The sequence below is a fragment of the Salvelinus alpinus genome, chromosome 8, assembly GCF_045679555.1.
Source record: "Salvelinus alpinus chromosome 8, SLU_Salpinus.1, whole genome shotgun sequence".
NCBI classification, from domain to species: domain Eukaryota; kingdom Metazoa; phylum Chordata; class Actinopteri; order Salmoniformes; family Salmonidae; genus Salvelinus; species Salvelinus alpinus.
This window is the reverse complement of record NC_092093.1, coordinates 78,916,231-78,988,319: the sequence shown is the minus strand read 5'-3', so window position 1 is coordinate 78,988,319 and position 72,089 is coordinate 78,916,231. Positions and strand designations below refer to the sequence as shown.

General features: G+C 41.9%; 1 protein-coding gene and 1 long non-coding RNA gene across 2 annotated transcripts; one reads left to right on the top strand and one right to left on the bottom strand.

Moving 5' to 3' along the window:
* Window positions 1–3,814: 3,814 nt before the first annotated feature.
* On the bottom strand, window positions 3,815–8,069 carry LOC139583757 (uncharacterized). Its single transcript, XR_011676606.1, has 3 exons — window positions 4,306–8,069; window positions 4,045–4,213; window positions 3,815–3,972 (listed from the first exon to the last, which is right to left on the bottom strand). It is a non-coding gene; the product is annotated as an uncharacterized lncRNA (long non-coding RNA).
* A 9,442-nt stretch (window positions 8,070–17,511) lies between these two features.
* LOC139583756 (enhancer of polycomb homolog 1-like) lies at window positions 17,512–63,908 on the top strand. Its single transcript, XM_071415194.1, has 14 exons — window positions 17,512–18,051; window positions 32,485–32,644; window positions 33,456–33,601; window positions 35,264–35,470; window positions 35,689–35,837; window positions 37,478–37,634; window positions 38,843–39,001; window positions 39,300–39,389; window positions 39,693–39,841; window positions 42,854–43,278; window positions 58,892–59,064; window positions 61,136–61,277; window positions 61,533–61,944; window positions 62,228–63,908. The coding sequence occupies exons 1-14, from the start codon at window positions 17,899–17,901 to the stop codon at window positions 62,298–62,300; spliced, it is 2,595 nt and encodes an 864-aa protein (XP_071271295.1). The 5' UTR covers window positions 17,512–17,898; the 3' UTR covers window positions 62,301–63,908.
* The last annotated feature ends 8,181 nt before the right edge of the window (window positions 63,909–72,089 follow it).

Genomic DNA, 72,089 nt, shown 5'->3' with positions numbered 1-72,089 from the left:
GACAAAACAATCAACACTACAAAACAAACCGTGAAGCTAAAGGCTAAGTGCCATAAACAAAAGTCAACTTCCCACAAAGACAGGTGGGAAAAGGGCTATCTAAGTATGGTTCTCAATCAGAGACAACGATAGACAGCTGTCCCTGATTGAGAACCCTACCCGGCCAAAACATAGAAATAGAAATAATAGAACATAGAATACCCACCCCAACTCACACCCTGACCAATCCAAAATAGAGACATAAAAAGGATCTCTAAGGTCAGGGCGTGACAGTACCCCCCCCCCAGCCGCAAAACCTAAACCTATAGGGGAGGGTCTGGGTGGGCATCTATCCGCGGTGGCGGCTCAGGTGCGGGACGCAGACCCCGCTCCACCACTGGCTCACCCCACTTTGGTGGCACCTCTGGTGCGGGGACCTTCGTCGCCGACCCCGGACTGGGGACCCTCGTCGCGGGCCCCGGACTGGGCGCCCTTGTTGCGGGCCCCGGACTGGGCGCCCTCGCTGGAGGCTCCGGACTGGAGAACGTCGCTGGAGGCTCCGGACTGGGGACCGTCGCTGGAAGCTCCGGACTGGAGGCCGTCGTTGGAGGCTTCGTGCATTGACTCCTCACTGGAGGCTTCGTGCCATGGATCATCACTGGAGGCTTCTTGCCATGGATCATCACTGGAGGCTTCTTGCCATGGATCATCACTGGAGGCTTCGTGCCATGGATCATCACTGGAGGCTTCGTGCCATGGATCATCACTGGAGGCTTCGTGCCATGGATCATCACTGGAGGCTTCGTGCCATGGATCATCACTGGAGGCTTCGTGCCATGGATCATCACTGGAGGCTTCGTGCCATGGATCATCACTGGAGGCTTCTTGCCATGGATCATCACTGGAGGCTTCTTGCCATGGATCATCACTGGAGTGAGGAGACGTATGGGCAGTCTGGTACGTGGAGCTGCCACAGGGCTCACCAGGCTGGGGAGACATACAGGAGGATTAGTTCTGGGCGCAGGCACAGGACTCACCAGGCTGGAGAGACATACAGGTGGCCCTGTCCTTGGCAGAGGCACCGGATACACTGGGCCATGGAGGCGCACTGGAGGTCTCGAGCTTGGAGCCTGCACAACCCGTCCTGGGTGGGTGGTTATCTTCACCCTGCAAATGAGGGGCGCTGGCACAGGACGCACTGGGCTGTGCAGACGTACCGGAGACACAGTGTGCAGAGCCGGCGCAGGATATACTGGGCCGAGGAGGCGCATTGGAGGTCTGGAGAGCAGGGTTGGCACAACCCGTCCTGGCTGGATGCTCACCCTAGCCCGGCAGATGCGGGGAGCTGGAATGTAGCACACTGGGCTAAGAACGCGTACTGGAGACACCGTGTGCTCCACCGCATAACTTGGTGCCTGACCAGTACGATGCTCGCCATGGTAAGCACGGGGAGTTGGCTCAGGTCTCCAACCTGACTCAGCCAAACTCCCTGTGTGCCCCCTCCCCCAAAATATTGGGGGACTGCCTCTCGGGCTTCCTTGCCAGCCGTGTTCCCTCGTAACGCTGCCGCTCTGCTTTCGCTGCCTCCAGTTCCTCCCGTGGACGGCGATACTCCCCAGCCTGCCTCCAGGGTCCCTTACCGTCCAGGATTTCCTCCCAAGTCCATGAATCCTGAACACGCTGCTCCTCCTGAGCGTACATTTTCTTTTATTTAGGTGAATACGCCGACAAAACAATAAACACTACAAAACAAACCGTGAAGCTAAAGGCTAAGTGCCATAAACAAAGTCAACTTCTCAAAAAGACAGGTGGGGAAAAGGGCTACCTAAGTATGGTTCTCAATCAGAGACAACGATAGACAGTTGTCCCTGATTGAGAACCCTACCCGGCCAAAACATAGAAATACAAATAATAGAACATAGAATACCCACCCCAACTCACACCCTGACCAAACCAAAATAGAGACATAAAAAGGATCTCTAAGGTCAGGGCATGACAATAGAAACCTTCCTAATTACCCGAAAGGACAGAAATCAGAGAGGAGGGGACGTGAGTGGACATTGGTTTTAAAATGAGAACTGATTTAAACCATGATCACATGGAAGCAGTTTGCCTGGATATATTATTACTTAAGTGCCAAGCAATCTTGTTAGGGGCTCTGTATAGACCTCCAGACCAGAGCGACTTTTATGAGATCCTTGAAAATGAGTGTACTGCCTTATATGACTTTCTAACCTCTGAAGTGATTCTTCTGGGTGATGTAAATACTGATGTACTGAACATGAGCTGCCCCCTGTATAAGGCTTGTCTAACTTTTGCAAAACTTTCTGTTTGACTCAGTTGATAAATACGCCTACAAGAATCTCTGACACCAGTCAGACTGCCATTGATCTCAATATGGTATCAGATAATCACAAGATATCCCAAAGTAGTGTAATTGCATATGGAATTATCAACCATGTCTTAATAACCTGCTCTAGGAAAGTGAGCAAAACCTGTTAAATTGTCACAATACCTTCAGGACCAGATCCCTCAAAAACAATGACAAGGAACAATTTAATAAACTACTAGGATAGGTAGACTGGTCTAATGTTATGGAAAGTGAGGGTGTTGATAGAGCATAGGAACTCTTCCAAGGTATATTTCTCAGTACTGTGGACAAGCTGGCATCCCTAAGTGAGGAGGATCAAACAAAGGACAGAACCCAGGATCGTAGGGAAATCTTCCTTCCATCACCATGAGAAACAATGCTCTAAAAGACTTCACTCAACACAAACACCTAAGGAATACAGTTCAAAGATCCAGGGCTCTCATTTATCAATGTTGTGTAGAAAAGCTTCTCAATGAACTCGTACGAAGAACATTTAGAATGTTCACAAGTACAAAAAAGTAGGTATTTATCAAATGCTCGTACGCTTGATTTACACACACCTGTAAGTATTTTGCCTTGTTAAATCAGACGTGTTCTAAAACACTGTGCTAGTGCTCGTGAAGTCTCATTTACATAAAGAACCACCCTAAATGACCATTTATGGTCACAAACCTTCCCTTTAAAGCTGCAAGAAATGTCACAAATTTCTGTCAGCCAACATAGAGAAATCAAAGAAGACAAAGAAAAAACTCTTTTCGGACACAGAAATTGAAGATTTGATCACCGAAGTGGAAGCAAAACAAGCCATACTTTTCGGAGTCCTCAGCAATGGCTTGACAAATAAGAGAAAAAATATTGCTTGGGAGCAGGTTAGAGCTGTGGTAAATTCTGCCTCATCTGAGTGCAGAACAGTTAACGAAATTAAAAAGAAATGGTTTGATTTGAAAACATATGCCAAAAAACAAAAATCCACCAAAGGGAAATAAGTGCAACAGGAGTAGTGACAGAGTGACTCTTCACTGTCTGCTATGAACCAGCGCATTGGCAGCATAATTGGATAGACCTCAGTGTCTGGCATCATTTGTGATGGTGATACTGAGGACCCTCTCCCAGACCCTGAAGGAATACCAGATACACCAACTAATGATAAGTCAAGCTTTATTTTCGCAACCATATTCAGACATGAAATCTTGACAGATGTGGGTGATTTGCCTGATCCCCTCATCCCCAGGCCTACCAGAACGGTGTCCTCTTTGGCGAGCGCTTCAGGACTGACGCAGTCCTGAAACAACAAGAAGAGAACAAAACATACTCTTGAGGATGTATGCAATGGCCTGAGAGAGATAAATCAATCATTGAAAGATCTTGATTGTGTCAAACATGTGAGACAATAAATTCTGGTGCAATGTAAATGTGTTTTCCTTGTCGATTTGATTACAATATTTGGAAGAACAGATACCTAAACCGATATTGACTATTGTCCTCAGTGCCAGAGCTATGGGTGGTGGGAAACACTCCCTGTCAGGCATGGGCTCATCGGGTCTGGGTGGATCATTCAGTGGAATGCTGTTTTTGATTGCAATGTTGTGGAGCACACTGCAAGCCTTGACAATGTAGCAACCCTAAAAAGGAAATTGTACATTTTATTACATTCACGTAATGGCATTTGAAGGAATGTCATTTCAGAGGCAAACCTTGCTCGGCTGGTATTGCAGTGTGCCTCCTGTCCCAGACAAGCACAGCCAATGCCCTTTCAGCAGGCCTATGGTGCACTCCACTATTGTTCTTGTGCATGCGTGGGCCACTAGCTGGTTTGAGGGGTTTGTGAGGGTAGTCATCAGCCATGTTTTTAATGGGTAGCTCCTGCGGTTATGAACAGAACATTCAGATATTGTTTCCCAGTAGAGGTCTAACGAGGCAAATAAAATTGTGCAAATAAAGCATAAGTCACTTACCAATAAGCCGTCCATCCTCAACAGCTCCTTCCTGGAGGCTAAGGCCTACTGAACTGTTCTGCACAATGAATTATTCATGTGTCCAACCTGGCCATTTGTCCACTAAATTCAACAAATCCAAATGTGATTCACAGATGACCTGCACATTGACAGAATGGAAACATTTTCTGTTGACAAAGTTGAATTCGTTCAATGATGGTGCTTTTATTGAGATGTGGGTGCAGTCAATTGCTCCAATGACATTGGGAAATCCATTTATGGTATGGAAATCCCTTTTCACTCTGGCCTGTTGCACAGCAGTGTACGGAAACTGTATGTATTGTGGGGGTCGATGAAATAATGCCACGAAGGACTGCAGGCAATATTCGGCTCATGGTTGGTTGTGAAATGCCAGACTGATCCGCAATCTCCCTTTGGAATGTTCCAGTGGCCAAAAATCCCAGGGTGGAGAGGACTTGGGTATGCACTGGGATGGCATTGGTGCGATTCGTCTCCCTTTCTAATACTGGAGAGTTGGTTGCAGAGATACAATAAAATATGCCTTGGAAAACGAAATCTACTAATAAGCCAAGTGTCGCTCTCAGCAAAAAATCTGCACGCTCATTGAAAACACGCTCCCTGCGTAATGCAGCTTGTGCCAGATCCTCTAGCAATGCAAGATTTGCCATTTTTGACAAGTCACAATGCCTCAGTGTTGCCTTTTATATTATTTAACTGGTTTAACAAAATTGACTCCAACCGTACATTCCACTCTCTTTTTAATTTACTTTATTATTCAATTAGGCTTAAATGCCTTCATGTTTATGAATTCGATAGCACCCTGAGAAAACTATTAGTAGCTTAAGAGTCTATAGAAGAAATACATGAATAAACTATTAATGTATTATCTTTTATCGTCATAGTTTATGATTTGGTCCTGTATGTCAATCCTTTCTCCATTTGGTGGGTGGTATTTCATAAGCAGTTAGACTTTTCTACCACAAGGTGCTGTGCGTACGCATGGTCCGAGGTGTGCTTAAATTTACACACATTCTCAAGTATAAGTACAAATGGATAAATCCCACACTTTGCTTAGAAATGATCGCACGCATGGTTTACGTGTTCGTACGCAACATTGATAAATGAGCGCCCAGGACAATAAAAACGACCCCAGGGCCCTCTGGAAGACTTTCAAGGACCTAGGCAGTAGCAACAAGCCAAAAACAAACTCAAACAGCATTGGACTGAACATCAATGGTATTGTAACCTTTGACAGAGTGTAACGGATGTGAAATGGCTAGCTAGTTAGCGGGTACGCGCTAGTAGCGTTTCAATCAGTTACGTCACTTGCTCTGAAACCTAGAAGTAGTGTTGCTCCTTGCTCTGCAAGGGCCGCGGCCTTTGTGGAGCGATGGGTAACGATGCTTCGTGGGCGACCGTTGTTGATGTGTGCAGAGGGTCCCTGGTTCGCGCCCGTGTCGGGGCGAGGGGTCGCTGTAAAGTTATACTGTTACATTGATGCTGTTGACCCGGATCACTGGTTGCTGCGGAAAGGGGGGTGAGTGTAACGGATGTGAAATGGCTAGCTAGTTAGCGGGTACGCGCTAGTAGCGTTTCAATCAGTTACGTCACTTGCTCTGAAACCTAGAAGTAGTGTTGCTCCTTGCTCTGCAAGGGCCGCGGCTTTTGTGGAGCGATGGGTAACGCCGCTTCGTGGGTGTCAGTTGTTGATGTGTGCAGAGGGTCCCTGGTTCGAGCCCGGGTATGGGCGAGGGGACGGTCTAAAGTTATACTGTTACAAGAGTACAGGTGAGTGATCATTTAATGAGTTTTTCCCCACTATTGCCAGCAACCTTGTTGACAAACTCCCAGAATGCTCTGGCACCTTTGGAAACCATCATATACAAACCTATTATTCAGCTAAGGGCATCTCCGAAGGACAGTTAGCGTTTTCCCATGTTTCAACTTCAGATGCTTAAAGATCTAGACAAACAGAAAGCCACAGGACTGGATAACATCCCAGCTAGATTCCTGAGTGATGCTGCTGATCATTTTGGACCTTATGTAACACACATCATCAATCTTTCCATTCAACATGGAAAGGTACCACCAGAGTTGAAACATGCAAGAGTTGTTCCTTTATACAAGAAAGGAAGCAAAGTTGAACAAGGGAACTACAGACCAGTGTCAATCTTGAGTTTGTTGTTAAAGGTTTTAGAAAGAGTACTCCATGAACAGATCATAAAGTACATTGATGACCATAACATTTTATATGACCTTCTGTCCAGTTTTAGACAATCCTATTCTACTGATACTTGTTTAATATAAATGACAGATTTTATCAAGCAAGTAATTGACAAGGGCAACTTCTGTGGTATTGTCATGCTTGACCTACTAAAAGCATTTGATACTGTGAACCATAAAATTGCATTGTACAAACTGAAAGCAATTGGTTTTGCACCGACTCCTTATTATGGGTGGTCATACTTAATTGATAGGGTCCAAAGGGTGGATGTGGGCTGAACACTGTCTGATGCTAAGGAGATAAACGGTGGTATCGCCCAGGGGAGCATTTTGGAGCCTTTGCTTTCTTTGCTCTACATAAATGATATGGACTCTGCCTGTTCATGCCCTCTCTTCTGGATGATTCTGCCCTCTTGGTTTTACATAAGAAAAAGGATATTGTTGAAAAGACCCTATGCAGCAAACTGACTAAAGTCAGAAAGTGGTTATCCAACAGCAAACTGTCTCTGCATTTAGGAAAGACAGAATGTATCCCTTTTGGTTCTAAACACAACGTGAGAAACTCTTCCAACTTCTTGGTCAAGTGTAATGGTGTAGAGCTGAAGTAAAAATGCTCTGCTACATACTTTGGATGTGAACTGGACCAACACATGACAGGTGAACTCATGGCTCTGAAGGTCATTGGCCAAGTTCCTGGATACAGAGACTATGAGGACCCTGGCAATATCTCTGATACAGGCCACTATGACTATGCTTGTATCGCATGTTTCAAATCTTAAGCACAAATGTAAATGGCCCTAATCAAACTAATGAGAATTATGCTCATGCTCAGCCCTAGGACGGACATTGGTCCTAATAATTTCAAGGAACTGAACTGGCTTCCAGTTGATCTCCGGGTGGTGCAAATCAAACTGTTGATGTTTTTTTTTTTTAAGTTATACATGACCTTGCCCCCAGTTACCTGTCTGGTTATTTTCATTTCATTAGACTCTCATAGCCATCACACCAGAGCCAGTGTTGCTAATATCAGACTCCTGCGCTATAGGAGCATGGCTGGAAAAAGCTATTTCCTTAACACTGGTGCAGAGGACTGGAATGGTGTACCAAACCATATAAAATCCATCCCTACACTAGAGAGTTTTAAGATAAAGCTTAAGAAATGCTTTATGGGCAAAATGCTTTAGAACTGCACAGGCTTAAATAAAGTATAATTGTTTCCAGAACGTTACTTGGTAATCTATTTAATTTGTTTTATGGTTTCCTCCCTATTGATGAGATGTATTTTGCTTTCATGTTATAATCTTCTATATCTTTGGTTTTCATGTATTTACATGAGGACCACAATGAAAATACATGTTTTTTAAATGTTTTATGTCATCCTCGATTATTTTAATGGCATAGTGCCATATCCACATGTGTAGTTGTATTGTTTTGAAATGGTCAAATAAATATAATCAAAACTCATCTGTGGCTGATGGGCATTAGCCCATCCAAAGGGAGGCAGAAGCAGCTGAAAGCAGGACAGATCTCCTCCCCCTCCTTCAGATCTCCTCCCCCTCCTTTCCCTTGCATCACACTGCAACAATCTGTTTCAGAAGGAATGTTGTCACTGTGTATGTCTGGTATATGATCAATGTGTCTACACTACACTACCTCTCCAATAATACTCTCCCACACTAAATCCATATTATCGGGTCAGATGATCCATGTACATAGTCTACATAGTCTAACATTTATCAGATGAGCCATAAATGTTTAAAATATAAAAGTTCTACAATTCATTTGGTAATTTCACAGTTTTACGATTGACTTTAATTTTAATATAAAATTATCTGTCCCTTTCTACTAGTTTTTTGTTGGTTTTTACTCGGTCCTTCGAAGTAAAGTAACCAGTAAGCTCATCGTCCCCTAGCTCTCTACAGGTGATTGGTGCCACTCGCTGTCCAATCACAAACAGTCCGTTTGCCAACGCAAAGTTATGGCTTGGTCAGCTGTAAGTAACCTTTTGGGTGAACAGATTTTCCGCTACAGCTAGCTAGTTATCCCTTCCGACCCGACGTTGACAGCAAACTACTGAAACAACACACATAAAATGTTGCTACATTCTAAATACCGCATAGTGTTTGTGGATTGCGTGCTAGCCAGCAAGATAGCTGTACCAACCCAGCAAGAACTATGTATGCGCGGTTTGCAATGGATAACGTTCGCTAGCTAAGTATGCTATTGCTAGCTGGAATATTCGTCATGTCGACTAGTTATCCTCCCTGGTAAGTAAATGTTCTTGTTTTGTCTTTTAGATCCTGTAACTATTCTAGCTACATTGACTAACACATTTAATCATTTACGTTTTTGAATGTAGTTAGCTAATACAATTAGACGTCGCCAAGACAATCGACGCCCATGCTGTTTTAAATCACAACCCTCGTTTTAAATACAACTTGGTGTAAAATAATCAAATGGGCTTCCCCATAATATAGCCAGCTACGTAAACTTCTCATTCTATATACGTTAATGTTGTAGCTATAACGTTACATAATTAACGTTAGCTACCTGCTAGCAACCGCTCTCGTTCTTGGGGAAAACTATTTGATAATTTCAGTAACTCACGTTAACGCTGCCCCAACATCTGCCTGACCATATTCGCTGAGGGCAAGCATTGAAAAATCATTCGTAAAGGCAGATTTTATAGTGGGTGGAACTCTACAAGAAGTTGGCTGGCTACTGTGCTGTTTGTTAGTCAACAACTATCTAACGTACTTTTTGATGATCGCTAATTTAGCTAGTTACAAATTAGCCAACCATTCGTAACCAAGTCAAGCGACCAAAGCGCAAATCTCACTAGCTCACTTTAGCTAGTTAATGTTGTAGTTACCAGTTTTATGTCCGTCTCTAACTAACTGAAACGTTTGGTACATTTGATTCCCACTTGTCTAGAATCTGGTTGCGGCCAGCTCATTTCCTCAAATGGTCTTCTCTCTGTCCGCAGTTTTATTATCGACAGCAAAGTAACATTCGTTTAGTTTACATTTTCTTGGCCATCATTGAGGGCGGGGTTTTCGTCGACTATGTGGTGGCGCTGTTGCCAAATATTTTTTTAACTAACCCAAGGTAGACCACAGCTTTTCGTTACCAATTCAGGAAATGAATCATTTACATTTACATTTAAGTCATTTAGCAGACGCTCTTATCCAGAGCGACAATCATAGTGGGCAAACAAGCAAGGTGGGCAGAGCCAGAAGCGAGCTAGCATGTATTTGCATATTTCCGTTCGCCAACGAACGCCTACTCTGAAATGCGCATTTGCAGTAACTCAATTCGCCCTTGTGCTCTTAAACAACGCAATTTACTTAGGCAAAGGGTAAAGTCTACAAAACTTAGTCCATTCTGTTCGTAACAAAGCTGTATTGGGATCAAATGTTTCACGGATGAGAACATTTGCAGAATGTCGGCCAAAATTCATCTTGCCCAATCTTCTCCCACTGTCGCCCACTGGGCATCCTTTCATCATATTTGGTGTTGAGTGGAAACGCCAACAGGATGCGTTAGATTTATACATAGTGAACAATCTGGGTCATTGTTCTATATGTGCTATATGTGCTGTTGCTCTCTCATTGAGTGGCTAGTGGCTACTCATGCACATGGCTTGGCTACATGAAGTCTAGCTAGTAACTGTTCCTACACCATTGAACATTCTAGTACAGTTAAATAGTTAACACACACATGGACGCAGCGGTCTAAGTCACTGCATCTCAGTGCAAGAGGCGTCACTACAGTCCCTGGTTCGAATCCAGGCTGTGTCACATCCGGACGTGATTGGGAGTCCCATAGGGCGGATTACAGTTGGCCCTGCGTCGTCCCGGCTGTCATTGTAAATAAGAATTTGTTCTTAATTGACTTGCCTAGTTAAATAAAGGTTACACACACCACACTGACCAAAAGGTTATTTTGTTGGAATTTACGTATGTCCCCATTACCAGTAAAACATAATCGAAACCTATTTCTTTCGCTTACTTGCGGTGCTATTTCGTTGTTCATTTGTTAAGTCGTTCCATTCTCAACCAGGATTTCTATGGAACGCCGTTTGGGTCTTGCGTGTCAAAAAATATACCCTCTTTGACGTGTCAAATAACACTATGGCCAATCAGGACTTGAATATGGCTGCACATCGCATAATAATTTAACGCGTTCATACATTTTTACGTAGTTATTACACATTGATTACACTATCACTCGAATTTCATATGTCACAACGATTCATGGATACGTATGCTATGATGCTAGTGAAGTTGTCTCACGGACCTACAGTGCTGGTCATTAAAAAAAAGCTGGCTAGCTCATGGATGCAAATAATGTTCTTCGCCAAAAACATAGCAAAACCGCATCTCTTTCGGTTGTTATAGTTAGCTAGCTAACTATATAGCTAGGTGTCATCTAAAATAACCTTAATTTATAAGACAGTTCTTATTTGATTAATGGTGGTCGGGCCATCTATGGATGAGCTAATAGTGGACTTTGCAGTTAGACTTCAAAATGAAAGTATGGCATAATTCTACTATTTGTATTAATTTGCATCACTGTCAATTACATACTTTTATTTTGAAGGCAAACCGCAAATTCCACTATTGTGCCTAATCCTTATTGTGGCTAGCTTCACAACACATAACCCAGTCCGGTCGAGCGTCACTAGCCAGGTGAAGCTAGCTGCCTGCTTATAACGTTAGCTTTGGGCAACAGGGTTAATTAGCTGGCTAGCTATTTATTTTCATGAACTGAAGTTAAATTTCAGTAGGCGAACAACAAGTGGCAACCTAGATAATACTTATCATTGCTAGATTCCTAAGTCGTTGCTAAGAATAATGAAAGTGACTGCAGTTTCTACTGGTCATTATTTTCAGGCTGGTTGTATTGGTGATATCTAGGTACCAAGCTAACTATCCCAGAAGTTGTGGTCAAACAAATTGCTTTATTACCAACGCGGTATTGTAAACTAGAGGTCGACCGATTAATCGGAATGGCTGATTTTAATTAGGGCCAATTTCAAGTTTTCATAACAATCGGAAATCGGTATTTTTTTTACGCCTTCATTTATCCTTTATTTAACTAGGCAAGTCAGTTAAAAACACATTCTTATTTTCAATGACGGCCTAGGAACGGTGGGTTAACTGCCTTGTTCAAGGGCAGAACGACAGATTTTTACTTTGTCAGCTCTGGGATTTGTTTTTGCAACCTTCCGGTTACTAGTCCAACGCTCTAACCACCTGCCTTACATTGCACTCCACGAGGAGCCTGTGTGGCAGGCTGACTACCTGTTACGCGAGGGCAGCAAGAAGCCACGGTAAGTTGCTAGCTAGCATTAAACTTATCTTATAAAAAATAATCAATCTTAACATAATCACTAGTTAACTACACATGGTTGATGATATTACTCGTTTACCTAGCGTGTCCTGCGTTGCATATAATCGATGCGGTGCTTGTTAATTTCTCATTGAATCACAGCCTACTTCGACAAACGGGTGATTTAGCACTGTCGTTGCACCAAACCTAACCATAAACATCAATGCCTTTCTTTAAAATCAGTACACAAGTATATATTTTTTAACCTGCATATTTAGTTAATATTGCCTGCTAACATGAATTTCTTATAATTAGGGAAATTGTGTCACTTCTCTTGCGTTCCGTGCAAGCAGTCAGGGTATATGCAGCAGTTTGGGCCGCCTGGCTCGTTGCGAACTGTGTGAAGTCCATTTATTCCTAACAAAGACCGTAATTAATTTGCCAGAACTGTACATAATTATGACATAACATTGAAGGTTGTACAGCAATATTTAGACTTATGGGATGCCACCCGCTAGATAAAATACGGAACGGTTCCGTATTTCACTGAAAGAATAAACATTTTGTTTTCGAAATGATAGTTTCCGGATTCGACCATATCAATGACCAAAGGCTCGTATTTCTGTGTGTTATTATGTTATAATTAAGTCTATGATTTGATAGAGCAGTCTGACTGAGCGATGGTAGGCACCAGCAGGCTCGTAAGCATTTATTCAAACAGCACTTTTGTGCATTTGCCAGCAGATCTTTTCTGTGCTTCAAGCATTGAGCTGTTTATGACTTCAAGCCTATCAACTCCCGAGATTAGGCTGGTGTAACCGATGTGAAATGGCTAGCTAGTTAGCGGGGTGTGCGCTAATAGCGTTTCAATCGGTGACGTCACTTGCTCTGCAAAGGCCGCGGCTTTTGTGGAGCGATGGGTAACGATGCTTCGAGGGTGGCTGTTGTCGATATGTTCCTGGTTCGAGCCCAGGTAGGGGCGAGGAGAGGGACGGAAGCTATACTGTTACACTGGCAATACTAAAGTGCCTATAAGAACATCCAATAGTCAACGGTATATGAAATACAAATGGTATAATAGAGAGAAATAGTCCTATAATTCCTATAATAACTACAACCTAAAACTTCTTACCTGGGAATATTGAAGACTCGTGTAAAAAGGAACCACCAGCTTTCATATGTTCTGAGCAAGGAACTTAAACGGTAGCTTTTTTACATGGCACATATTGCACTTTTACTTTCTTCTCCAACACTTTGTTTTTTCATTATTTAAACCAAATTGGACATGTTTCATTATTTATTTGAGGCTAAATTGATTTTATTGATGTATTATATTAAGGTACAAGAAGTGTTCATTCATATTGTTGTAATTGTCATTATTACAAATAAATAAAATAATCGTCCGTTTAATCGGTATCGGCTTTTTTTGGTCATCCAATAATCGGTATCGGCGTTGAAAAATCATAATCGGTCGACCTCTAATCTGTACAATATGCAAATTTCGGTCAATTTGGTTGCCGACTAACTGACCCTCATTAACCGGTCAACAAACGGTTACATTTTTTCCAAACAGTAAAATGGCGTGCCCAACAGAACATACTATCATAGATCTGTATGTAATGACAAGATGCTTATGTTTCCCCCCTAACAATGGGAGTAGTCCCAATGTGGGAAGGCAGGCGACAAGCTTATGCCCATAGAAACACATTGGACTTATTTTGGCGAGAGTAAAAGCGTGCGCTTCGCCTATAACTCTCTGATACTATGCATGCATACAAAGACCGGACATTTTTCATTAAGAGCTTAATGTAAACTTGCAACAAGTGCAATCCTATTGTCTTAGTCAAAGGCTATGGCCTATTATTGAACATGCAACTCGTGTAATGAAACCGCTAATAAAACGTCCTTTTCAAGCATTTGCCCAAATGTGAGCAGTTCCATATAGAACAGAGATTAGAATCTCCATTAGAAATTTAGAGGGGGAATCTAATGCAACTACTATAATGGGTTGCTAATATGACTAGGATTGTGCCTTTTGGCTTCTGGACAACAAAAGAAAGTTGGCATAAAAACCAATAGAACCGGAGAAAATTGCTGGTTAATGGCATGAGGAAGTCTTTATAAAATAATTGCCTCCAAGTTTCTATGGGTGGATTTTCACAAGGCTACTTTGAAGCAAGGTAAGACACCTCATTATTTGTATAAGTAAAGTAAAACATTCAGGTTTCAAACAATTATACTGCCTCAAGCTCACATTGCAAAGTGGTGGCTGATAGCCTGCCAACCGTTGACTATAGCCTATGCATCCGAATGGGGGGTGCGCTTTACAAGTTGAGATTGAGAAATAAAAATAGCTCCTCCATTCTAGAACTGATGCAACTCTGTTGAGGGTTGCAGTGATTTCACTAGCTGTGGTTGCTGACGCGTATAGGGTTGAATCATCTGCATACATAGACACACAGGCTTTGTTTTAATGCCCGTGGTAGGTCATTAATAAAAATAGAAAAGAGTAGCGGGCCAAAAGAGCTGCCCTGCGGTACCACACTTTATATGTTGAACATTAGAGAAGCTTCCGTTTAAAGAATGCCATATAGATTCAGAGCTGAGGTTGAATAGCCATAACACGTTTTTTAAATAATTTTTTTAACAACACGTTATGGTCAATAATATCAAAGGCTGCACTGAAATCTAACAGTACGGCTCCCACAATGTTCTTATCAATTTCTTTCAACCAATCAGTAATTTGTGTCAGTGCAGTACATGTTGAGTGCCGTTCTCTATAAGCATGCTGAAAGTCTATTGTTCATTTGTTTGGAGAAATAGCATTTTATCTGGTCAAACACAATTTTTTACCTTAAGTTTGCTAAGTGTCGGCAGCAAGCCGATTGGTCAGCTGTTAGACCCAGTAAAGGGTGCTTTACCATTTACCATTCTTGTGTGGGTTGTCTTGCAGTTGATGTAGCTTGTGTCATTGGGTCTAATCATGATGATTGGGGGGGATTATTTCACTTTTCATCTCCTTTTGTCTTTCCACTATCATCAAACTAATGAAATACATGTTTTTTTATTCAGCATATACTGTGTCTGCACAGCTTCCCAGGCAACCATCACAGGAGGAATGCTTGTAATACAAAAACAGCTTTCCCAAGGCAAAGAAGGATATGCTGTGAAGTCTGTGAAGACAGACCCAACATTCTGTAAGTAATTTATTCATATCAAATCTGCATTAATTGTGCACACAGAAATTCCACATACAAACATTAAAAAGTTTCACAAAGGTGCCTGAACAAATATTGCATATTTAAATTTCAGCACTTGAAAACACATTGTAGAATGAGTAGATTTCTACATTAACAAATTGATAGCATCATAAATCAGAACATTTAAATTCACTACATATTTAACAAACATTTGCCTTTTCCAAAACATTACAGGCTACGCAGACAGGCTCCTGGATCTCCTCTTGGATCAATGTCTCCCTTGATCCAGCGCCGTATGTGGGGAAGCTGTGTGAGCTATCTCCCCCATGTAAGAGGCCTGACAAGGAGGCCATAGCTGGATTTGTCTCCCGCTTCAGTCTTGGGGGGGTGACTGAAACCAAGTGGGTGACTGACGCCTGCTTGATTGAAGCGGGGTACATGGGTCCCCCTCCTCTCCCCATCAATCTTTGTAGTTGGTTGCATTTCCTAAACCCTTAGTAATTCACTTTACTTGATATCACATAATTTTGTTACTTTTTATATAATTTTTCAAGCATTCGGACTGGAGATTTGTGTTACAAATTGAACGAATCAATGGGTCCTGCGCACTGTAGGGACACAAGGGCGGCCGAGTGCCTATACTAGGCTTATGGCTGTAATTATATTTTTATGTCAAATGTCTCAACATTATTTCTCACTTTTTTTTCTCGTGAGTTTTCATGTTGATCAATATTTTGGATATGCTAGCCTATTGTACATGATCAAATGTCTGATCAATACATACAATTCTGAATATAGTCATTTACAATGCTAATGCAGAGGCACCAATAAATTGTCCAGTCCACTTATTGTATGCTGTTTGTCATGTACATTCCCTTATGTCTAAGGTGATTCAGGCTTTACGAATTGTTGTGACGTATCGGTGAACTATATTCTGTAATTTAGTTAAAACAATAGAAATACAATTGTGTATTGCTGCTGTTTGTCTGATATCCAACAGTCTATGATCAACTCAGAGCATTTTGCAGAGAAAATGGGTTGATGCATACATACTATTTAGGCTCGGAATGACGTGGCCCATTGTTTACCTTGTTACCTGGCAATGCCCACAAGGGTGTTTCAAACAGCTGTCAGTCAAGGCGGGGTCATGAATATAAGCTCTCTGCCCAAGATACAACTTCTTATTCTGAGGATTTTAATAGCATACAAATATTATGGGTTTTGGTCATAGGCTATTTTTACTTAGGAAATAGTATGACTGTGGGACCTTATAAACGTTAAAACGAGGGGGTCGAAATTGTACTTCACTCTGAGCCAGCCGTGTGCGAAGGTACCCACTGAAAACCCTATGGAGAGAAGGGTTTGAGAGCTAGGTTGGAGCATGTGCTTGCATGTCCAGTAGCTCTCTAGTAGGTTTGGGCCTACATCCTATCTTCTGATCAACAAATGATCTCTAACCTTAGCGGCATAGGTTTCTAAAGCTTGTGTTGGCATAGGTTTCTAAAGCTTGTGTTTAAGGTTGAGCATAATGTTGCTAGCAATACTCAGGATATTTTAGATTAACCTTTACTTGCCGATACTTTCTTTGTTCTCATTGTGTGAGAACTGTGTGCAAATATTGTGTGTGTAAATCTTTGTGTTTGGGTCACACTGACGCGCTGTCATACCACCTCTAAATGTGGCCAGGGGGCCTTCTTTCGGATGGGATGTTAAACTGGTGTCCTCTCTGTAGTCACTAAAGATCCCATGGCACTTATCGTAAGAGTAGAGGTGTTAACCTCAGTGTCCTGGCTAAATTTCCAATCTGACCCTCATACCATCACGGTCACCTAATCATCCCTAGCTTACAATTGTCTCATTCATCCCCCTTCCTCTCCCCTGTAACTGTTCCCCATGTCGTTGCTGTAAATGATGTGTTGTCAGTCAATTTACCTGGTAAAATAATGGTTAAATAAAACATTTATTGGGAAGAGCGGTTGAAGTAGGAAATAACCAACACTGCGCAGTACTCTTAGGTTATGCCACAAGAGGGCGACATTGACTAACAAATGGGTCCCATAGAATTAGTAAACTCATCTTTGATACATTGAATCGTGATTTTCTTTTCATATTTATTTAGCAAATGATTTTCACAACAGTCTGATGCACTTGTATACAACTATTCAAGTACCCCATCTAGAGTTCGTGCATCGTAACATTATACAAACTGTCAGTTGCTTTAGTTTATTTTACAATTCAAATTAAGTTATTGTATTCCAGTTTTTTGGGGGGGCTGCGTTTTGTGCAAACTATTAATAATCGCGCCAGGGCATTCTGTCGCCCTGTGCTGTAGAATAAAAAATAAAATAAAACATTTACAGCAAATTATTTCGTTCGCGGGTAGCGCGCACTGGTTTGCAGCTGCCTCTCATAGTATGTGAATATTCATGCCAGGCAGTTTTTACGGTGGGAACGTGTGAGTACTCCCCTTCCCCCAGTACCCTCTCCCCCGGGCTCCGCGAGCGCGCACGCGTGCAAAACCGTGTGGGAATGGCTGTTGTGTGACCGGGGGTTGGGCCGCTAGGAGCTGCTAGAGTTTGTAATGTCCGCCATGTTGGCCATGGCGTATTGAACCAGGGAGAGCGGAGCCTCGGAAAAAAGAGACCGACAGAGAGCGATCCAAACCCGGGCCTTCCCGGCTCCGTTCGCATCTCCATATACCTACCCTACTACCAATCGAACGGTTGACTTCTGGCGAACATCACAGATCCATCCATGAGAACTCAAAGCAGTACTGTTGTGAACCTTAGGTTATCGGTTAGATAAATGCTGAATCTTACATTATAAAAAAAAAAACATGAGTAAATTGTCGTTTCGGGCACGGGCGCTGGACGCTACCAAGCCTCTACCCGTCTTTCGCTGCGAGGACTTGCCAGACCTGCACGAATATGCCTCTATCAATCGGGCAGTACCGCAAATGCCAACTGGGATGGAGAAAGAGGAAGAATCGGTATGTTTTATCGCTGGCAGATTCATATTTGATATGTTTTCCACATTTTCACAATATGGGGGGCGTCGCTATCTTGCCTGCGCAACTTTGCACAAAATGGCGGCCATATCGGTTTACCGTGAACACGGTAGATAGCGACGAAATTTGCGTGTTACACCTACATTTTCCCGTTAATCTAATCCTAACCGTGTATTGTTTCGAATTTGGGTTCGTTAGCCGTGTTGTGTCCACTTATTTCAAATGGAATTGTATTGGAAAGCACAAAGGGGTCACGTGATTCGTTTCGCATCCGCCATTTTGTTGACTTTCACTTTGCCAAAGACTGCTGGGGATGGGCTTTGAAGTGGTGCCCTTACCATGAACAAATACCAGGGGGAGACATTGAGTCGACATGTTTTGAATGGGCAACACATTTGGACAGATCGGTAAAACCGACCATGTACGTGTCTGTGGGAGTGTCACTAGTAGTAGTGTTGTCACGATACCAGAATTGATACCAAACCAGGTTTAATATCACGATACTCTATACCGAAACGATACCACAGCAAAGAAGAGGGTATTAGTTGAAGTCATAGAATAACCACTGACTTTTCCCCCTTTTTTTTCTCACATTGAACAATCTTATATAGTGTTTTCAATTTCTTTCAAAACATAAAACTTCATATTACCCGTACAAAAATAGATTGCTGTTTTTAAACTGAAGTAAAAGTATAGTCACTGGTTTTGGATGCAGTAATTGCAGACTAACTACAGTGTAATGCAGATACACAGCAAAATTACTGCAGTAAAATAATAAAAAAATATATATATTGGAAGCAGTATTTGCTGCATTCTGCAGTTTCACTGCACTCTTTTTTTGTAAGGGAATATCTTAAATATTCCTTGTGCCAAACCCTGAGACTTGAAGCATACAAAAGAATTGTACAATTTAAATCTAAACCGTTTTAAAATGTAATTTGATACATTTCAGTTAATTTGCTCATCTATGACCATATTGGGTCAACTGCTATTCATTAGACCTATGATTCATTACAGCTAAATAATTGAATGTATTAAATGAATAGATTATTTCCAAAATGACAACACATTGAAGATCATTTCTGAAACTTCTATTTTGCAGTAGTCTACACACCATATGATGGATTTTACACAGCATAATGATTCCCAGGGTGCAATGCTCCGCCCAGGGCTGCTGGCTGGCTAGTGGCTACTGCTAGCAAGACCAGACAAAAGCGAAGTAGTCTAAATATATTGCTGTCATAGCTAACTTATGAGTGCATTTCACATTAATTTGGGGTTTTAATCATATCAGGCTCACATGAATGTCAGGCTGAATATATGTTCATGTCATTGTCGCTTATGAACACTTTACATTTAGTTGATAGTAGAATGTTAATATGCAAATTAGAGGTTGACATAGTAACAGGACTCCCTCCGACATGTAGGATTCCGGCAAGATTGGGGGGGGGGGGGGGGGGGTTATAAATATGTAAAGTGTGGTGAATTTCATATAATAATAAATAAAAAAAATGATGCTTAATATAGTTTACTTAAAGATGCAATATGTAACTTTTTGGGCATTTTGATCAAATTCAGATAGAAATGAGTTATAGATCTTTCATTCTCATTGAAAGCAAGTCTAAGCATTAGCGCTGCTCTCTTCCCCGTTACTGTTTTTCTTTTGTAAACCAGCTTCAAACAGCTGCAAATAATGTTTTGGTTATGGAAAAGGGTACAGTGATTCTCTACACTAAACTTTCTTGTTTTGTCACACAAACTGAAATTTAAGTGAACTATTTTAGCAACCAGGAAAAGGGTGATTTCTGCTTTATTTTTTAATAAAAAATGATTTCCTTCAGTCAGCACACACTCTCACCTCGCTCCAGTTGTAGTAATTTACTACTGTACCTCAGATGCACACGGAGACGCACACAATTACACATGTCCAATATCCATGAGTTCATCCGACTCTTGAGTAAGTACAAGGGCTGCCGTCATTGCCAAAATCTCGTAATGTGGTTATCAGCTGTGTACAGGCAACTGTCTCCTGAGCACTGAGCAGCAAAACGGAGCAGTTGCTATGACTACTCAGAGCAGCTGTATTGCATTAGTAGAAACCAAAACTGTTCTCAGTGCATTTCTGACGCTTTTGACCAGCAGAAATTACTTTTGCAGGTTAGGATTAGCTAAAATTGTTCCGTTGTGACTAACATCTAGCTACAATGAGGCTTGCCCAGAGAAAAGTTTTGGTTTCCACTTATGCAATGCTGCAGAATTGGGATGGGACAGGAAAGTTCCAGGGTTATAGAACTATAGCAGTATGGGAATTTTGTTGACAGGACAGAACAGGAATACATTTTTACTCTTGTGTCAAACTCTAATGAAATGTCACGTGTTAAAATAGTTTGTTGTTTGCAACTAAACCTTCCTTGCGCTGCAGTGCTTTGTAACACATTTTACATAGTTGTTTCGGTGGACTGGTCCTCATCTGCCCTGTAAGCAAAGTATTCCCATAGATCGCCTCTGGAGCCAGTTTTGTCAAGCTGCGGGTGGAGGTATGATGTTTTCGTTAGAAGCCATGCTGTCAGCATTTTCTCTCTCTTGCTTCTCAAGTGGCTTGTGCTGTCAGCTGCATGCAGAAGCACAAGTAGCGAGCTTACTACTGCCCCCTTGAGAAGATTCAGACATATTACTAGTTACTCGATCCTCTCAATCCGTGTGACATGAGACACATTTAGTATCGAACTGTTTTTCATGTTATAGTATCGAAAAAACTAGTCAATCATTTTGATTGTGAACAGAAAAATAAACATGTCTGCATTTTCTAATTCAGAAGTGTGCCCAGAAGCTTTTCTTAGCCATGTGTCTCAGTGACAGGAGTACGTAGAGATGGGATCTGTTGTTGGAAGTTTGACCATAGTCTAATTCTTCATTCAAGCTAACTACAGCTGACAGAAAACAAGCATTTTAGAAGCCAGTATTCATAAAGCCAGTATTCATAAAGGAATGCTGCTAGTTGTTAGATAGGTAGCTATGGAATGAAGTAGCAATCTATGGGTATAGTGAAGCCCAGACTCCTGAATGTAATATAGCTAGATCTGAGTTCAGGCCAGGGATTTGAACCAACATGATCTTCCAGTGCTTCGTTCTGAACAGAACCATAAAAAAAAAATCCCACGTTTTCCGACCGGCAAAATACATTTCTAAACCGGTGCGAAACCCCACAAAGTACCGTTTTATCGTTCCTTTAACTTGTGTAATCACGTGTTTTACATTTAGCTCATTAAATGACTTCACTAATCAGTGCTGCTAGAGCAGGCAAGCTAGTTGTTTACATGCGTGATGGACAGACAAGTGCCACCAATGGTGCACGACGCAACAGAAATTTTGCGGGTGGAGAGCGAGCGAGAGTGGATTGAGGAGGCTTGAAGCGCATCTTATGACATGCATTATCTGACTTAGGTCAACAGAATTATACCTAGGGAGGAACTTTGAATATCCTTTGAGCTCGCTAGCTAACAAAACACGTCTTACCTTTTTGTAGTTAATATATCTAACGGGAAATGTGAGCTATACCTATAGTATCCTTAACTAGCATTGGAAATGTTAATCCATTCTCCTCTCGAATTAAAAAATCTCCATCTTCTGAATCACGCTTGTAACGTAAATACAGTAGTTTATGCTTCGGAGGGGGAGGCGCAAGTAGCCTGAACACACACTGGCAAAGATGTTCAGCTTGCATGCAGACACTGGAATACATTTGATTGACAGTGAAGGCTTTGCATAGGTGCTTTGTTTAGCGTTTGCCTGGAGTGTAACATAACGTTATTAACCGGTTCCCATGCTTTTAAAATAACAGTTCTGTTCCGGGAACAGTGTGGATAACCTTTTGTTCCCTGTTAAATTTCTTTCTGTACCTTCAAAAAAATTGTTTTTGGTTCTGTTCTGTGAACCAGTTCCACCCCCTGGTTCAGGCTGATGCTGTGTGTGCACATTTTTTGACTGTCAGGGGGTTTGATGCAAAACAACTTTGACCCAGTTTTGGGTTATAATCCAAAACAAACCCAGTGGCCAATTTTGAGCATTGTGTTATGGTCTGAGAGACAGTGGGTTATTGCCTCTTCATTACCTCACCAGGGCATCAGAGGGGGGTGTCTTGTGCTGAGATGCCTCAGTGAACGCAAACAGAGGAAGGGACTGGGGGTGCAGTTCATTTAACTATCAGAAGAATCCCACCAGCCCCTCTCTGTCCTGTGCTTTCTCTGTTATGTAACTGCTTGGAGTGACAGAGACCGAGGGAGATAGAGGCTGTTTTACTTCAGGGGCCCAAGTGATATGCAGCGTGGCTGCTTTGCTGTCTGACCCACATTTACACCAGTGGGAACTGGATGGGGAAACCCTGGATCTGTATCCTAAATGCCACCCTATTCCCTTTATGGTGCACTACTTGTGAACAGGGCACACAGTGTTAGTGGTCAATTAGTTCATTATGTAGAGAATATGGTGCTATTTGGGACACACTCTGGGAGCTGATTGACTTAGGCAGACTGGATGGATTGGTAGCTAGCTTCCCCTGACCAGGAACTGGTCTGGTGGTTTTAAATCTGGAACGCAAAGCTCTCTGGCTGGCGGGCTATTGTGAAACCATACCGGAATTAACAGCATGCATATTTTATACAGCTCAATGTTTTATGCAGTGTTTGTGGAATTTTGAAATGGAGGAAAGTGAGGGAAACTAAGAAATCGAAAATACTGTTTGGCTGGATCTATAATGGCCATAATAACTTTTCCCTTTACTGTCCTGTACCAAATTGATTGTCATTGTCTTGTGGTGGATTTGTCTTTGTACAGTTGGGCTACTTGGTTAGTGAATGGACTGGGTCAGTAACCAAGCGATCGCTGGTTCGAATCCTGAGCCTGCATGGTGGGAAAATCTGCAGTTCCGCCCTTGCGCAAAGCAGTTAAGCCCCGCACTTCAATGCAGAAGACACATTTCGGTTGAATGCATTCAGTTGCGCAACTGACTAGGTATCCCCTTTGAGCGCTTGGCTATTATGTCCCATGTAGTGAACAATTTCCAACCCCTGCCTGCCTCGCACAGTTTGAGTTTTGTAATCCGTCAAGAGGAACATGTCAAGGACTGGGAGCTAGTGTTTCATGATCCTACGCATTATTACACCTAGCTAGATAACATCACAGTACACACAGCCTTATACATCCCTGCTTAAATGTTGAGATGCTGCATGATTGGAGTTCAGTGCACCTGCTACTTTACTAGAATTTACTATTAGGCTACTATAATCTGTACAGAGATCTACTCGAATACTAGTCCTTGATCAGGCATGTGTGGACATTTTATCTTATTTTATTGAATGTAAGAAATTAATTTAGGGCTGTCACCGACTTAAAAAAAAAAAAAAATGTAGACCAGGAGTCGTCTGTTCTTTCGACCAATCGTCTGGTCAACATTTTTACATGTGTATTTCTCCATATGGACATTCCCTATATGTTTTAATAAAATCAACAATATGTAAACTACAGCCAGCTTGTCTGATGCTTCAAGCACTCTGTGATTCAATAATTAAAACACAAATGACTCGGGGGAGCCAGAGAGCCTAACCAGAAGAAGAGAAACTGTTTCCGAACCACCGCTGCTGCTGGCTTTCGCAGAGTCTGCCACTATGCTCCTAAAGTTGCCAGTAATAGTCTACACCAGGGGTCGGCAACCTTTTCCGTTTGCAGTGCCAATTTATCTTACCACTTCAACCGATCCGCATGCCAGTTCTGATTTTCATATGCACATTTTCATGGAACAGTTTCATTTATTTTATAATAGTCTTCGTATCTCAATCATTGTCATGTGGTTAATCAAAATTATATCGAAATGAAAATATACAAATCAAAAATTAACTTCCATTGCCTACGATGTAAAAATAGCTTACATAAATCCAACAAATAAAAACATTGCAGCCTGCAGGTAGAACATATATACTGTGTAGTAGCTATGCATGGCCTGTGTGCAAGGAACTTGAAACATTGTATCAACTGTGTCCACCCCAAAAGTTAACAATCTTGCGACGACATATAAAATGTTATGAACCCTCAGTTTCCCATGCCAGTGAGCTCCATACAGACAGCTGTATTTGCGCAAGGATAAGTAATCAGGAAGGCCTATTTTAAGACGTATCCACCGTATCCGAGCATAATTTCCCCCCTTACACGCAGAGTGGTTATCGAAAGGGGGAGAGCTGGAAAGATTTTTCAAATTGACAATATTTCTTCAATATAGGCTTTCTCAATGGATGTAAATTGTGATTGGGAGTCCCATAGGGCAGCGCACAATTGGCCCAGTGTTGGCCGGGGTAGGCCGTCATTGTAAATTAGAATTTGTTCTTAATGGACTTGCCTTGTTAAATAAAGTTTTTTTTTTTATTGCCGTGCAGGCCAGGTAGCCTAGGCCTACATTTATGCGTAATCACGTGCGTCTCCTTACTCAACATTGACCGGAGCACTCCAAACAAAATGATTAATAAATTGACCACTTGTAAATGGAATGAAATAAACCAAAACTTTTCACATGTGTTGCCTAGGTTGTGCGCTCCGCAAACGTGTCCACTCTGACAATGAACTTAAAGTAATAATAATATATTGAATGCATTAATGAACAGACATTACAGTAACCAATCAAACATTGTATATTGGGAATTAAAAGTAAATTATACTGGTGTGCCATCCCCACGGCCTCTGCAATGGATTAGTCCACTGAGACGGGTGTCAGTCAAGATGTACCACAATTATGTTTCGCAACTGCTCGACTAAAAAAATGATCGGTCAACCAACAGCCTATCGACCGAACAATCGACTAAATGGGGAAAGTTGTAATTGAATTGAATGTAAGCCTACCTCTACCTTTGATTACACCGCTCTGACTGAGAAGACTGGCCTGGAGTCATCGGCTGTGTCACAAATGGCACCCTTATTCCCTATATAATCCACTAATTTGGACCAGGACCCATGTAATCAGCTTAAGTCTGAACACCTGCTGGAGGCCACACGTTGGTTGTCAAGGCAACTTTTATTGGAGTCACCACCTGTGCACCCAGGGATCATTAAATCATTCGAATGAATCAGCTGTGAAAATAGGCTATGTGACATTCTGTTTTATATCTGTTTTGGGAGTGTGGCATAGCTGTGTCTCAGGTAGTTTAATGGCAGTAGGGTCGTGTAGTGCTAGCCTGGTTCCAGAGGTTTCTACTCTTGTCAATGCCAACTCAGTTTTGCATGACCAAGATTGAGAAGGAGTTGGCATGATGGCACAAACAGACTGGCACTGAGGCAAGCATGCTGCTTCTTGTAGCAAGGTTTCTGTATCATAGCTATCATGGACTTTCCTATCAGGGTCCTTCTCTCTTTGTCACCATACACACTACAGGTTATACCTGCCTTAGCTAATACTGCTACGACAGGGGTCTTCAAGCTCTTCTTGCCCAGGCAAATTGGCAGCCCAGGAGCCCCACATAATTAGAAGAGGAAGTGTAAACTCTCAGCTCTTTCCCTGGTTAAGCAAAGGTTGGCAATACTCCAGTAAGTGTAATTAGCGCAAGTGTAATTAGCGCAAATTAGTAATTTGTTACATTTTAGGGAGTGGCATAATAAAGTTGGCATCATTAGGAATAAGATCCTTCGCTTTTTTTCTACTGTAGGTACAGTTGAAGTCACAAGTTTACGTACACCTTAGCCAAATGCATTTAAACGGAGTTTTTCACAATTCCTGACATTTAATCCTAGTAAAAATTCCCTGTCTTAGGTCAGTTAGGACCACCACTTTATTTTAAGAATGTGAAATGTCAGAATAATTGTAGAGTAATTTATTTCAGCATAACCTTTTTTCATCACATTCCCAGTGGGTCAGAAGTTTACATACACTCAATCAGTATTTGGTAGCATTGCCTTTAAGTATTGCCTCCACAAGCTTCCCATAATAAGTTGGGTGAATTTTGGCCCATTCCTCCTGACAGAGCTGGTGTAACTGATTCAGTTTTGTAGGAATCCTTGCTCACACATGCTTTTTCAGTTCTTCCCACACATTTTCTATATGAATGAGGTCAGGGCTTTGTGATGGCCACTCCAATACCTTGACTTTGTTGTCCTTAAGCCATTTTGCCACAACTTTGGAAGTATGCTTGGGGTCATTGTCCATTTTGGACGACCCATTTGCGACCTAGCTTTAACTTCCTGACTGATGTCTTGAGATGTTGCATCAATATATCCACTTCATTTTCATTCCTCATGATGCCATCTATTTTGTGAAGTGCACCAGTCCCTCCTGCAGCAAAGTACCTCCACAACATGATGCTGCCACCCCCGTGCTTCACGGTTGGGATGGTGTTCTTTGGCTTGCAAGCATAACCCTTTTTCCTCCAAGCGTAACGATGTTCATTATGGCCAAACAGTTTTATTTTTGTTTCATCAGACCAGAGTACATTTCTCCAAAAAGTACTATCTTTGTCCCCATGTGCAGTTGCAAACCGTAGTCTGGCTTTTTTATGGCGGTTTTGGAGCAGTGGCTTCTTCCTTGCTGAGCGGCCTTTCAGGTTATGTCGATATAGGACTCGTTTTACTCTGGATATAGATACTTATGTACCTGTTTTTTCCATGTCCATTTCATGTAACCTGTCTTCAGGACAAATATAAGCACCTAACACACACACACACATCCCATTACTTACTTCAAATGTTTTATGGGCTACACATTCCCCATTTTGTGTGCGCTCTCGCTCGCACCCCCCACACAGTTCCCATAAGTTACTAGCTACATACCTACATACCTTGCATGCGCTACATATCCGCGACTTCGCTCTCTAACTCACACACACACTTGGATTTAATACGCAAGCTAGCTAGTCAGTCTTCTTGTGCCTCATCACACATACTGACAGACACAGAAACACGCAAGCTTTACACATTACTCACCGCCCACTAAACTTGACTAATGGTTGAATGGCAAGCACTTATCATTGGTGAGTTAATTAAAACTTGTCAGGTCGCCTGACCATCTCCTCGGGGTTCTTTGGACTTGCAAGTGCAACTGAACTCGCAAGCAAAAATTAGAAATTTGCCCAGCATCACTGACATATATTCCCCCTTGACCGACTGAAACACAGTAATTGACAGATCCACCATTAACGGGTGGACTTTTTTCGGTTGCCTGCTCAAGGGGCTCTGCCTCTACTTCAGTGAGCTCGTCTGAGTTTGCGGAGTCGCTGATGAAGACCCTCTCCGGCTCGTGTCAAAAATGAGTCGCCAATAAGTTGACGCCACTGATTTTCTGACCCAGTTCTCAGCATTACATGACAATTCAAAAATCGAGTTATTTTTCTCTCTAACGAGGAGTCCATCGATGCAGTAGAAAGCTTAGCTAGCTACGGTGTAGTCACTGTCACTGCTGCTTATGAATGATGGGTTTGACATTTCTGAAGAGCGAGAGACAGTGTAGCGTGAGGTAAATGTCCTGTTTTCCTGCAGATGATACTCTACTGTAGTTTTGATTGAGCAAACAGGAAAATCATCCGATTGAATATCCTATTGCATCTACATTCAGTGTAGATGAAGGGGAGGAGACAGGTTTACCTCAAAGTCTAACATATGGGATTGTTTTAAGATGGTCATACCATGCATCATTTAGCTATTTGATTTTTAATTTTAGGACTCCTTTAGGTATAAAAAAAATTATAATTGAATTTGGCCTTTACTACTATAGCCCATAGAAACGCATTGAATAACACATTCATAAATTACCCCAAAAAGTAAAAAAATGTATATAATTTTCTGCCAAATGTTTTGAAGTGGAAGATGTAAGACAGATTAGCAAATATTTATAATTTTCTGGACACATATTTAACCCCTTATTTTTGTTGCCACTAAACTACCTCCATTTATTTTGTATGGGTTACCTTCAGATGAGTCCTGTGACACGTGGGGGTCGTAGAACGAAACGGAGAACACCATCGTGTTCATTCCTGAGTCTCTCCTTTCCATAGTGGTCATAATAGTTTGTAGGACAAACCATTCGGATGCTACAGACGTTTTCGTGAGAAGGCAGATTTTTGGGATGTATCATGGTCTGACAAACACCACTGTAGCCCTGCCACCTCCACTGCAGATGCAGAAGGCAGACGTAGTCGGCTGTGGTGGATTAAGATGCAGCCCATGCAAAACAAATGATAACTCTAGCTTAGTCACCTCCCTGACCAAGGCGCCCCTCCCCAGATTGCTCAGTTTGGCAGGCGGCCAGCTCTAGGAAGAGTCTTGGTGGTTCCAAACTAATTCCATTTAAGAATGATGGAGACCACTGTGTTCTTGGGGAACTCCATTGCTGCAGAGTTTTTTTGGTACCCTTCCCAGGAGCTGTGCCTTGACACAATCCTGTCTCGGAGCTCTACGGACAATTCCTTCGACCTCATGGCTTGGTTTTTGCTCTGACATGCACTGTCAACTGTGGGACCTTATGTAGACCTGTGTGTGTGCCTGTCCAAATCAATTTGTAGAAACATCTTAAGGATGATCAATGGAAACGGGGTGCACCTGAGCTCAATTAAAAGCAAAGGGTCTGAATTCTCATGTAAATAAGGTATTTGTGAATGTTTTTTGTTTTTTTTATATATTTGCGAAAAATTTAGAAACCTGTTTTTTGCTTTGTCATTATGGGGTATTTTGTGTAGATTGATCCATTTTAGAATAAGGCTGAAATGTAACAAAATGTGGAAAAAGGGAAGGGTTCTGAATACTGTGTGTGTAGATATTTTATTGTCCTTTTATTTTCCCCTAACCCTACCAACCCCTCCCCTAATTGGAGTAAACTAATAGACTAAACTTATGCTTCTACTTCCAGCTTATACATACTATATACATTTCACAGACACAATAGTTATCTTTTTTTTTATTTTGTTTATCCCATCCTTCAGCTACCCATCTATCTCTAAAGACCATCCAGTTCTATTTGCCATATATTTTAACTGTGCTGTTTCACAAAAGTGCTGAACCTATATAGGGTTTCAGATGTTTTCAGAAGATGGGCAGGGACTCTGCAGTCCTAATTTCAGGGGTAAACTGGTTCCACCATTGGCGTGCTGTTGCTTTTCTCAAAGCAAGCATAGAAGGCATTTAGCTCGTCTGGTAGGCTCTTGTCGCTGGGCAGCTCTGGGCTAAGTTTCCCTTTTGTAATCTGATAGTTTGCAAGCCTTGGCACATTCGTCGAGCGTCGGAGCCGGCATAGTAGGTTTCGATTTTAGTCTTATATTGATGCTTTCCCTTTGGTTCAGGCTAGAGTCGGTCGCAGCCTGACGTTCTCCAGAGAAGGGAAGTCTGGCTCTGGCCTGTTTCTAATTGGTTCCTTATGCAAGATCTCACCTTGCCCAGTGTGTTCATTAGTGCACATTGTTTCTTGTAGGACAAATTCAGGAAGGTCCCTCCCTGTTTTTGGCCCGTTTGCTTCCTAGTTAATACACCTCGAAGTATCGCTTGTCCCTGACCTTGGGTTGGCCATTATCATCATAGAACATGATGTAAATTGTGTTTCCTCGCATTGAAGAAAATGTGAGCTGGGTGTTGCGTCAAGATTTGCTTCAACTGAGAGAAATGAAGGCCCAAGACCGGTCTGTTTGTAGACTAACTTCATATACTAGCTTCTCGTCTTGCGCCGATGTACATCATTTGTTCTAAGAGATTAATAACATTAACTGGTTTTGGCAGCAAGCAGAAGGCCGTTTGTTGCTGAATCATTGGTATGTCACTTGGCTAGCCTAAATGATGTGCATAGTTGGTGGTGCTAGCTCTGTCCTGTTGGTTGGAACCTTGCCAATTCATGTATTGAAGAGAATTGTTTAGGCTAACTCTTAGACACATCTTGTTGATTCTGCTTCCTCTGTCTAAACCGTTAAGGAAATTGACCACACCATGTGCTAAGCCATATAAACATTTGGTCTAGTGAGTGACATTAATCTAGCCTGGTTGCCAGATTATAATCTTCGGGCAAGTAAAAACAATGGGCAAGTGCCCTTGAGCGCCTAATGTCAATCCCTATGGTTGTTATGTAAGCTCTCGGTGATGGCTGTCCCCTGTGAATTGGACATGCCTACTCGGTGTGAAATGTTATCATAGTTAACCAGAGCACAGGCAGTCACAGTTTGCTTGAATAGCCCATCTGCTCTCTTCATCCCTTTGATTTGACCAGGTAAATTAACTGAGAATACATTGTCATTTACAGCAACGACATGGGATATAGTTACAGGGGGGATGAATCAGCCAATTGGAAGCTAGGGATTATTAGGTGGCCACGGTCAGATTTGGGAATTGAGCCAGGACACCCCTACTCTGTACAATAAAGGATCTTTAGTGACGACAGAGAGTCAGGAAACCCGATTTACGTCCCATCCGAAAGACGGCACCATACACGGGGCAATACTGCCCTGGGACATTTTGGATATATGTTTTAGACCAGATGAAAGAGTGCCTTCTACTGGCCCTCCAACACCACTTCCAACAACATTTGGTCTCTCATCCAGGGACCAACGCTGCTTAGCTTCAGAGAGAGGCAAGCCAGCAGTGGGATGCATGTTGGTATGTTGGCTCTCATGGAGCCAAAGGCTAGAGTGAGTCAATAGGACATGTTGTGATGGTAGTTTATTTTTTATTGATATGATATGGTTTATTTGGATAATTGCTCATGAATTCTAGGGCTGGCATAAAAATAGAGTACTCGAATGGAGAAAGAAATCTAATTTTAGAACACACGGCCCCCATTGGAAAAAATATGTGCTCATTTATCTAAGTCTATACCAGTGCTTCTCAATTATTTTCTGTTATGCCCCCCCCTAGGAAGAAGTAAACATTTCGCGCCCCCCAACTCTCCGCCGCGACTAAATAGTATAATTTGTCTATAAAATTGTTATAAGTACACCTCTGCATAACATTGTATCCTTATTAACATTAAAGAAAACAAAAAAAGAAAGAAATATAGATCAACTTACAACAAAGAATAACTTTATTAACATTGTTTTTTAGTCTGTAACAGAAAAGACTTAAAGTGCATCGATTTGCCTGAATTTTTTTTTAAATATACTTACATGTCAATTCACAATGCAGAATAAGTGTCCTATTACATGTGTGTAACCACTAGGGCCTGTGCAATGGAGTTGTATCTACCACAACCCTTTACAGAGACAACGCAGCTACAGTAATATGTCGATAGCGACAATTGCGGCACTTTTTTTCTACGCCTAAAAAATGTTAGCGTCACAAGCGTCCCTACCTTTTTCAGACAGTACAATTCTGCTCTGCATAGAATGTTCGGTATTGTTTCCCTGACAGCAGTGTACGTTGTTGGTTGATGTGCTGCTTTCTTTTAATGCTGATTTTTATGGTAGAGTAGCTAATGTTTTCTTTCTATTAAATATCTTAGTAAGTCATGGTATTTAACAAACTTTAAAGTACTTTTTTTTAGTAGAGAGTGGTCTGCTATGCAGGCAAGCTGCACGCAGCTGCTCAAGTTTATTTGATTGACAGTTTTGGTCACCTAGTGATGGATGTTAGTCTCGCTTCTGCTGCATTCCTTTACAGACAAGTAAAATGCCCGTTTATATCTCCAGAGAGGGTTTTGTGAGCTTCTTAAAAAGCCGTAGTGTAGTCTACCCTAACAGGCAACATGCTGTCGCCGCAGAGCTTTCAAGGGGCCACATTCAATTATGTCTGAAAAGGGTCATCGATACAGGCAATACAGGCTTTTTTAATTGTGGGGAAAAGAACAAAACATTTTTATTAATGTTAATGATCCCGTTTGAACTTTCACACCCCTAGTAGCCACAGTGCTTAAAATAAAATAGACTACGGAGATGGTATAATAAATAAAATGTTAATCAAAGCAGGAATGCATGAAGTAATTTTGATGTGCAACATAAACCAGTGATGGTCATGCATTCTGGGTTGACAATAAGGCTATTGTTGCTATAGGTTACTGTCAACATAGGGCTCCAGAATTTGTAACTATATATTTTTTTGCTGAATAGTTAACCTTTTGCCTACATGTACATGATGTGACCAATAAATGTTTTTACTCGCACAGCCAAGTCAAATGGTCGCAAAATACGACTCAAGGGTCAGTCTAGAGCCCTGCTACACAGTGAGACTGCTTCATGGTTGAACCTTTCGCATAAGGGCGCAAACTCCTGTTTTTAAAGGTGTCAGTCAGTGTGTTATGTGGTTTACATTTCACTGAAGCGGTGATGTTGCTTTGTTAATGTAGCTGGCCTCCAGACTAACCTCGTTTTAATGTTTTCCTTGTGTATGTCATTGCACCTCACCAAAGCACTGTTGTTGATGATGTAGGCCTAATGACTGAATCTATGACCTTTCCTTTGTTATATTCCTCCCCCACAGGAGCACCATCTCCAGCGGGCCATCTCTGCACAGCAGGTGTACGGGGAGAAACGGGACAACATGGTCATCCCCGTCCCCGAAGCAGGGAGCAACATCGCCTACTACGAGTCCCTCTACCCCGGGGACTTCAAGATGCCAAAGCAGCTCATTCACATACAGCGTGAGGACTATTACTATTCATGTAGCCTGTGTGTCTGTCTTTCTCCTGTGTGTCTTTCTCCTGTGTGTCTGTCTGCCGCGCCTGTGTGTCTGTCTGCCTCTGTCTGTTAGCTCTATCTGTCTGCAGTCAGTCGGTGTTTGTTTTTCTTGTCTTGAGTGTGCCTGGTGTGTCTGCTGGTTTTCCTGTATGTGTGTGTGTGTGTGTACGCATACTGCAGTTTGTTTGTGTGTTCATGCTGCTGCGTGTTCATGCTGCTGCGTGTGTGTGCTCTGTCTGAGGTATGTTTAAGTGATTGTGTCAGCCCCTGGGGTGTCTCTAATAGCAGCAGTGTGATCTCAGACGTGTTCTGCTGTCTGAAAGCATTTGAGCTCACTCACTCACTCACACACCACACACACAATCACACAGGCTGCGGCGGGGGGAGAGTGGGGCACTCTGTCTGTCTGGATACTCAGTAAGCCCAAGGGACCCCCTCTCAGCCCCAGTTTACAAACACTCCTGTCTGCACTGTTTTTTTTAAAGGACTTTCATATAGAACCAGATATGCAAAGGGATGGCAGGCTTTTTGCAAGCTTAGCGTATTTCTGGAGTTGGCAGCATTACGCTGCTGATTGTGGGCAAAAAATAGAGATGTGTTTTTATCAGAATTCCCATTTATCATCTTTCTGTAACACCTATTCACTATAAAGTACACTACTTTTGACCAGGGCCCTTAGCTCTCTATATAGGGTGCCATTTGGCAAGCACTCTAAAAGTACTGCAAAGTGTTGTTGGCGTTATTTCTTACTTCAACCCGTGTTCTCTATCACAGCTTTCAGTTTGGATACAGAGCAGCCGGACTACGACCTGGATTCAGAGGACGAGGCGTTTGTGAATAAGCTGAAGAAGAAGATGGAGATCACCTCTCTGCAATTTGAGGAGATGATTGACCGGCTGGAGAAAGGCAGTGGCACACAGGTACTTTAACTTATGGCTGAGATCCCGTTAACGGGATCAACTTGACAACAGCCAGTGAAAGTGCAGGGCGCCAAATTCAAACAACAGAAATCTCATAATTAAAATTCCTCAAACATACAAGTATTTTACACCATTTTAAAGATAAACTTGTTGTTAATCCCACCACAGTGTCCAATTTCAAAAAGGCTTTATGACGAAAGCACCCCAAACGATTATGTTAGGTCAGTACCTAGTCACAGAAAAACACAGCCATTTTTCCAGCCAAAGAGAGGGGTCACAAAAAGCAGAAATAGAGATAAAATTAATCACTAACCTTTGATCTTCATCAGATGACACTCATAGGACTTCATGTTACACAATACATGTATGTTTTGTTCGATAAAGTTCATATTTATATCCAAAAATCTAAGTTTACATTGGCGCGTTATGTTCAGTAATGTTTCGCCTCCAAAACATCCGGTGATTTTGCAGAGCCACATCAATTTACAGAAATACTCCTAATAAACATTGATAAAAGATACAAGAATTAAACATGGAACTTTAGATAAACTTCTCCTTAATGCAACCGCTGTGTCAGATTTTTTTTTTTTTTATTAAAAAAAATTACGGGAAAAGCGCACCATGCTATAATCTGAGTACAGCGCTCAGAGCCCAAACAAGCCATACAGATATCCGCCATGTTGTGGAGTCAACACAAGTCAGAAATAGTATTATAAATATTCACTTACCTTTGATGATCTTCATCAGAATGCACTCCCAGGAATCCCAGTTCCACAATAAATGTTTGTTTTGTTCGATAACGTCGTTAATATATGTCCAAATACCTCCTTTTTGTTTGCGTTTAGTTCAGACGAAAAGTTTTTGTTTGCGCAGGTCAGACGAAAAGTCAAAAAATTCCATTACAGTTCGTAGAAACATGTCAAACGATGTATAGAATCTATCTTTAGGATGTTTTTAACATAAATCTTCAATGATGTTTCAACCGGAGAATTCCTCAGAAATGCGATGGAACGCAGGTCGCTTTCACGGGAGCGTGCGTGACTAGACACCTGACCCAAAGAGCTCTCCTTCGCTCATTCTTCACAGTAGAAGCATCAAACAAGGTTCTAAAGACTGTTGACATCTAGTGGAAGCCTTAGGAAGTGCAATATGACCCCAAAGACCAAATATATTGGATAGGCAAACCTACAAACTTCAGATTTCCCACGTCCTGGTTGAATTTTTTCTCAGGTTTTTGCCTGCCATATGACTTCTGTTATACTCACAGACATCATTCAAACAGTTTTAAAAACTGCAGAGTGTTTTCTATCCAAATCTACTAATGCAGATCTTAGCTTCTGGGACTGAGTAGCAGGCAGTTTACTCTGGGCACCTTATTCATCCAAGCTACTGCCCCCAGCCATAAGAAGTTAGCCACACCACAATTTTCAAGGCATTTCTTAGGCCAGTGTTAGGACATAGGACAGTGTTTTTCAAACCTCTTTTTGTGTACCCCAAGCCGTTCTGCCTATTTGGTCAAATAAGTGGAATGGCTAGGAGTACTTTTAAGGAGAAGTTTGGGAAGCACTTTTGTCGGCTGTAGGTGTTCATGATTAGTCTAGGTGCTTTATTGAGTACTAGAAAGAACAGTGTGACTAAATGTGTGTTGCCTCCTCTCCTCAGCTGGTGAGCCTGCAGGAGGCCAAGCTGCTGCTGAAGGAGGATGACGAGCTGATCAAGGAGGTGTTTGACTACTGGACGAGGAAGCGAAAAAACTGTAAGAGTGGCTCGCTCATTCCCACTGTGAAGCAGGAGAAGAGAGACGGATCCAGCACCTCAGACCCCTACGTGGCCTTCCGCAGGAGGACCGAGAAGATGCAGACCAGAAAGGTGAGGCTGGAGGCCAGTTCCCACGACAGGGTCTTTAAAGACCCAGCCATCACCCAGACACAATGCTGGATTTAGTTGTAACCTAGAGCTAGTTTCCTAGGGCCTGCATTGGGCATACATTTTAGTTCCAGAAATCTGGGTCCAGGAAACTGGCCTACAAAGAATAGTAAAGAGAGAATCTTGTTTACTTACATGTGCCTCCATAAATCGATCTTTAGAACCGTAAGAACGACGAGGCTGGGTATGAGAAGATGCTGAAGCTGCGGAGGGACCTGAGCCGAGCCGTCACCATCCTGGAGATGATCAAGAGGAGGGAGAAGAGCAAGCGGGAGCTGCTACACCTCACCCTGGAGATCGTAGAGAAGAGGTGAGAAAGCCCTTCAAAGTTTGTTTTATCTCTGGTTTCTCGCTGGGTTTTGGACCTTGAACAACTTTATTTGTCTCAGTTACTAACTATCTAGGCTTTAGAATGCTATTTGCTGTGGGTATAAATTATTGGTCCCCCAAATCAAAGAAAACAGTTGCTTTCTCCGTGATTGCAGGTTAATGACTGTCTGCAGCTGTTAGTTTTCAGGCTGATTACACACCTGCCATTTTGGTTCTGTGACTTGGGTAGTATCCTGTCTGGTTGATTTTAAACCTGCTGTTTGTTTGCCAAAGGAGGCTCCTTGGGTTGTCAGGGCAGGCTGAGGATGTATCCCAAATTGCACCCTATTCCCTATATAGTACACTATGGGCCCTGGTCAAAAGTTGTGCACTATAATAGGGCCGTGATCATCAACTAAATTCAGCTGCAGGTCGATTTTCTTTTGTGAGTGGATGGTCAGGGGGCCGGAACATAATTACAAATAATTGGTGGACTGAAAATTGACAGCAAGAAGCCCAAACGGATAATATTTGACTACAACTTAATCATTTGAAACCTTGCTTACATTTGTATACGATCACATATCTATTTTATGTGTGGGAATACTTTTTATGTGTGGGAATAATTTCCAAATTTAAAATCACTTGGAGCTGATTTGCAGTTTTTTTTGTCAAGTCTTTTGCTGAACAAACTTGGGGTGCCAAATAATATCACCTGCGGGCTGCCAGTTGGCGAACACTGATGTAGGGAAGAGTGCCATTTGGGACGAATCCTGTATGATGGGTATTAGCAGAGTAGACCAAGGCCATGTATTTTTTTTATGTAGTCAGGCTTTGTTGCTCATGTTAATTGGGGGCATCATTCAGTGCTCTTTTTTGCATGCATTATCAATTAGAATTCACCTTATTTGTGCAGTAAGGTCAAAGCAATGAGCTTATTCACTTTCACTCAATTCACTGGCCATAAAAAAAAATGTTTTGTCAGTACAGAATAGAATAAGCTGGGCTTATTGTTGGTTAGTTGCATTTATATCTCTTAATTACTCTTAATTAGTTTTTTGGGGGCTTGCTGTTCCCTTGTGGGGCACCTTCTGTCCCAATAGCACCCTATTCCCTGCAAAGGTTGCAGGTTGCCACAATGCAGGTTGCCATTTGGGAATCGCATTTCCAAACATAACATATCAGAATGGGATAGATTCCATCTGAAAGTAGATGTCACTGCGAGTTTAGATTTTCCTTCTTTCCTTGAGTGCTTTTGATTTGTAGTGACATTTCAATTTCCGCCTGTTATCAGCCTGCCCTGCGCTAGCGTCTGCATCCTGATGGTTTTATTTTTACTCACACAGTTGGATTGGCGTATTGTTCTATGATGGAAGATGTTTTGCCCTTGTATAGAAGAGATCCAGGTGGCCAACTTCCTTCACTACTTTTCTGAGTATTTTCTCTGATTTTAGAAATGGTGTAGCCTGCTCACATCCAGTAACTTGCCTGTGCAAAGTACAAAAAGTACTTATGAAAGACACATGGTTAGGCCTACTTCCACACTGCTGAATGCTCCTGCAGTTTAATTGTGCAACGTTTTGACCTAAAAGGGTATTTCTCCAATAACCCTCACCCCCTCTTCCTCTGTGTCCTCCCTAGAAACGGCATGCCTGACTACGGGAGTGAAGTTATGGCAGAGGCCCTGGCCCAGAGGGCTCTGGTAAAGCCTGTCTACACGATACCCATCATTCCCCTCTCCAACAGCAACCAGTACCGCCACCAAGACCACATGGACATGAAGGAGTACAAAACTAAAGTAAGAAACACATATCAAATCACATTTTATTTGTCACATACGCTGAATACAACAGTTGTAGACCTTACCGTGAAATGCTTACGTACAAGCCCTTAACCAACAATGCAGCTCAAGAAATAGAGTTAATAAAATGTTTACTAAATAAACAAAAGTAAAATAAAAAATCCAATCTAAAAGTTACACAATACATTTACATAACAATAACAAGGTTATATACAGGGGGTACCTGTACCGAGTCAATGTGCCGGGGTACAGGTTAGTTGAGGTAATTAGGTGTTGTATTGATAAGGAGATGGGACACCATTATGGTAGCTTCGAGAACGTCTTTACTAAGAACACCGGATATGTTACACAGAGCATTATGGGTACTGTAGTAAATCATGCTACAGCTCTCGTGACTTATTTAGCTAGCACTACTAAGGGTGCCATTGGGGACACAGACCCTTCTCATTATGACTATTGAGCAGTCAATCAACCAACTGGGAGATGAGTGACTCTCCTATTGTTTATCCCCACACTCATCTATTGATGTAACTGTGTCCCTCCACACTCCTAGTCCACACCCCCACCTTGCTTTCATTCCTTCCATTGATTTAACGGATGCCCCCCCCCCCCGTACTGTAGCCTTACCCCCCTACCTCTTCCCTCTGGGGCCTTGGGTTGAATGAGAGTTCAGTTCACTAACCTCTACTAGTGGTATGGAGGAGTGTGTTCAGTCAGTGAGGGGTGGGGTCTGCTCTTTGGGTAGGCAGGGAGGGGTGGAGTGTGTTGTGGGTTGGGTTGGGGGGGGGGGGTCCTGTCTTCAGGGAGTGGCACGATCTGTCTGGGCAGAAGCATCTGGTGCATGCCTTCGTGCCTCGCCTCTCATCTGCATACCAATGACTCACTGTTCTGTTTCTGAATGGCACCACCTCCATATGAAATGCTACAGGGCTCGGAATACCTTTTTGTAGCACAGCCTCTATTCTTCATATGACTTGCTATATATATTTGTTCATTTATTGAATAGGACAGAGGTAGAGAGGAAATATGGAGGATGAAGTGTGTTGAAATAGCAGTGGGACGGATTCAAACCCATGCTGCAGCGGTGTCTGTGATCTGGAGGCAGCGGCTTCGACCGCTAGACCAACCTAGGCCACGCTCTGAATCCCTTTAATAATGTAGACAGCTGTGTAACAGTTTTCCTTTTCTGGTTCTCCTCCTTCCAGCCGGAGAAGACGGAGGTGGTCAGAACGAAGAGGAAGTACGAGAAGAAGCCTAAGATTCCTCCTCTCTCTGCGCCCCAACACTCTGGCCCTTCTGTGTTCAACCCCAAGGACCTCAACCAGTATGACTTCCCCAGCTCTGACGACGAACCCTTCTCACAGGTAAACTCATAAATAACGCCGGTGGTGGTGATGTTTGCGTTCTAAATGGTACCCTATTTCCTATTTAGTGCACCACTTCATGGGCCCTGGTCAGAAGTAGTGCATCTGTATAGGAAATAGGGTGCCATTTGGGGTGCAGATAATGATGGTGATAATGTTTAGTATCGGTCTATTTGTTGTAGTAGCAGTTGGATATGTGATTGCAATCATGGCTGTTGTCTAAGTAGCCAGCCCCATTGTTATTGTCTCTGGCTCTTATCGTAACTCCCCCCCCCCCCCCCCTCTCGTGTTTGTTTAGATCCATTCAGGTTCCTCGGAGGCAGAGGAGGAGAATGACCCAGATGGCAGCTTTGCGTTCCGGAGGAAGGCCGGCTGTCAGTACTACGCTGTGAGTAGAGTAGCTGCCTGCGCTCCTGTGACTCCGCTGCTCTATTTATAGCCCATACGCTGCTCTTTCGGCCAGCCACACACACAGCCAGGGCTGCCACTTTTTTCTCTTCCATGCTCTGCTGACCACATCAACGCCTTACTGACGGAGCCTTCCTGCTTTGTCTCTCTTTTCCCTCTCCTCCCTCCCCTCTCTCTTCACCCTTTTTCTATTTTCTTCTCTCTATTGCTCTCTCTCTCCCCCATTCCATCTCGCCATCTCCCTCGCGCTCTCTCTCTCTCTGTCCCTCTCTCCCTCCCTCAGTCTCGTCTGGACCAGAGTGGTAACTGGCCGTGGGTCAGCCCCTCTGGGGGTGGTTTGGGCGACCCTCGCTTCCGCTACTGCCTCACGTCCCTGACGGTGCCCCGGCGCTGTGTAGGGTTGGCAAGGCGACGCACGGGCAGAGGGGGCAGGTGAGTTCAGACGCCCTTACTGCTGCCTAGGCTGTGTCCCAAATGGCACCCTATTCCCTATGTCGCTCACTACTTTTGGGCTCTGGTCAATAGGAAATGGGGTGCCATTTGGGACACATCCCAAATCTCGCCTTGAGGCTCTACTTGCCTGTTGTAGTAGCTGTTCATTTGACAGGGGATCCTATTTCTGTGCTGGATGTCATTGAGGAGATTAAGTTGGCAAGTGGCGACAGTTTCTGACACACTCACTGCAACACGTGCACACAGATTGGAAACAACTATCAGGTCTTTTAGGAAGGCTAGAACTATAATACTCTCATAGTGTGACATGCAATTACAGCTGCAACATTTTATCATGCATATTCCACCTGCCCCAGGCTCTGAATTTGAGGTCTTCATCGGTCTAAAAAGTTTGGCTGTTCCGAAATGGACCTGGGGCTTTCCCATCCGGACCCAATATGCGTAAAAAATGTTTTATTAATTCCCAACCGACCCAAGAATACCTAGACCCGGTACGTCGAGACCTGAATGGATCCTGACCCGGTCCGATCTGAGGGAAACAGAAAATGATATATATTTTTAAGTTACTTTATTAAACAGAGCTGATAAAGCGCGAGGTAGAGAGAGGTACTGCTCTAGCAGGGACAGTGCTGTGTTTACTCAGTGTGTGTGAGCGAGTGACATGGGGAGGGAGGGAGAGAGAGATGCAACCAACCAAGCCGACTCGCCCTACAGTAGATAGTTTATTGAAAACATAAATACATTTGCACAATTGGCACTTCTTGTCTCTCAAATACATTGTTACAGTTGTTGGTTAGCTAGCTAGTAAATTTGAGCCATATTAGCATAGACATGGCATCAGTCAAAACACCTCAAAACAAGGTATCATTAACAAAATACAACAAGCTGAAGTGATTCCCTACATGGCAGCTTCTTGTCATTGTTGCTCGCTATTTGACTGTTACGAATAATAACTCACACCTTCCGGCCACATAGATGCGTGCGCATGATTTTCGCAACATTGTCAGTCAACCTGTCTATTGCCGCTTTGATGACTTAAGATTGGTAAACAAGCTACACGTGCCACTCGTGAAAAGCAAGGGCAGGAGCATAAATTATACAATTTATATCTCTACTGTATTGTCCCTGCACTCTATTGTCCCTCTAATCACTCTGACATAAATGCAAATGAAAATGGAATCAAACACTTCATGAGAGCTCATGTTGCTCAACATTTCTATAGGCTATGCAATTGCGTAAGAAAACAGTAATGGACACTACTAAAAAGACGAGGATCCAATCAGCTTTCTATAGACTAGGCCTACGCCTACTATATTTATTTCTCAATTTTACTAATATTAAGCACATTGTTTATTTTTACAACAGGAGTATAGCCTACCTGGCTGGCATGAAAGCGTTCTCCATTCTTTATTTAAGTGCATAGGTGACATGTATTTTTTTCCCACTGCCCCTGTTTCGAGACATTCTAAATCAAAACAAATTTCACACACATATTATTTAGTATATGTAAAGACAAGATTAAATCAAGAATAGTCTGATGGGTGACAATATTAGCCTATCACTTGTGAATTAAATATTATCACTTGTGAATGATACCCAGAAACGGCCTTTTCCCGCGACTTTTTGAAATCAGTCGCACACCGCATGTAGTCTAGGCCTATATGTTTTAATAAGATTTGTATCACAACTAAAATTATCAAATAGCTTCTTACAATTAAGCACATTTATTTTGCTTTACAAGGGTGTAAAACAAAACATGCCTACCACTTTGAAGATGCAAGATATTTTTTATTGTGAAACAAGCAAGAAATTAGACTCAAAAAACAGAACTTGAGCGTGGATAACTATTCAACCCCCCCAACGTCAATACTTTGAAGTCACCTTTTGCAGCAATTACAGCTGCAAGTCTCTTGGGGTATGTCTCTATAAGCTTGGCACATCTAGCCACTGGGATTTTTGCCCATTCTTCAAGCCAAAACTGCTCCAGCTCCTTCAAGTTGGATGGGTTCCGGTGGTGTACAGCAAACTTTAAGTCATACCACAGATTCTCAATTGGATTGAGGTCTGGGATTTGACTAGGCCATTCCAAGACATTTAAATGTTTCCTCTTAAACCACTCGAGTGTTGCTTTAGCAGTATGCTTAGGATCATTGTCCTGCTGGAAGGTAACCTCTGTCCCAGTCTCAAATCTCTGGAAGACTGAAACAGGTTTTCCTCAAGAATTTTCCTGTATTTAGCGCCATCCATCAAAAACATTTATTTGTATTTTATTAAGCTTTGTTCAATTGTTTTCTTCATACTATAAAATAATATTAAATATTGCCACGGAATTCTAAACAAATCTTGTCTGCTAAATGAACTAGACCACAGCCATTTGGCGTATCCACATTAGGACTTAAGGACTCAGAGTATTCTATGTTCTTCTGAAATAATTTTCTTCAAATCATGCTTCTTTAGACCCGTCTAAAATAAATAATGGATTAATTGTGAAGGTGTAGGCTATATTACATGTATTTATTATACTTTTTTTTTTATGTAGAAGTTCCAACAGCCTTCCAACCACTGATGCAGACCATGTGTGGAAACCAGGAGATGCTAAATGTATTTATGTTAATTACTGGTCTATTACCGTGGGACCGACAGTTATTTGCTTGACAAATCACCGTCTGACTAAATGTCATGACCGACACAGCCCTACCTGTGACATCATTTAGAATTCTTGGTCCCGTCTCGGGTAAAGGTAGATCCGTGAATCCACGACTTCATGTTGTGTAAACAGGAGTCTGTTGATGCGTCCCAAATGGAACCCTGTTCTCTCTATATACTTTTGACCAAGGCATGTGTTCCCTATATAATGCTCTACTTTTGACCAGAGCCTTATGGGCCCTGGTCAAAAGCAGTGCACTATATAGTGAATAGGGTGCCATATGGGACTCAGTCTGGGTGTTATCGTTGCTGTGATTGTAACGAGTCTCTCTGGTTCTGTTTCAGAGTTTTGCTGGACAGAGCGCACTCAGATCTGGACAATGTTTTCCACAGCCTGGACTCGGACCCCGAGACCGAACCACTTCAAGCCTCATCTCCTCCCACAAGCTCTCCTCTCCGCAGCGCAGCGCCTGCCAGTACCTCAGACACCAATACCTCGGACCGAACCAATGCTCCCAACAACCACCACCCCTCTTCTTCCTCTTCGTCATCTGTGGACCTCAGTGAGATTCTGTTGAACATTAAGTCGGGCCGCTGGAGGCACTTTAGGCCGCGGACGCTATCCCATCACCCCCTGGGTGGAGGTGACATCTCACGCTACAGAGGATTTAGAGGATTTACCCGGAGTACGTCCTTGGGACAGAGCAGGCTCTTGGGGAGTGGAGCTAACCCCCTACCCCGCACTGGCCCAGGAGCTACACCCGTCACCGGTGAGTTGTTCTCCTCCTGCTTTGTGGTTTACGCTAGAATTCAGGTATTGTGGGTAACCTGCCAAGTCCTGCTTGAGAGTACTGAAGGGTGTTTGTTTGTCACTTACCACTTTGCTTTACGGGCAATATACAATGCAGATATAGGCATAGTATGTGCTGTTTCTGAGTACTGGTTTGTTAAGAGTTTGCTGTGCCTCAGAGTCCTGAATGTAATGTACCCCAGCCCAGTGGCGGAGGAATATCTGCTCTTCTGTGTTCCACATAGCACCTTATTCCCTATATAATGCATTACTTAAGTTTTGACCTGTCCCGTATCCACAAAGAATCTACGAGTAGGAGTGCTGTCCCTGGGATAAGTTTTGACTTTTAAATTATAGTTAAAAGGGGGGACCTGATCCTAGATCAGCACTCTGCTTTGTGGATATGGACCCATGGCCCATAGGGCTCTGGTAAAAAAAGTAATGCACTATAAAGGGAATAGGGTGTCATTTGGGACGTAGTATTTCACCCCCTTGCTTTAGGGCACTATGTTGACGCTCTTGAGGACAGGTATTCTCTTTAGAAATCAGATAAATAGATAAGTGTTTGGCAGGGAGAAGAGAGGAGGCGTTTGTTTTGACCTAGTCACAGGAGCATTATTTCTTGAAAAGACAGTTTTTCTGTTCTGGCAGAGCTATAAAGGTTTAGTGTGAATCAGAATGAGAGAATTGAGCAGGCTTTGAGTGAGTGTGTGTGTGTGGTATGTGGGGAGGGGTGTAATTGGAAAATGTCTCCATGCATGAAATTGTGAGCTACCATTGTTTAGTGTATGTGCCTGCAAGGGGGAGGGTGCGAAGGAGAGATAAATGTGCATTTTTAAAGGCTCACTGTTTAGCTATTCTGTATCTGATCCTGATTAGGTATTTAATGGTTTATTTTTCTCCTTCAGAAAGCGACGCCTTTTCTGGCTGTAAACCAAATGAACATTCTGCATTCATACGCTGCTTCCTTATAAGAGTACATTAATTCCTGTTCTCCCGGCTCGGGGAGTCAATTAGAAATGGTGTCGTATAATTAGATTCAGAAGAGGGCCAATGGCCGTAGAGATGAGTCTGCTGCATGCTAAACACTGTCAGGCTTACCTATATGACGAGCAGTATCTCAAGCTAGAGTCTTGGCTTGTTCGAGTTTAGCCTTGATAGTCCTATCCTTCATGCTATGGTGTCTGAAGACTGGAATATGGAGAGCAATAGTAATGGTGTCTTTTTGTAGGCAATAGTGGAGGCTAACTCCGCCATGGCATCGTTGGCCAAAGCCTATGGGGAAAGTACTGCGGTTTTTGGATAAATGATGAAAATAAGGTCTGTGTTAAACACAGGCTTAGGAGATCTTACATGCTGACTACACCGGCTCATGTTGATTTTGTCTATCCCTCCAGACGCGATCATGACACACAGGTTAAAATACCAAACTCAACTGTGAATCAATGATATAGATTTTGTGGCAGGTCAAAACACAGGACACATTCATGGACATTTAGCTAGCTAGCTGTTGCTGTTGTCCTGGGAGATGAACATTGGGGTTGTTATTTTACATGACATGCATATTGTCATTTTAGATGGATCTTTGTAGAATTTTGACCCAGAGTCATACAAAATCGTGTGTTTCTCTTCTCTGATAATTAATCCACAGATAAAGGTAAACCTAGTTTGTTTTTAGTTATCTTTTATTGTTCTCTTGTTTTTCTTTCAAGCATCCTGATATCCAATAAGGAAGGGACTTGTGGAGCGTTTCAAATACATCAAAGTTCTATATTCGTGCTTGTTCACGTGCGTGAGCGGTGTGGGTGAGATGATTGAATAACATGTATGTGTAAATCTATTTTGCACCGCTCGCGCACATCACATCCAATGACGTTTGCATGTTATACGTTTTGTTCTATGAAATCATCAACAGATAACATCACTTTTTGTGCATTTTTAAGCATTTATTTATTCAGAACAATCATTTAAAGGCTTCATAATTCACGACGGTCTTGTTAACTTACTGATATTAGCAACTACACTGATCAAAAATATAAACCCAACATGTAAAATGTTAGTACCATGTTTCATGAGCTGAAATAAAATAATCCATCCACCTGAGGTGTGGCATATCAAGAAGCTGATTAAACAGCATCATCATTTTACAGGTTCACTTTGTGCTGTTGACAGTAAAAGGGCACTCTAAAATGTGCAGTTTTGTGATGCAACACAATGCCACAGATGTCAACGGTTTTGAGGAAGTGTGCAATTGGCATGCAAGAATGTCCACCAGACCGGTTGCCAGAAAATGTAATGTTCGTTTCTCTTCCATGTGCGGCTTCCAACATCATGCTAGATAATTTGGCATTAGGTCACAACAGCAGACCATGTGTAACGTGGACCTTCACATCCGGCTTTTTCACCTGCGGGATTGTCTGAGACCAGCCAACCGGACAGCTGATGAAACAGGGGGTTGCACAACCAAAGAATTTCTGCACACTGTCAGAAACCGTCTCAGGGAAGCTCATCTGCGTGCTCGTTGTCCTCACCAGGGTCTTGACCTGACTGCAGTTTGGCGTCATAACTGACTTCAGTGGGCAAATGCTCATCTTCGATGGCCACTGACACGCTGGAGAAGTGTGCTCTTCATGGATGAATCCCGGTTTCAACTGTACCTGGCAGTGTGTATGGCTTTGTGTTGGCAAGCGGTTTGCTGATGTCAAGGTTGTGAACAGAGTAGAGGTCGACCGATTATGATTTTTCAACGCCGATACCGATTTAATCGGACCATTTTTAAAAATGTATTTGTAATAATGACAATTACAACAATACTGAATGAACACTTATTTTAACTTAATATCACTTAACATCAATACAATCAATTTAGCCTCAAATAAATAATGAAACGTGTTCAATTTGGTTTAAATAATGCAAAAACAAAGTGTTGGAGAAGAAAGTAAAAGTGCAATATGTGCCATGTAAGAAAGCTAACGTTTCAGTTCCTTGCTCAGAACATGAGAACATATGAAAGCTGGTGGTTCCTTTTAACATGATTCTTCAATATTCCCAGGTAAGAAGTTTTAGGTTGTAGTTATTATAGGACTATTTCTCTCTATACCATTTGTATTTCATATACCTTTGACTATTGGATGTTCTTATAGACACTTTAGTATTGCCAGTGTAACAGTATAGCTTCCATCCCTCTCCTCACCGCTACCTGGGCTCGAACCAGGAACACATCGACAACAGCTACCCTCGAAGCAGCGTTACCCATGCAGAGCAAGGGGAACAACTACTTCAAGTCTCAGAGCGAGTGACGTTTGAAACGCTATTAGTGGGCACCCTGCTAACTAGCTAGCCATTTCACATCGGTTACACCAGCCTAATCTCGGGAGTTGATAGGCTTGAAGTCATAAACAGCACAATGCTTGAAGCATTGCGAAGAGCTGCTGGCAAAACGCACGAAACTGCTGTTTGAATGAATTCTTACGAGCCTGCTGGTGCCTACCATCGCTCAGACTGCTCTATCAAATCATAGACTTAATTATAACATAACACACAGAAATACGAGCCTTAGGTCATTAATATGGTCGAATCCAGAAACTAAACGTTTATTTTTTCAGTGAAATACGGAACCGTTCCATATTTTATCTAATGGGTGGCATCCATAAGTCTAAATATTCCTGTTACATTGCACAACCTTCAATGTTATGTCATAATTACGTAAAATTCTGGCAAATTAGTTCGCAATGAGCCAGGCGGCCCAAACTGTTGCATATACCCTGACTCTGCGTGCAATGAACGCAAGAGAAATGTCACAATTTCACCTGGTTAATATTGCCTGCTAACCTAGATTTCTTTTAGCTAAATATGCAGGTTTTAAAAAAATATATACTTCTGTGTATTGATTTTAAGAAAGGCATTGATGTTTATGGTTAGGTACACGTTGGAGCAACAACAATCCTTTTTCGCGAATGCGCACTGCATCGATTATATGCAACGCAGGACACGCTAGATAAACTAGTAATATCATCAACCATGTGTAGTTATAACTAGTGATTATGATTGATTGATTGTTTTTTATAAGATCAGTTTAATGCTAGCTAGCAACGTACCTTGGCTTCTTACTGCATTCGCTTAACAGGCGGGCTCCTCGTGAGGCAGGTGGTTAGAGCGTTGGACTAGTTAACCGTAAGGTTGCAAGATTGAATCCCTGAGCTGACAAGGTAAAAATCTGTCATTCTGCCCCTGAACAAGGCAGTTAACCCACCGTTCCTAGGCAGACATTGAAAATAATAATGTGTTCTTAATAACTGACTTGCCTAGTTAAATAAAGGTGTAAAAAAAATAAAAAAATAAAAACGGCTACATTGGCGTCCAAAATTACCAATTTCCGATTGTTATGAAAACTTGCAATCGGCCCTAATTAATCGGCCATTCCGATTAATCGGTCGACCTCTAGAACAGAGTGCCCCTTGGTGATTGTGGGAATATGCTATGCTCCGGCATAAACTACGGACAACGAGCACAATTGCATTTTATCGATGGCAATTTGAATGCACAGAGAGCACATGACAAGGTCCTGGGGCCCATTGTCGTGCCATTCATCCGCCGCCATCACCTCATGTTTCGGCATGATAATGCACGGCCCCTTGTCTTAAGGATCTGTACACAATTCCTGTAAGCTGAAAATGTCCCAGATCTTCCATGGCCTGCATACTCACCAGACAGATCACATATTAAGCATGTTTGGGATGCTCTGGATTGACATGTACGACAGCATGTTCCAGCCAGTGGGACAACATTCCACAGGCCACAACTAACAGCCGGATCAACTCAATACAAAGGAGATATGTCGTGCTGCATGAGGCAAATGGTGGTCACACCATATACTGACTGGTTTTCTGATCTAAGCCCCTACCTTTTTTTTTAAGGTATCTGTGACCAACAGATGCATATCTCTATTCCCAGTCATGTGAAGTCCATAGATTAGGGCCTCATTTATTTATTTAATTTTACTGATTTTCCTTACACGTGATGATTTTTTTTGATGGAGCAGATAATTATAATAATTTGTAGACTGCAAATTTACCACAACTAAGCCCAAAAAATAGATTTTATTTGAAAATAATAATAATTTCATACATTGACAGGATCACGTCTTTTTTTGTGTGGGAAAGAACAGATTTCCTAAATTATTTGCAGCGTTGATCCCAAAACCCCCATACATTTTTCGCATAGCAAACAAACCAGAAGTAGAAAATGCTAACTCATTTACGATTTTAGGACTACAAGCTGGTGACCTCTATACTTTATAGGAATTTTTACGTTTTAGAATTATGTTTGATGTCAGAAAGCTAACCTTGGTGTGTAGGGCTGACCCCGTTTAGTCGACTGGTCAATTGTTTGGTTGTTGGTCAACTGAGATTTTTATTGTGGAATAATTACAAATATATTTTAAAAAATGCATGACACACATGACCTGTCTCAGTGGACTAATCCATTGCGGAGGCCGCGGGGATGGCACACCCGTATCACCAGTAGTACATTTACCATTAAATTACCATCATTTCTGTTAATGCATTCAATTTATTATTATTATTATTGCAGGCTTACTGTTGTCATTGTTGGAGTGGACATGTTGTTTGCAGAGCACACAACCCAGGCTACACTTGTGAAAGTTTTGGTTTATTTAATTCGATTTACAATTTATTAATTCATTTGTTTGGAGCGCTCCTTTCAATCTTGAGTAAGGACACTCACCTGATTACACATAGAAATAGGCCTAGGCTACCTGGCCTCATATAAATGTGCCCATTTGGGAATCTGATACTATTTCTGATTGTCTTAACTCACCACCACTGTGGAGCTTCTCAAAGTAATTTTTTCTTTGCTTCAAACAGCAAGTAAACAAAGTCTGTTTTTAAAATCCATTGAGAATGTCATTAGTTCCTCAACGTAGCCTATTGACTTTGCTATATTGATCTCTGCCTCCCTCTTAAGTCACTTGTCATTTTTAATTGAATTGCTTAGTGCATCAGGCAAGCTCAGTAGCCTACAAATAGTTTATTTTATTCAAGCATCTGTATATGGGAAAACACATGTTTAAAACATGTTGACCAGTTTAGATGACTCTTGGTCGACCAATAAAAGAAAATGTTTGTCGGGGACAGCCATATCGGTGTGTTTTCCTTTCATACCCCCTTGCGGTTTGCTAGGCCACACGTTGAACTGCATTACCATTTTGGGGAGGCATATTTTGCCATGCACGTGCTTCTGTGGGCACTGGTGTGTATGTTTATGTTCACTTAGTCAACTTTTGATGTCGCTAAGTGTATATTGTGAACGAGTAGCCTACGTTCTGGCTGTCACACCTGTTTTGTTTAGATCAAAAGGATAACCATAGGAGCTAGTTCATAGCTAAGCCCAGTTCGTCTCCTGAGAAGTTATCTTTCTGAAGGAGGTATTTTTATGGGCTCGGTCAAAGGTTTGACCCAGTGTAGAGAGTGGCCCGATAAGAGGTTACTTGATTCTCAAACCACACCTGGAATCTGAAAAGATGTATTGACTCAAACCACAGCGGCTGGCTAAGTGTAGGATGTGGATTGAGAATCTCTTGACTTGGGCGTTGAGGTAAACCTCTTGTCTGTGAGCTCAAACATGGGCCTTTACAGGGGTTCAGCACAGCCTTGTGCATCACCGAAACCTTAGGTTTAGGGCAATTTTAGTGTTATGGATATGACATTTGCACACACAATGAGAAACAGAATGTCTCTCAGAATTTCCTTATCAAGCATAAATTAAAATGTTAATGTTTTTATATTTGTAGAACCCTAAAGGGGAAGTGTAGACACAATTCTAAATAATACCACAGTAATGCAACAACAACAACTTTCGTTATGGATATGACGGAAATGGACAGGCATTTTAGGGACAATGGACACATCAGCAAAAGTCTGAATCTCAGTCTTAGGGTAAAATATTAATAGCCACTTTGAAAGTAAGGATCGACTACACAGAAACCAATGATGAAAATATAAAAATTGTTACATACATACACACACTTCAGAGAGGAAAATTGACCGTTATGGATGTGACGCTGTGGATAATAAGTGTTTATATATTAAAGATTTCTTTACCAAACTTCATCATACTTTTGTTGTCATCTGAAAATGCAGTGTACCTCAAATAACCAAGAAATCACCAGTATCTTGAATAATTATTGCGTAGGCTCTCAAAGTGCACTTGTGGGTCCCATCTTAACCAACCATAAATGCGTTTACATTTCTTTATTTGAAAAACTCTGTTCTCATTCCGAATTAGAGTGCTAGATACCTCAACAATTCATAATAACTCTAGAGGTAAATGTTGTTATGGATGTGACATTCTGCTTTATGGATGTGACCGGGTCCCAAAAGACAGACCGCAAATGACACTGCACTCCATTTCAAATGTACAATGTTTCAGTCATTTCATTTTAGATCGTTAATGACTGTTTTATTTAAAATATTAATGTTTATTATCAATCACCTAAACATACAAAAACTCAATAAAAAATTTAAAAAATGACCTCATACTTTATTAATCTCACACCCTTTAATCTGCCAGCACATCAGGCTCTAAATCAGGCTTTATGAAATGTCACCTCCTCCCCCTGTTGTCCACAAAATGACAGGGACTGGACAACTTGACCTGCAGCCACCCAAGCCTTGTCTTCCTTGGCTGGCAAGATGTACACACATCCTGTGTGGTAATTTCTCTTAAACAGCATCTGAGTCAGTCTTTATCTGTTACCAGTCCCACAAACTGCAGACTATTCGCCCTCTGAATGGCACACAATCCACGTCAATTGTCTCAGGGCTTAAAAATCCTTCTTTAACCGGTCTCCTTCCCTTCATCTACACTGATTTGAAGTGGATTTAGCAAGTGACATCAATAAGGAATCATGGCTTTCACCTGGTCAGTGCATGTCATGGAAAGAGAAGTTAATGTTTTGTAGACTCAGTGTATATGTCTAACCCTAGACTCAGGGATTGATACACTCATTTCATTCTCTTGTTCATTTGAGATAGCTTGTGCTCATTCCTCACTCATCTCTACTATATCTTGACATATGTCATTATGTTTGTCTTTCCTGTGAACTTCATTTTTGTTATGTGAAATGGTAAAACAAATATGTTTCATTGAATTATAATCTACCAGTGACACAGGGTTTGCACTTTCACAGACATTTCTTGTCAGGTTGTAAATCACCTGAGACTTGATAGCTGCAGACTACACCGATACAGACAAATATTGTCACTGGGGGGTACCCGTAGTTACTCAATGAAGTAAACAAACTCAGCATGACCAGTGAAAGTTTCTTATGGATTTTTAAGACTAATTATGTTTATGAATTTAAGACCTTTATTATGCCATGTGATCTAAGGCAATGGTCCAGTTAGCAGAACGCATGATTGCAGTTCATATGAGAACGGGAGTACACCCGAAATAGATCACACACACACAGATTGCCTGCTAGCTTGTTTACGAACATAAACACACTTCTGAAGCTGTAGGAAGGGCATGAACATTCTATTATGATCGCGTTATGCAGTGCTGCTGACTAGTGAGTCATTGATCATGTTATGCGTCCGTAGCGGTCACATCAGTTACGCTTACAACGAGTACTGACAGAAAGGAAACCCATTATACATCACCTAAGCCCTTGATGAAAGTTCGCTTTGCTCAGAAAGTTTGCATACAATCATACTTGAAACGCATCCACAATAACAACCTTTCCTCAAAAACATTACGGATGTGACACTCCCTGTCCAAATCAGCTTTCTAGCTTCACTAAAATTCTATACTAGCAGTCACTGGACAAACATTTGTTTGATATTGTATCATTAACCATACGATTTGGTTAGAAACACAGGGGGACAGATTTGACTACTAAAACAAGTTCTGTGAGCCATTGCTGAAAGTTATCAAATCTGGTTGACAAATACTTATTTGGAGACTTTGTATTCTACTTTGTAGTAACAATAACATTCAATTTGGCAAATATATAGGCCAAATGTAGTCTTTACTTCAAAAGGCACACATTCAAGGCAAATATGAAAGTAGTTTAATTAGGAAATAAGCCATTTTGTTTTTTCATACTCCGGTTGACCTTACTATGAAATTCCTCTTTAGCACAGATTTGTCATTGCTTTGTCAACTTGCTTTAACCATGTCTCTGGTGCGAGACACTGCCAGTCTTCGATTTAGGCAAATGTGCACTTTATAGTGAACAGAGCGCCATTTGGGATGCGGTCTTGGCGTGCGAAGTGAAATGAATGAGTTAGTTTGAGACAGACTAGCAGCTGCGTATCCTGTTAGACCAGTCACACAAGGCACTAATGATCTGATCTACTGAGTTAACTGGAAAAACATGAGCACAGGAGTGAGTCTGACAAGTTTATATTCCTGGCTAATGTCATAGAGGGCTAGGTATTGTGATGCATTTTGTCAGCCACGCTAAGGGTCAAATGAGGATATTTAGGACTCGGTGTGTTTGGGATCATTGTCATGCTGAAAGACCCAGCCATGTTTCATCTTCAATGCCCTTGCTGATGGAAGGAGGTTTTCACTTAAAATCTCACGATACATGGCCCCATTCATTCTTTCCTTTACACGGATCAGTTGTCCTGGTCCCTTTGCAGAAAAACAGCCCCAAAGCATGATTTGTCCACCCCCATGCTTCACAGTAGGTATGGTGTTCTTTGGATGCAACTCAGCATTCTTTGTCCTCCAAACACGACGAGTTGAGTTTTTACCAAAAAGTTATATTTTGGTTTCATCTGACATTCTCCCAATCTTCTTCTGGATCATCCAAATGCTCTCTAGCAAACTTCAGATGGGCCTGGACATGTACTGGCTTAAGCAGGGGGACACGTCTGGCACTGCAGGATTTGAGTCCCTGGCGGCGTAGTGTGTTACTGATGGTAGGCTTTGTTACTTTGGTCCCAGCTCTCTGCAGGTCATTCACTAGGTCCCCCCGTGTGGTTCTGGAATTTTTGCTCACCGTTCTTGTGATCATTTTGACCCCACGGGGTGAGATCTTGCGTGGAGCCCCAGATCGAGGGAGATTATCAGTGGTCTTGTATGTCTTCCATTTCCTAATAATTGCTCCCACAGTTGATTTCTTCAAACCAAGCTGCTTACCTATTGCAGATTCAGTCTTCCCAGCCTGGTGCAGGTCTACAATTTTGTTTCTGGTGTCCTTTGACAGCTCTTTGGTCTTGGCCATAGTGGAGTTTGGAGTGTGACTGTTTGAGGTTGTGGACAGGTGTCTTTTATACTGATAACAAGTTCAAACAGGTGCCATTAATACAGGTAACGAGTGGAGGACAGAGGAGCCTCTTAAAGAAGGGGTTACAGGTCTGTGAGAGCCAGAAATCTTGCTTGTTTGTTATTGACCAAATACTTATTTTCCACCATAATTTGCAAATAAATTCATAAAAAATCCTACAATGTGATTTTCTGGATTTTTTTTCTCTCATTTTGTCTGTCATAGTTGAAGTGTACCTATGATGAAAATTACAGGCCTCTCTCATCTTTTTAAGTGGGAGAACTTGCACGATTGGTGGCTGACTAAATACTTTTTTGCCCCACTGTAGATCGAGGGTTATACTGGGTCTGATTATTTGATTACAACGGTAGGCCTATCACTGAACAAAATTGACGTCGTAGAAAGCTATCTATTTTTATGTCTTCTATCAGCCATGCTATTGACTCAAATAAAGAGTCACCAGCTTCGTGAAGATATTGAATGTTCTATCTAGAAGACAAGCTACAGGTGTACAAAGTCAGCCTTGGAGCCAATTACAGTTGTGTATATGCAGGAAATGAAAGAATATGGCATGGGAGTGGCAAATTGCCTAGCGTGTGCACTGTGCAGGCTTTTCTTTGCTTTATTATGAATGGTGGCAAAATATAGGATCTGCATATCACCTAAACTCTCAGGGATCTTTCTATCATGGAAATCCTGGCATTTTTAAATTGTGTTTTCCAGGCCTGGAAAAGTTTTAGAAAATGATCAAATCTGAAAAGTTATGGAAATGAATTTAATAATTTCTCTTAATGTAATTTATTTAGGCACCGTTTTTTAAATATTTTATCAAATAAAAAATCAACCTGTCAGCTAGGATAAGAATGACACTTTAGCCCTTGAGTTATTGCACGCACCTCACCTGCATCTGCGCGAGACGAATAGGCCGTTGCTCATAGAGAGAGAGAGCCAGTCGGATATTGCATCAGCAGGTAGGCCTAGACTATAAAATATGATAGAAAACAGACTAATAAGTAGGTAGCCTATTCAAAACATACAGTATCTTGTACGCTCTAGTTAACTTTTTAGCTATTAGCGTGTATTAATGTTTTCGTCATGTCCCAGAAAAATGTACACCGACACTCACGAATAAGGACATATGAAGTTGATTTACTTTTTAAAACATCTACAGGATGTGTTCCCCCGCGGGACGGTTGAGCTAATGTGATTAGCATGAGGTTGTAAGTAACAGGAAAATTTCCCGCGGCATAGACATATCTGATATGGGCAGAAAGCTTAAATTCTTGTTAATCTAACTGCACTGTCCAATTTACATTAGCTATTACAGTGAAATAATACCATGCTATTGTTTGAGTGAGTACACAGTTATGAACTTGAACATCTATTAATAAACCAATTAGGCACATTTGGGCAGTCTTGATACAGCATTTTGAACATAAATGCAATGGTTCATTGAATCAGTCTAAAACTTTGCCCATACACTGCTGCCATCTAGTGGCCAAAATCTAAATTGCGTCTAGATTCCTTAGTCATATATAGGCCTTTCTCTTGCAGTTCAAAGATGATGGAACAAAACGACAACAACAAAAAAATGCATTTTTCTTGAAAGCTTGTTTTGTAGATGCTTTCAGTTGATTTGGCCATCCAATGTAGGGGACATTGCAACTCAATAGATGCTAGTCAGCCTGCAAAGTAAACACTTCTAATGTAACTAAGATAAATATGACAACTAGAAAAGGGGAATTTCCTGAATAAAATTTGTGGGCTTGCTTTAGCTGATTTTAAAAATACTGAGTCTACCATTAGGCTTGGTCTGTATACCAGGGTATTTGGAAATAGCCATGGGATGTTTTTTCAATACCGTTAATACCATTGAAACTATGTAAGTAAATACCTGCAGAAAACTTGTGCAATATGTAAGAAGATGAAGCAGTTTGCGTTCTTCGTTTCACCTGTCACATTATTTTACATTATGAAGCTTACCGTAGTTTCCCAGCAGGAGCAGGTGAGTCCAGCTGTGTATTGACAGGGTTGTGTTTTATATTGAAAGTTAGCTTTATTTATTTATTTAAATTTTGGCTTCAATAGCGTGATCAGGGACATTCAACTATAGTTTCCCTTACCAGAAAAGACATTAGTGAAACATCTTCGTCAGTAAATAGCTTAATTTTCATCAGATGACAACAGAAGTAAATGAGCTTACAATTAAAAACCAAGGTATTTTGGGGAACAACTATGCATGGCTATAATCTTTCTGTTTATCATAGAAAGAATGTAGCCAGCTACATTTCCTAATGTTTTTCTTGCATTCTACCGGAGAAAAGTAGGCTGGCTACACCAATAAAAGTACCAGAGAAAAGTACACTGCTCAAAAAAATAAAGGGAACACTTAAACAACACAATGTAACTCCAAGTCAATCACACTTCTGTGAAATCAAACTGTCCACTTAGGAAGCAACACTGATTGACAATAAATTTCACATGCTGTTGTGCAAATGGAATAGACAAAAGGTGGAAATTATAGGTAATTAGCAAGACACATAAAGGAGTGATTCTGCAGGTGGTGACCACAGACCACTTCTCAGTTCCTATGCTTCCTGGCTGATGTTTTGGTCACTTTTGAATGCTGGCGGTGCTCTCACTCTAGTGGTAGCATGAGACGGAGTCTACAACCCACACAAGTGGCTCAGGTAGTGCAGCTCATCCAGGATGGCACATCAATGCGAGCTGTGGCAAGAAGGTTTGCTGTGTCTGTCAGCGTAGTGTCCAGAGCATGGAGGCGCTACCAGGAGACAGGCCAGTACATCAGGAGATGTGGAGGAGGCCGTAGGAGGGCAACAACCCAGCAGCAGGACCGCTACCTCCGCCTTTGAGCAGGAGGAGCACTGCCAGAGCCCTGCAAAATGACCTCCAGCAGGCCACAAATGTGCATGTGTCAGCATATGGTCTCACAAGGGCTCTGAGGATCTCATCTCGGTACCTAATGGCAGTCAGGCTACCTCTGGCGAGCACATGGAGGGCTGTGCGGCCCCACAAAGAAATGCCACCCCACACCATGACTGACCCACCGCCAAACCGGTCATGCTGGAGGATGTTGCAGGCAGCAGAACGTTCTCCACGGCGTCTCCAGACTCTGTCACGTGCTCATGTGCTCAGTGTGAACCTGCTTTCATCTGTGAAGAGCACAGGGCGCCAGTGGCGAATTTGCCAATCTTGGTGTTCTCTGGCAAATGCCAAACGTCCTGGATGGTGTTGGGCTGTAAGCACAACCCACACCTGTGGACGTCGGGCCCTCATACCACCCTCATGGAGTCTGTTTCTGACCGTTTGAGCAGACACATGCACATTTGTGGCCTGCTGGAGGTCATTTTGCAGGGCTCTGGCAGTGCTCCACCTGCTCCTCCTTGCTCAAAGGCGGAGGTAGCGGTCCTGCTGCTGGGTTGTTGCCCTCCTACGGCCTCCTCCACATCTCCTGATGTACTGGCCTGTCTCCTGGTAGCGCCTCCATGCTCTGGACACTACGCTGATAGACACAGCAAACCTTCTTGCCACAGCTCGCATTGATGTGCCATCCTGGATGAGCTGCACTACCTGAGCCACTTGTGTGGGTTGTAGACTCCGTCTCATGCTACCACTAGAGTGAGAGCACCGCCAGCATTCAAAAGTGACCAAAACATCAGCCAGGAAGCATAGGAACTGAGAAGTGGTCTGTGGTCACCACCTGCAGAACCACTCCTTTATTGGGGGTGTCTTGCTAATTGCCTATAATTTCCACCTTTTGTCTATTCCATTTGCACAACAGCATGTGAAATTTATTGTCAATCAGTGTTGCTTCCTAAGTGGACAGTTTGATTTCACAGAAGTGTGATTGACTTGGAGTTACATTGTGTTGTTTAAGTGTTCCCTTTATTTTTTTGAGCAGTGTAGTTACATATCAGTCAGAGCACTGTGCTGATAGAATGGCAGTTAGTGAATTGTATTCTCATCTGAGTGGAGAAATGCAACTGAAGCACAAACAAAAGTACATTAAGAAGCATTTTATATCTGCATTTACAAAACGCAGCAAGATGTTTCTTATGCGTAATCATTTTTCTCTAAGAATTCTGCGTAAACGCGACACTTAAGTTTAACTTGCTAGTTATCAAGGTGACTGGACATCATATTGTTGGCTTTCTGCCATGGTGAAGTCAAAGCCCTTTGTTTGAGTTCTGTACAGCTGCCACTTATCTTTTGATTTCCTTGTTTTTTCTCCTCTCAGTTCTCAGCCTGTCTGCTGCTCCTCCATCTTCTCAGAGCAGTCAGGCCTGTTGCCCTAGCAACTCCAGTGGACATATGCTGCTCCAGAGCCAGTACTGTTAATTTGCATGCTGTCTACCATTCGCTTGTAAATGTCCAAACTCACCAAAAATGACATTCGGTAGCACCTACCAATATACACTTAACAAAATGTAAAGTCTTGGTCCTATGTTTCGTGAGCTGAAAGAAAAGATCCTAGAAATTTTCCATACGCACAAAAAGCTTCTCAAATGTTGTGCAAAAATGTGTTTACATCCCTGTTAGTGAGAATTTATTCTTTGCCGAGATGATCCATCCACCTGACAGGTGTGGCATATCAAGAAGCTGATTAAACAGCATGATCATTACACAGGTGCACCTTGTACTGGGGACAAAAGGCCACTAAAATGTGCAGTTTTGTCACACAACACAATGCTACAGATGTCTCAAGTTTTGAGGGAGCGTGCAATTGGCATGCTGACTGCAGGAATGACCACCAAAGCTGTTGCCAGAGAATTTAATGTTCATTTCTCTACCGTAAGTCGCCTCCAACATCATTTGAGAGAATTTGGTAATGCGTCCAACCGTCCTCACAACCGCAGACCACGTGTATGGCGTCGTGTGGGCGAGTGGTTTGCTGATGTCAACATTGTGAACAGAGTGCCCCATGGTGGGGTTATGGTATGGGCAGGCATAAGCTACGGACAACAAATGCAATTGCATTTTATACAGTTACCTAACCCGTATTCTACTTTGATGTATTCTACTTTGTGGGGGGGGGGTTAATGACAGGAGGTGGTATATGTGATCTGAGAGCTCCCAGTGTCAATACCACATGGTGCTTGTTTTTTTATATGTACATAGATGTATGTACAATTGTTGGTCATCGAAATTTGCTTAAGTCATGGAAAAGGAATTTCATGACAGTGTGTATGAACCCTGACTCTTCATTCATTCTCCTGTGACCAGTTTGTGTATAACCCATGTGTGCGTGTATAACATTGTTATCCTGTCTCTGTAGCATTCACAGCAGAGCAGTACCAACAGCACCAGGAGCAGCTGGCCCTGATGCAGAAACAGCAGCTTGAGCAGATCCAACAGCAGCAACAGGCACAGCAGCAACAGGCACAGCAGCAGGCAAACACAGACCCATCCTCTACTACTACATCCACAGCACCCCTACCTAACACACAGGTCAGTAGCACTCCTCTGCTATACACAAACCAGCCACTCACCTACTATACCCAAATCATCTTTTCCAAAACAGTTTTGTGTAGGTTTGTTTGTTTCGTTACGTTTCTTAGTCAAGCAGTCGCAAGTACAGTACCAGTCAAAATTTTGGACACACCTACTCATTCCAGGCTTTTTCTTTATTTTTACTATTTTCTACATTGTATACTCAACAAATAAAAGGTATTTGGTACCTTGGGTCGGGTGTTAGCACCAACTCACGAAACTCCGGTTTCTCGACCTTGTAAATTGGGGCCATGTCTTTGCAGATGTAAGTTGTAACGGCAGCTGTTATCTCCTTCCATTTTCATGGTTCTTTGCCATATGGTGTGCCATGGGCAAAAGCCTCTTGCAACGTCTGAGTTGGGGGTTTGTTTTGAGCACTCCGCTGTACTTTTTGGGGTCTCATCCGTAGACTCTCTCCGTACTGTTTCACATGATTCTTGCGTGATTCTTGCGTAGGTGGTTAAAGAGGTTAGTGGTGTCCCTGTGGCATATTGCCTGTGGCATATTTTGCAGAGGACGGTTTTCTGGTCCGTGTCAGACTGTTCATACCCAAACCACGTCCATGCGACTGAAGTAGCCCCTTTTTTAGGTACGGTCTCTGTGTCGCATTCACACTCCATGTTTGTTTGTGTTGCAAATTTGGAAGAACGCAAAGCGACGTCCAATTGATGAAAAATATTGCCGCAAAGAGTGTGATTTGCGACACAACGAAATAAACGATAGAGCATAATATGAAACGATAGAAAAACGTCTATTGTCATACGATATATATCGTCATATTCCCCAGCCCCCTACATGCAAGTAAACAAAGTCTGTTTTTAGAGTACATTGACAAGGGAGGCAGGTAGCCTAACAGTTAAGAGCGCTATGCCAGTAACCGAAGGCTGCTGGTTCGAATCCCTTGGCCGACTAGGCGAAAAACCTGTCTGTGTTCTTATTGCTCCTGTAAGTCGCTCTGGATAAGAGCGTCTGCTGAATGACGTAAATATAAAATGTGACAATAGTTCCTCCAATGTGTTCGAAAAAATATTTCCCGATCTCTCTTTTGATAACTACTCAGCATGAAATGGAAAGATGTAATGCTCTGATCCAGTGGAAACGTCATAAAACACCTGATTTTACTTCTTATCCTTTGCACAAGTTGCTTGTGTCTGTCCCGAGCTCACTGGCGGAGGAAGCTCTGAGGACCCAGATCATGTTGCAAGCTTGCTAGCCTGAGCTTCGGACCAGACACAGTTGATAGTTGATACGATGTTTCACGTTTTTTGCAGACAGGCCATGCGTAGCCAATATGATTTATAGGATGCTTTATTATTATCTGTATATTTTCTACCTGCAGGCTGCAATGTTTCTATCTGTTGGCTTTGTGTGCTATTTTTACATCGTTGGCAATAGATGTTACTTTTAGATTTGTATCATTTTCTTTTAGATATAATTGTTATTAACCACATGACAATGAAACTGTTCTACGGAAATGTGCATATGAAAATCAGAACTGGCACGCCGGGTCGGTAGAAATTGTAAGAGAAGTTGGATCTCCCAAATGGAAAAGGTTGCCGACCCCTGGTTTAGCCTGTTTCTGGCAACTTCAGGAGCGTAACAGCAGAGTTGGAGCAGGGTCAAGAACAGTTTTTTTTTTTTCTGGTTAGACCATCTTGATCTCTGGCTCTCTTGAATAATTTGTGTCTGAATTATTTAATCAAACAGTGTTCTTAAAGCATAAGACAAGCTCGATACATGTAGTTGATTTTATTAGAACACATAGGGTGTCTTTATATATGAATGTTTTTCAAATTCAGACCAATCGATTGGTCGAAAGAAAAGACTACTATCGATCGACCAAGATTTGTTTTTAGTCGGGGAAAGCCCTCGAAGCCAGAAAGCCTTTGTGTTGCTTTGAGGGAGCTTTGCATCCTGCCTGAAAAAATAACCAGGGGAATGACTGGTTTCACTGACTCTTCCATGTTTAATATGCTCAGTGGTTGTACAATCACATCACTCGGTCTGTCTCCATCTGTCCTTCCTCCAGTGTATAATATCTAAGACGTTAGACTCGGCCAGCGCCCAGTTTGCTGCCTCTGCCCTGGTGACCACGGACCAGCTGATGGCCTTCAAGGGCAAGGAGGAGGGGGTTCTGGGAAGTGGCATCAACGGGGTCTTTCCAGGCTCAGGTGAGCAGCAGCGCCAATGGGATCTGAGCTCTATTGGCCCTGGTTAAAAGTAGTGCACTATATATGGATAGAGTACCATTGTAGGACGCAGACCAGATTTGCAAATAAATACAATTGAATAGAGAGACAGGACTGTAGAGTTGAGGAAGTTCTCTAGTCTTATCAAAGTATTTTCTTTACCCAGCTCCTCACAGCATTTTACTGATAAATGACATGTATGGTATAGTCTAATGTATTAATGTCTCCCTCCCTCAGGAGTGTACAAGGGCTTACACCTCGCCAGCACCACCCACACCCACCACCCCAACACCAACCAGACTCCCACTCCTCCTCCATCAGCCCCCACTTTCCTCAAGCCCTCCTCCACCACTACGTCCCCTGTCACCGCCTCCTCCCTCAGCTCTCCAGCTAACGCACACGGGAATCCCCTCCACCTGGGTAGCAACGCTGCCAACTCCACCCCCACCACCACTCAGGTCCTGATAGGGAACAACGTCCGTATGAGCGTACCCTCCTCCCCTGTCCTCCCCAGTCTGGGCGGCACCACCACGCGCCACATACCCAGGGCTCTGGGAGCCTTGCCCTCTGCCTTAAAGATGGCTGCCAACACCAACTGTCAGATGCCCAACAAGGTTACCGGGGCTTCTACCATGGACATAGGATCCAGGTGAGTTGATTTAACATATTCTAACAAATTAACTTTGAATAACATATAGTTTAAGGCATGCCCTGACTTTAACTGAAGGCTATTATTAAAAACATACTCTGACACAGACCTAGGCTATTCACAAATGATACGGTTAGGGGTTGTGATGAATCTGTTATTTGTTTTAATTAATTGGTTAAGTCATGCCTTGACTTAAACAAATGTTATCAACATACAGAGTTAAAGTTAATAGGGGTCTAATGGAAGCAGTTTTTGAAATGGTGTTTGTCTTGTATTCTTCCAGGGATAATCACGATCAAGACAAGCCAGCTCTGAACAGTATAGCGGACAACACAGTGGCCATGGAGGTGACGTAGCAGAGTGATGGTGGTGCTGCTAGCTACCGTGACAGACCAGCCAGGCCCAGCGCTACCCAACCCTCTGCTGGCCAACCAGTCCTCTGCTGAGAGTCTGCTGCTACTCTCTGAATCCACTCTTTAGGTGCTGTGCATCGTAGCATTGGGAATGCAAAAGGGACGGCAGGCGGGTGGTCGGCAGGACTCCACATACGGACTACATACGGAGTACGGACATACACGTTTCCACGGCAACTGTGGGGATTACATGGGTTGCAATTCTCATCTCTCATGCTTTTTAAATGTTTTTGTTTTTGTATTCGTTACTGTTAATAAGAGTAAAAATTGACATTGTGTAAATTATGAATATGGCAAATTAGTATCTGTACAGTAACTAAATATTTGTAATACCCCCTTGTATATATGTTACTTGAATACAGAAACTTGTTTATTTGTGATGTTTTGCACTTGGGAATAAAAAGAAAAAAAGCGATAAACTTGTGAGTGTGAGATGTGAGAGTTGTATAAACGAAAAGAGACATTTCAGAAGAGACGTTTCATCACATGCATGGTGCAGAGCCTGCTGTTTTATCTATTTATTGTGCTGTGTTTACAGTTTCCTTATTTTATTTCTGCACTGTACCTTAATTGGTTCCTGTGCTGTAGTAAATGTTAGGTAGCTACGGACTCCTGGGTATTTTGTATATTGTAAACACAATGCAGGTTTTCCCCCCTTTGGGTCCCTGCGCTTTTCTTTGGATCATGTGGAATTCAATGGTGATTTACAGATAGACTCTTTGGGGAGGGGAGCCAGAGGTGGAGGACATGGTCAGCTTTGGTTCACTTCACTTAGCGGGGTTAAAGCTCTTCCTGGGATCTTCCATTTACATTATCCCGATACAAGTAACAAACTAGGGATGAAGTCTCTTCCTAGAAGCATCGATCTCATGTTTCTGATTCAAAGCACTATCGATTTTGTTTAGTTTTCTGTTTTTTTAATCAATATTAATGCTGCTTTTGTATAATTTTGGTCCCTTGTTTTCATGCAATGCCCCCCCCCCCCCCCCTTAATTATTTTAATCCCACACACATTTTTGTAAAACAGAATTTAGTTATTTTTGTATTTTTCTCCTGTTCTTGTGGTAAAAAAAAAAATGATTGTAAGCTTCTTCGTATTGAAAGACTTCATTATTTTGTTACTTGTTTATGCATAGGTGATAAGGGAGGTGAATGGCAGTTACAATTGCTGTATGTATCATCATTCCAATTTCTGACAAGAAAAAAAAAATGCTAATGGGGGGTAGCTATGGAGAAAGGCTTCTTTTTCTCCTCTTATCTCACCGTTTCAAACTCCAGACGGCTGCAAGGCCAAAAACCACAAGTGTCGGGTGCCTTCCCTTGGGGGGAAAAAACGTGCTCTCTTCTGTGAAGAGTAAGGCACAAAGACAGTGCTACTCCTAGTAGTACTTTTTGTCTATGTCGTCAGAATCTGAATGCCCAGTCCAATGGCAGGATTTATCCTTGAGGTTTTCTTGTCCCACCTGGAGGCTGAAAAGAATAATGAAAATAAAAAAGTGACAGAACTCTACGATAATATAAGACAATAAAGACCAGGTCATTATATGTGGATTATGTGACTCTTTGTGTTCTGTTGGGTGAATGTTATGGTCGTGTGTGTAAGCAAAAATTGTCATATTTTAAGAATGAGACGTTTTGAATAATGTGTGTAGGCCTATGGATGTTTCAACTGGGTGGCTGTGTGTGTAAGAGAGTGGAGAGCGCAATGTTTGGGGGAGTTTAAGACGGTTTATACTGCATTATTGCATCATGTTTACATTATCACATTTTGATGCTGTAATTAAAGCACCAGTACCACCGAGCTGAAAGCCATCCGGTTTCTCATTTAAAACGGATTACTCAAAGGGGAATTACATGATAGTGGGATTGTGCGTGTCTGAGTGCATGCCTCGCAGGTTGACATTACCTAAACTATTAGCACCCTGTTTGAAAGGAACAATGATATACTGAAAGAAAAGACCAAGCATTCTTTGACCAAGTGTAACCTCATTATTTGATTGTTATTGGGAACAAAAATGCCAAGCATTACATGCAAAGGGAATTATCCCCCTTTCTTGCCCAAATGGTATCCTATTCCTGATGTAGTGCACTACTTTGGACAAGAGCCTAGTGCTTTATTAAAAAGAAATGATGTACTATATAGGGAATAGGGTGCCATTTGGCACTCAAACCATGCAAGCATGTTCATAATTGATTCCACACCAGCGGATCCCAACAGCACAGGCAAGATAATTCAGTCCCTCTGTAACCACCCCTTAGATAAAACAACTAATCAAGTCAGCTTTCTCATTACAACAGTCTTAGGGTGCATCCCAAATGGCACCCTATTCCATACATAGTGCACTACTTTGGACCAGGCCCTGGTCCAAAGTAGTGCACTTTGTCAGGAAAAGGGTGTTGGGCTGCTTCAAGCACTCTGACGTGAGAGAGAAATAAAACTGCACACACACTCCCAACAATACACTCACACTGCTCCCAGGGACAATTCACCATGACAACACTGTGCTGTCAAGATACAGCTAGGCAGCACATGGAATTACTCTGCTTTCCATTAACCCCTCCAAGCAAACAGCTGAAATATAAAGCTCACTCTCTTTGTCTGTCATTCACTCTCTCAGATTGCCCTCATTCTGTAAATATGAATTCTTTGGCATGGGTTTAGCTTTCAGAGTATAGAACAAAATGGACAGCGTGACCAAAATAACCCTGGTGGAAAACAAGATGCATCTGTTCACAACTGGATCAGATGTCTTCATCAGGGAGGTGATTGGAAGGGCTGACAGCCAAGCAGGTTTAACCCCTTGCTCGCCACCTCTCTCTATCCCCTCTGTCTCCCTCTCGTTCCTCTCTCTTTCCCCCTCAGTCCCCCATCAACCCTCTCCCTGGCCAACAGGTGCAGTAGTCTGAAAGGGAATGGGGACTTTGTTGATTGATAGCCTGGTACTGTCTATGATATGACTTCTCATAAATATAATTTTACCTCTGGAGAGAGATAGCCTTTCCTGTATAACATGATCACGTTACTCAGGGATGAATTATGCTTTGCTTCTCAGTAGGGTTAGATTAGACTTTTTCGAAAGAGAGATGGAAGAATGAAGAAGTTTCATGACTATGTTACGTCCCAAATAGCACCCTATTCCCTATGGGCCCTTGTCAAAAGTAGTGCACTATGTGGGGAATATGGTGCCATTTGCAGTGGTGGGAAACGTCTCCAATTGTGATGCTTGAGTAAAAGTATAGATACCTTAATAGAAAGTTTCTCAAATAAAAGTTAAAGTCACCCAGTGAAATACTACTTGAGTAAAAGTCTAAACGTATTTGGTTCTAAATATATTTAAGTATCAAAAGTAAAAATAATTTCAAATTCCTTATATATAGCAAAGCAGATGGCACCATTTTCTTGTTTTAAAATTTTATGGATTGCCAGGGGCACACTCCAACACTCAGACATAATTTACAAGTTATGCATTTGTGTTTAGTGAGTCCGCCAGATCAGAGACTGTAGGGATGACCACGTGTTCTCTTGATAAGTACATGAATTGGACCATTTTCCTATTCTGCAAAGCATTTCAAATGTAATGAGTACTTTTGGGTGTCAGGGAAATTGTATGGAGTAAAAAGTACATTATTTTCTTTAGGAATGTAGTGAAGTAAATGTAAAAGTTGTCAAAAAAATAAATAGCAAAGTACAGATACCCAGAAAAACTACTTAAGTAGTACTTTAAAGTATTTTTACTTAAGTACTTTACACCACTGGCTATTTGGGGCACAGCCTATTTCATTCAAGTGAGGTGATATAGTCAGACTCAGCTCTGTTTTCAAGCTGGTTGTCTTCACTTTGACATGTGAGCAGAATAAAGTGCATCATGTGAAGCTGTGGTAAACAGAGCCTGTGTCCCAAATGACACCCTATTCCCTTTATAGAGCACTACTTTTGACTAGGGTCCATATTGCTCTGGTCAAAAGTAGTGCACTATATAGGGAAATGGGTGCCATTTGTGATGTAGCCACAGAACCATTCAGGGCCAAAACTACTCTCCCCTGCTGTCACTGTGGACACAGTTGTGGTGTGAGATCAATCTGTACTGAACGTTTCTATTTCACCGGGTGTCTACTCTTCAATGGACACACATACAGACACATACACACATTGCAACACTCAGTCACCTATGCTGGACTGAAACAAACTCAACCTGAGGAGCGTCAAGCCAGGTTAGATGTTGCAGCCAGCCGGTGCTGTTGGACTTGTTGTGCTTGCGCAGTCCTTGAGTGAAAATTGCACTCAATAGAGAGTGGCAATTTTCCTTAGATGGCCATTCTCTTTAGATGGCCATTCTCTTTAGATGGTACTATGAGTGTTCCTCCGTCTGTGCTCAAGTGGAGAAAACACTTATGAAAACACTCTAGTGTGGCAGCCTTTTACAGAGCTCTCAGTAAGAGTGGGTTTTTTAACAGGAACGTTGGGTTTTTATTGGCTGATCTCAAGAGTGTTGACTGTTTCTGTTCTGGTTCTGTGCGTCTTTCAGCAAGAGAGCTCAACCAGTGATTTATGTGATGTATGTTTCTTCATGTATACAGATTTTTTTTCCTTCTGATCTAAGTGTGTCTGCATGTTTGGACATTTGTGAGCTTCTGTTGAGTTTTTTCAGTGTCGTGTCAACCTGACGCAGACGGCCTGCAATGACAGTGTGAAACACTAGGTAATAAGGCACTAGTCTGGGCTGAGCTTGGGGACACCAAACAGAGTGGGCACTTACAGAATAACCACATGAATTTCACATTTCCATTTGACAGACACTCTTATCCAGAGCAACTTCCAAGAGCAATTAGGGTTAAGTGCCTTGCTCAAGGGCACATCCACAGATTTTCACCTAGTTGTCTCGGGGATTTGAACCAGCAGCTACCTGCCTAGGGAGATCACGTGATCACATGTGATCTTATGTGAAGTTACTGTGTGTCACGTTCCTGACCTATTTTTATGTTATTTTGATTATGTTTAGTTGGTCAGGGCGTGAGTTGGGATGGGCATTGTATGTTGTGTGTGTTTGGTTAGTCTATGGGTGTTGTATGTGTATGGGATAGTGTTTGTTAGGTTGTCTAGTTATGTCTATGGCTGCCTAGATTGGGTCTCAATCAGAGACAGCTGTCATTCATTTGTCTCTGATTGGGAGCCATATTTAAGGTAGCCATAGGCAGTAGGCTTTTGTGGGTGTTTCCTGTGTCAGTGTTTGGACCACACAGGACTGTTTTGAGGTATGTCACGTTTGTTGTTTTGTAGTTTGTAGTGTTTTCTTGTTATTTACATTAAACATGTACAATTATCAATCCGCATCTTGGTCCGATAGGAGAACGACTTTGACAGCCATTACACTGTGATAACGTGACAACATATAAAAGTAACATGTGATAACATAAAACTACTCGTGAAAACATGATCTAATGTGAAATAAATGTGAAAACATACGGATGCAAAATTTCAACATGTGATACCATGAAACTACAAATTTGAGCACGTGAAAACATGAGCTCGTGAAATAAATGTGACAACATGGGGATGCAAAATTTCGACAATGTTTTTCACATGTGAGAAGGCAATTTCACATGAGAGTTAGATTTTCACAGGTGAAAATTCACATGAGGTGAAAACGTTATTCTCCTCAAATGTAAAAAGGTAGTTTTAACATGTGAACTCTAAATATAATACATGTGAACATATGGTTTCCAATGGAGGCTGCTGAGGGGAGGACGGCTCATAATAATGGCTGGAATGGAGTCAAAGATGTGGTTTCCAGGTGATTGATACCACTCCATTGACTCCATTCCAGACATTATCATGAGCCGTCCTCCACTGATGGTTTACATGTGAACAACTGAACATTTCAGCTCAACATGTGAAAACATCTATTTCACATGTGAAACTCAGTCATTGACAGACATGGTGGCGTGGCAGGAAGATCGGCATGAGGTTGTGAGTTCAAATCCCAGGTGAGGACATGTTTAATTATAATTACTGTATAAATAAACACAGGCATTGTTATCAAGTGTGATAAATCTCTAAATTGTATTCCAAAAACACATGTGAAACATCATGTTAATTATCCTCACATGTCAAGTGTTCCAAAAGCACATGATTTCACAAGTTGGTGTTACATTAGATTGCAAATTGTCATGGTCAAGACATAGATTGTTGTAAAGTTTGGGAGAGGTCTGTCTGTGATGAAGAGATGCTCTGCATTTTTAACACCACATTCACCCCAAAAAGTCCTGCAGGCTCTGGTTCTTGACTATTGCTGGTTATATGGTCAGGAGCTGCAAAAAAAGACCTAGGAAAGCTGCAGCTGGCCCAGAACAGAGCAGCATGTCTTGCCCTTCATTGTTAGCAGAGGGCTAATATCAACAAGATGCATGCCAGTCTCACTTGGCTTAAAGGAGAAGAAAGATTGATTGCATCACGTCTTGTTTTTACGAGAAATATTACTGTGATGAAAATTCCAAATTGTCGGCATAATCAAATAACATACCATGCTGACAGACATACGCATGTCACCAGGGGTCTCTTCACAGTCACCCAAGTCCAAAACAAATTTAAGGAAACGCATAGTATTGTATAGAGCCATGGTTGGATGGAAAGGACTTCCATCTAAAATGACCCAAGCAAACAGCAAAATCAGCTTCAAAATTACACATCACAGAACAACGCCTCTCCCTTAGCAAGTAATGTTTTACCAGTCCCACTTTAAACAACATTCAGCTTATAAAGGCTTCATAAATCCTTCATAATGCCTCCATAAGCACTACATAAATGTGTTACAAAGCATCTATAATTGTATGTCATGCTTTATAAAAGGTTCGTAAATGTGGTATAACTGTGTGACATAATCCTCTATGTCGAATATGATATTAACATGCTTTATAAAGGGTGACATGTTGTGCTGAAGGATGGCATACGCTCTAAAGTGATGTCATATTAGTCACATTACACCTAATCTCAGACACTTCCGCCCAAATGCGCAGATGGTCTGGTGGACCAACGCATCAAATTTGTCCTTCATTAGTTAGGGTTAGGTTTAAAATCACATTTTAAGAAGACAAATTGTGGAAATAGGAAGGTTTAGAAATAATGATGACTTTTTGACTGTATTAAGTAGTGACGATGACAAATACTTTACGCAGTAAGGTCCCTCCTATATAATTCTATGGACACTCCCACTAAGGCCAAATTTGAATGGTTGATATCATGACTGACCTTCATGTCTTAAAATAATGATGAACGGTCCTTTCTCTTTGCTTATTTGAGCTGTTCTTGCCATAATATGGACTTGGTCTTTTACCAAATATGGCTATCTTCTGTATACCCCCCCTACCTTGTCACAACACAACTGATTGGCTCAAAGAAGGAAATAAATTCCACAAATTAACTTTTAACAAGGCACACCTGTTAATTGAAATGCATTCCAGGTGACTACCTCATGAAGCTGGTTGAGAGAATGCCAAGAGTGTGCAAAGCTGTCATCAAGGCAAAGGGTGGCTATTTGAAGAATCTCAAATATAAAATATAATTTGATTTGTTTAACAATTTTTTGGTTACTACATGATTCCATATGTGTTATTTCATAGTTTTGATGTCTTCACTATTATTCTACAACGTAGAAAATAGTAAAAATAAAGAAAAATCCTTGAAAGAGTAGGTGTGTCCAAACCTTTGACTGGTAGTGTATGTGTTGTGATAATTACATTGTTTGCTCTATCACCTGTTAGTTCATATGCCTTGTGACCTCGATGTATGCCTAAGGTCGAGACAATAAGAAGACACAGTGGCAGAATAAATTCAACCACACATTTGTTTTATCACAAAACCGAAGAGCAACCTCTGTCCCGTGAAGTCAACAAAGCATAGGCCTTATTGCATGTAACAAACAGTTACATGACTTACAGCATGGTCAAGAAAGTTAATGTTTCCGACATCTTTCGGAATTTTAAACAACTATTGATTTCAAAACACGCAAAGAAAACAGGAGCTGCCTCCACTATTCCAGCACAATTTCAACTTCAACATTTAAACATCATCAAATCCCCTATGCTTAGTCTAATACAGTGACAACTAAAAGATACCAAAAACAATGTAGTCCAATCAACAAGTAGAAAAACATGTTGACTCCCCCTACTTGTAGAGAAATGCCGATGCCATCCTCCTCGCTTTCATGTTGACAAAATTGTCTATGAATCTGTCATACAGTACACGCTTACATGTTTTGTTGTCCCAGGCTACCTGGCTAAAATGCTTGCTCGCTAGCCTTACTTCCTTTCATGGGTAACGTTAGCTAGTTAGCATTAGCCTTCTACATCTATCTACATATTGAACTTCCGTCCTCTCAGTCCAGGGGCACAATGTATTTTATGGTTGGATCAGAATAGCCGTTATAATCATTGGCCAGTACAGAGAATTAAGTAAAACCACAAGTACAAATCCCTATCTCCATCCATGGTTAATTTAGGAAAAGGACAATTTAGCTAGCTAGCTTGCCACATAAGGACAGGAACACAACGAGATGCAATATTTCAAGTTGTTTCTATCGATTACATATTTCTCTGTGATAGGAGTGAAGCCAAATCCAAACTGGCTTCCCTTGACACTTTTTTTTGGTGCGCCAGGACCATTCACAGTTGAGCTCACTCAACTGATTGGCTATTATTTTATAACTTTTGTTATCAAGGGAGGCCAAATGCTAGATTGTTTCCCTTGCATTCCTTGCTAGGGGCAGCAACAATGTCATACTCGTTACAACAAGACCGCATCAGATAGATGGCCTAAACATACAGAGACAGAGGGGCGCTGTTTCTATTGATCGGATGCTTTCTCTGGTGAGATACATTCAGCCTCGTGCGAATTGAAGAAAAATTCTGAAAACACAGAGAGAGAAAGATACATTTTTTTCTTGGTCCATTTTTTGGGGAAGCCTGGCTTCCCTTGGCATCCATGAGTACACACCACTGGAAAGGACAGCAACGGTAATACCAGTGCACTCATGTAGGAGAGTGCACTTTTTGTAAAACACAAAGGGCAAGTGGTGTGGTGGAGGCTATATGCATGTATTCGCCGTATACCCACAGTGGACATTGCGTATGCTCACTTCTTAATCCCCACTGATGCTTATTAAAGTAGTGTAGTGTAGGTATACGACTTATCAATTATGTAGTACAATAGTGAAATCCAGTGGTGGAAAAAGTACCCAATTTTCATACTTGAGTAAAAGTAAAGATACCTTAAAAGAAAATGACTCAAGTAAAAGTCACACAGTAAAATACTACTTGAGTAAAAGTCTAAAAGTATTTGGTTTTAAATGTACTTAAGTATCAAAATTAGAAGTATAAATCATTTAAAATGTCTTATATTTAGCAAATCAGACAACACGATTTTCTTGTTTTTTTATTTTACGGATAGCCAGGGTCACAGTTCAACACTCAGACATAATTTACAAACGAAGCATTTGTGTTTAGTGAGTCCACCAGATCAGAGGCAGTAGGGATGACCAGGGATTTTCTCTTGATAAGTGCATGAATTAGACAATTTCCCTGTCCTGCTATGCATTCAAAATGTAACGAGTACTTTTGGGTGTCAGGGAAAATGTAAGGAGTAAAAAGTACATTATTTTCTTTAGGAATGTAGTGGAGTAAAAGTAAAAGTTGTCAAACATATAAATAGTAAAATAAAGTACAGATACCCCAAAAAAC

Coding starts and splice junctions, on each gene's coding strand:
- LOC139583756 (XM_071415194.1), top strand. CDS start 17,899: ATGAGTAAATTGTCGTTTCGGGCACGGGCGCTGGACGCTACCAAGCCT. Junction 39,842..42,853: donor CGCACGGGCAGAGGGGGCAG/GTGAGTTCAGAC, acceptor GTTCTGTTTCAG/AGTTTTGCTGGACAGAGCGC. Junction 59,065..61,135: donor CACCCCTACCTAACACACAG/GTCAGTAGCACT, acceptor TCCTTCCTCCAG/TGTATAATATCTAAGACGTT.